This window comes from Urocitellus parryii, chromosome 14 (assembly GCF_045843805.1).
Source record: "Urocitellus parryii isolate mUroPar1 chromosome 14, mUroPar1.hap1, whole genome shotgun sequence".
NCBI lineage: Eukaryota > Metazoa > Chordata > Mammalia > Rodentia > Sciuridae > Urocitellus > Urocitellus parryii.
The window spans coordinates 5,216,421-5,287,301 of NC_135544.1; the positions used below are offsets into that span (position 1 = coordinate 5,216,421).

The 70,881-nt window shown below is 41.2% G+C and overlaps 4 protein-coding genes, 1 non-coding gene and 1 pseudogene across 6 annotated transcripts in view; 3 read left to right on the forward strand and 3 right to left on the reverse strand.

The window, feature by feature from the left end:
• Window positions 1-4,637: 4,637 nt before the first annotated feature.
• Window positions 4,638-12,576, forward strand: Mak16 (MAK16 homolog). Its single transcript, XM_026409450.2, has 10 exons — window positions 4,638-4,704; window positions 6,882-6,931; window positions 7,023-7,132; window positions 7,230-7,294; window positions 7,487-7,638; window positions 8,313-8,367; window positions 9,860-9,934; window positions 10,818-10,934; window positions 11,726-11,791; window positions 11,924-12,576. Exons 1-10 carry the CDS (start codon window positions 4,690-4,692, stop codon window positions 12,119-12,121), a joined length of 903 nt encoding a protein of 300 aa, XP_026265235.1. The 5' UTR covers window positions 4,638-4,689; the 3' UTR covers window positions 12,122-12,576.
• A 41-nt stretch (window positions 12,577-12,617) lies between these two features.
• Tti2 (TELO2 interacting protein 2) lies at window positions 12,618-19,956 on the reverse strand. Its single transcript, XM_026409449.2, has 8 exons — window positions 19,935-19,956; window positions 18,562-19,273; window positions 16,741-16,927; window positions 16,056-16,148; window positions 14,465-14,652; window positions 14,243-14,386; window positions 13,892-14,054; window positions 12,618-12,731 (listed from the first exon to the last, which is right to left on the reverse strand). Exons 2-8 carry the CDS (start codon window positions 19,203-19,205, stop codon window positions 12,627-12,629), a joined length of 1,524 nt encoding a protein of 507 aa, XP_026265234.1. The 5' UTR covers window positions 19,206-19,273; window positions 19,935-19,956; the 3' UTR covers window positions 12,618-12,626.
• On the forward strand, window positions 19,952-20,053 carry LOC113197216 (small nucleolar RNA U13). The gene has a single exon (XR_003302657.2). It is a non-coding gene; the product is annotated as a small nucleolar RNA U13 (small nucleolar RNA).
• A 5,348-nt stretch (window positions 20,054-25,401) lies between these two features.
• Window positions 25,402-25,520, forward strand: LOC113197215 (small nucleolar RNA SNORA70; annotated as a pseudogene).
• Window positions 25,521-35,492: 9,972 nt separating this feature from the next.
• Rnf122 (ring finger protein 122) lies at window positions 35,493-51,240 on the reverse strand. Its single transcript, XM_026409448.2, has 6 exons — window positions 50,790-51,240; window positions 45,622-45,778; window positions 40,341-40,386; window positions 40,026-40,067; window positions 38,201-38,283; window positions 35,493-37,942 (listed from the first exon to the last, which is right to left on the reverse strand). Exons 1-6 carry the CDS (start codon window positions 50,812-50,814, stop codon window positions 37,828-37,830), a joined length of 468 nt encoding a protein of 155 aa, XP_026265233.2. The 5' UTR covers window positions 50,815-51,240; the 3' UTR covers window positions 35,493-37,827.
• A 15,706-nt stretch (window positions 51,241-66,946) lies between these two features.
• The window catches only part of Dusp26 (dual specificity phosphatase 26), a 6,988-nt gene continuing 3,053 nt past the window's right edge, over window positions 66,947-70,881 (reverse strand). For both annotated transcript variants that reach the window (XM_026409452.2, XM_026409451.2), the window contains 2 exons: window positions 69,440-69,654; window positions 66,947-67,798 (listed from right to left, as the gene is read on the reverse strand). In XM_026409452.2, coding sequence (XP_026265237.1) covers window positions 67,599-67,798; window positions 69,440-69,654 — 415 coding nt within the window. In that variant the 3' untranslated portion in view covers window positions 66,947-67,598. The remainder of the gene's footprint in view (window positions 67,799-69,439; window positions 69,655-70,881) is intronic.

Below are 70,881 nucleotides of genomic sequence, written 5' to 3' on the forward strand. Positions count from 1 at the left end.
GATACTGATATTCATACAGTCAAGATCAGAATATTTCCAATATCATGTTGCTCTTTTATAGCCACACCCTTTTCCCTCACCTGCTGCGCCCCTCCCCTGACTCAGGCAATGGCAAGGCCCTACTGAGGTGGATGGCGCAAGGCGTCCATCCTCTGGAGGAGCCCAGTATGTTTCTGGGAATGGGCTGATTTGTTTTTGTATTCCTTTAATAAGTATAGTTGCGACTTCTTATATGACCATTAAGTATGAAGGAAAAAACATGACTTTCCCAATTAATGCAACTACTTCTAAAGAATGGTTCTGTTTGCTCTAAATGCAATGATTCAGCTGTAGAGCGTAAATTGTTAATGTCTAATGAAAAACTCCCTGTATTCCTGTCAAGGAAGTTTTTGAGAAATTAAATTAAAATCTAGAGAAGAAGAATTAATGTTAAGAAGACAGATTAGTGCTTAGTACTGGGCAACTTGTTCTTGTTCCTGTGCACAATGGTTTGTGCTCTTACTCTTGTTTGATTAAAATTAATAACAAGTCAACCACTTGCCGTAACCATGGCACCGGTTCCAGTCAGTAAGTCAAGAAAGAATAGTCAAAGTATAGGCCAATAGTTTGGGACATTTCTAACTATTATTAAAAGTTAACTAAGCAGAAACAGCTCAAAGCAAAACGAGAACTGAAAGTACAAATGCTTACTTATGCCTAAGCCAAGAGACATTCTTCTTATCTAATTGTAGCTAGGTAATATTTTGTTTATTTGAATAATGATTCCTGTTTTGTAACCACAAAGTACTGTGAGCCTGCCAAAATGAAAAGTATATATGATCAACTTCACAAGTAAAGATTGGGATCAGCACCTTCACTTTGGTGTCTATGTTGTTTCTCCACCCCCTTTCACCGACTCCTCACCATCTGTTCGTCTCCTGAGACCCCCTGTTGGAGCTGGACTCTGACACTCACCCCTTTCTTTTTAATTTTTTAAATTAGTTATACATGATAGTAGAATGTATTTTGACATATTTTACATATATAGTATAACTTCTCATTCTTCTGGTTCTACATGATGTTGAATTACATTGTTCATGTAATCGTATATGCACATGGAATAGTAGTGTTCGATTTATTCTACTATCTTTTCTATTCCCATTTTCCCTCCCTTCCCTTCATTCCCCTTTGTCTAATTCAAAGTATTTCTATTCTTCCCTAACCACTCCCCCCATTGTGAATTAGCATCCATATATCAGAGAAAATATTTGGTCTTTGGTTTTTTGGGATTGGCTTATTTCACTTAGCATGATATTCTCCAGTTCCATCCATTTACTGGCAAATGCCATAATTTTGTTCTTTTTTATGGCTGAGAGTAATATTCCATTGTGTATACATACCACATTTTCTTTATCCATTCACATGTTCTTTAAGCCCTGTTAACCACCAATCTAGTCTCCATTTCTATTATTTTGTCTTTTAAGAATGTTACATAAATGAGATTATATAATATGTAACTATTTAAGATTAGCCTCCAGCACAATCATCTAAAGATTAAACTATATTATTGTATCAATAGCTTGTTTATTTTTATTACTAAGTAGTATTTCATGGTATGAATATTTGTTAACCATTCTCTCACTGAAGGACATCTAAATTACTTCCATTTTCCTTATATAATGGTTTTATTAAGATGTAACTAATAGACCTTACAATTCACCCATTTAAGCATACAATGCAATGGCTTTTAGTATGTGCACAAGACTGTGCAAACATCACCACAATCACTTTAAAAATTTTTCCTTTATTTCAAAAAGAAAGCCTGTATGTATAGCAGTCACTCCAATTTTCCCTCAATGAACCCTCACTATCATGCTTTTCCTAGGCAACCACTACTCTTTTGTGTCTATAGATTTGCCTATTCTGGACATTTTGTACAATATGTAGTCTTTTACAACTTGCTTCTTTCATGTAGCATAATACTTCCTAAGATCACCCATGTCTTTGCATGTACCTGTACTTCACTTTGTTTATGCTGCATAATATTTCATTGTATGACTATAACATATTTTGGGTTTCCATTCATCAGTTGATGGATGTTGGGATGTTTTCACTCTTTGACTATTCTGAATACTGCTACCATGAAGAGTCATGAATAAGTGTTTACACAGATATGTTTTTATTGCTTTTAGGTATGTATCTAGGAATGGAACTCCTAGGTTGCATGGTAACTACATTTTAACACTCAAACTGTATTCCAAAGTGGCTGATGTTCCTATTTACACTTCTGCCGGCAAACTATATGAATGTTCCAATTCCTCTACATTCTCACCAGCCCTTTTATATCTAACTTGCTCTAGCCATCCTAGTAGATGTGAAGTAGTGTACTATGGTTTTGATTTGGACTTCCCTGATGACTAATGGTGTTAAGAATCTTTTCATGTGCTTACTGGTCACTCATGTATTTTGTTTCTGAAGAAATGTTTGTTCAGATTCTTTGTCTGATTTTTCACTAGGTTGTCTTTTTGAATGTTTAAAATTTACCTATCTATTCTAAATACTAGTTTCTTATCAGATGTAGGATTTGTAAAAATGTTCTATATATTATCTCTTCCCTTAATTTAATTTCTTAATGTATTTCTATGAAGTACATAATATTTTCATTATGATAATATCTAGTCTTTTTTTATGTTGTTGTTGTTGCTTGTGCTTTACATGTCATATCTAAGAAATCATTGCCTAATCCAAGATCATGAAGATTTAAGTTTTCTTTTTTTTTTTTTTTTTTGCTACTAGAGGTTGAATCCAAGGGCACTTAACCACAGAGATATATCCTCAACCCTTTTTATTTTTTATTTTGAGACAAGGTCTCACTAACTTCTCACTAACTTGCTTAGGGCCTTGGTAAATTGCTGAGGCTGTCTTTGAACTTGTGATACTCCTGCTTCAGCCTTCCATGCCACTGGGATTATAGGGTTGCATCAACATGCTTCACTTCTATCTAAGTTTTCTATTAAGAGTTTTAGCTCTTATATATAGATCTTTGTTACATTTTTAATTCATTTTATTTTTTTCTAGTTTCTCTCTTTTATGAATAAACCTGCTCTAAACATTTCTGTACAGATTTGTTTCCTTTCTCCTGTCTTCCTGTGGATTTCTTAAATATTCTTTTAATTTTATCTATTGTATTTTTTTACTATATCTTATATATCCTTTATTAACAACCTGACATTACATTATACAATATAGTTTATTTGACAAGTCTCTGAATGCCCATTACTAAGTAAGCTTCTTTAGGGCACAGAGCTTTTTTTTTTCCCCCTTAGTTGCTATCTCCCCAGCTCCTAGAACTATATCTAGCATATAGCAAGCAGGTTCTCCAAAATTACTTGATGAATTACTTAAAGGGTTTTGTTTAGAAAGAGTGAGGATGGAAAAAAAATCGACAGCTCGCTTTGTAGCTATAACCTATATTCATATATTATTTGTAATTATTTTAAAAATACATTTCTCATTTGAAGGATGGGTCTCCTTTTTGCATTTTGATTTGAAATTATTCCTTTTTAGGGGAAAAGAGCCATCTCTAAGACGTGGTAACAAGTCTATAGAGTATTCACAGGCCACCTATTAATGTGTTTGGGGGGGAGTTGTATTAAGTCAAACTGAAAAGTGCACCACTTCCTCTCCTTAAAGCAACTTGCAAAGTGTGGTGTGTACAGGTGGTGGGTTCTTCCAAGCTGTTTTAAATTTTTTACTAGCATAAAAAGGTGTGTGTGTGTATAACAGGACTTTCCTCTAGGTCTCCAAACCAGCCTTGTACAGGACAATAGTGTAGTGAAAACAATCACAACTACTTTATAAAGCAATTTAAACTATGTATTTAACATACCTCTAGTTCTTACATATCCCCATTTGAAAAATGGGGCAAGAGTTTGATAAAAGTTAAGTGACTTGTCTAAAGATAATTAGTAAATGCCATAAGTTTTTATAACTTAAGTTTGCCTCCAAAATTAGGGGTAAATCAATGGTTCTGAATCACGGCTTTCACCAGCACGTAGCCAAAGTACAATACTTATTACAATTACTTACTTAATGCCTTCAAACTAAGGGCCCATCCTTATTCAGAGATTGTGCCCTTCTTATTCTTTTAGCAATGACTTTTGGTAGAAACGACCTTTCTTTTGTAGAAACAGTAATTCCTCTAACAAAATGAAAAATTAAAATGGACTGTTAACCCTCCACATTTGTTTTTGAAATACGATCTGACACATGAATTTCCGAGAGTGAGAAGCACAGGGGCTTAGGTTAAAAAGGACTAATTTGGATTTCGAGCTCCGCGCCTACAAAGGAGCGCAAAAAGAGCAATCCTGCCCCCCACCGCGCCAAGGTCCGCGGGCCGAACGAAGCAGAGAGGGAACTTCAGTCTGATGCTGGAGCAACAGGAGATTAACCTCTACCAGGCGATTCTCCACCACTCTGCCTACACGACTGCGGGACCCCACAGTAAACACAAGTCAGTGCGCGTGCGCGCTGATGTCCTTCGCTTGAAGGCACACAGGAGCGCACGACAGTTAGATCGCCAGGGGGCGCCTGTGGCTTCGAGAAGTCCAGTTTCTCGCGAGACGTGAGGCTAGGCTTTCCGGAAGTGACTGCCCGGAAGAGCCGGGTTCTTCCCGGAAGCATGCGCTACTTGCTTGGACAGCCGAGACCATGCAGTCAGATGACGTGAGTTTCCTCCTGTTGCTCCCGGGATTTATGCAGTGCGTTTCGCACATTATTAGGGATCAGAAACCGCGTACTCAGCTGGTCTATTTGCCTCGTGCGGTTCCTGACTAGAGGTTTCTAGAACCCTGATTATCGAAAGTGTTTTTGCACGCGTGTCTACGCGAGGTCTCCAGCTCGCTGCGCACGTTCCGTTAAGAGGCCAGGACACTACCCCTCAGACCACGGGGTCAGCTTAACCATTTCCTAGTGCCTAGCGTTAAGGACTTTGTGCCATCTATCATCTGTATTGTTCCTGGGACTTGGGAGGGAGGGAGAAAAGGGGTTATGGCGAAGTTTAGACTTCAAATTTAGGGATCCTGCTCATCCCGGTGCAAGTTACTTTTCAGTCTGCTTTTCCTGTGTTGTTTTTCTTTACATCTGCTCTGTCTGCTTATGTCAGGATTTCAGAAGCATCCTAGGTTGATTCATTTAGCTGTTGGTAAACATACGTTCAGTATTTTTTCAAGAATGTGCCGGGCATGGTGGTAATTACTCGGGTTTGTTAACAGAAACCCCTGCTGTTTTGGAGCACTCTGGTGAGGGAGAAAGTAAACAGGTGAACAAACAAAACAATAGTACTGTGAAAGAAAGATGAGTAATAAATAGAGTGTAATTAGGAGACACTACTTCAGATGGGGCTGATCATGGAAGGTTTCTCTTGAGACCTATAATATGAAAATGAGACAACCACTGAGCATTGGAGAAAACAGTAGAGGTACAGTAAAGCGTTCCAGAAAACACAAAGGTACAAAGATCTGAAGATGGGAGAGAAAGAATATAAAGGACACTCCTATAACTTGTTACAGGAATCAAGAGGATGAGAAGTAGGTATGCTTGTTGAGGCAAGATGATGCAGTCTTATAGGAAGTGTTCTCAGGGCTTTTAGTGGGTGATGATATCAGCTATACCCTTGTGAAAGGTTCTCCCCTTGCTGTGTTGTGTGAAGGACTTCTGAGGAGAGGGAATAAAAGCAAGGAGACTAGGGTAGTAAGAGTGGAGATGAAAAGAAATGGATGACTTTAGGTTTGTTCTTTAGGTAAGTAACAAGACATGATGATGAATTGAGCCAACAAATGGGACAAATTAGGGGATTTTGATTTAAATAGTTTATTCGTGATTTTATTTATTAAAATGGGGAAGACTAGAGAAGCAGTGCCATGTTCTTTAGAGGCGTGTGGAACTCAGATCTTTATTTGAATATGTTAATAGTTATGATGTCTTTTAGACGTTGAAATTGAAGTGTCAAGTGGGCAGCTGGATGCAAAGACAAGAGTAGTCCTCAGGAAAGAAGCCTTAATTGGGAGATGGCTATTTTGGAGTCATTGTTTTAGAGATGATATTGAAGTCACAAGCCTGAATTTCCTGCTTGTCCAGTTTCATTTCCTATAAAATTCTCAAAATGTGTTCTATTCTTTGACCTTTCTTCAACTACTTTAAAGCTTTTTCTCAGTTCCTTAAGGCAGCTCTCTCAAAGGTTCTTACACTATCATACACTTCTGTGTGGCTCTTAGATTGATTGCTACTTTGTGATGCTTTGTTACATATTTTCCCCCTAACTAGATAGATAAAACTCTTAGAGAACTATGCCTTCTTTTCATTCCTTACAGTGTCAGGACTTGGAGCCTTAAATATATAAGAAATGCTGAGTGAATAACAGGAACATCAGCCAGTGAAGGATAGCAATAGAGAATTTTCCATGCCCTCCGTGAGATAAAGTTGTGGTATATATATGCCCAAATAGTATTGTGCAGCCTTTTATAATGGAAAGTGAACATATATGTAAAAAAGCAAAGTTACAAAGTACATATAATATGATCTCATTTTTGCTTAAAATGTACACACAGGTACACTGTAGTTGGTGCCACACAAATTCTGGAAAAACAGAATACTAGTGAAATTTTATCTCTGGGTAGTCACATTATGATTATTGCTAATTTGTATTCATTTTTTTTCCTACAGGAATCTGTGCAAAGAATTTGTGTAAAGAAAACAAGTTAGGCTTTCTTAAAAACCATTTCTTCCATTCCTTAAAGACTTCTTTCCTTAGTAAAGCATACCTTGATGTGTAGCATTGTCTTTTTAAATTAACATAGCATCTGTTGGGCCACCTGAAGGGTATTTTTACTTCTGTCTTGCAGGTTATCTGGGATACACTAGGAAACCGGCAATTTTGTTCCTTCAAAATAAGGTAAGACTGTATTTGCAACCTGGACTAAAATTCTTTTAGTTGCTCTGTTGGTAACCATTTTATAATCTATGTTTATTTCCTCCTATTCTAGAACCAAGACTCAGGGCTTTTGCAGAAATGAATACAGCCTAACTGGACTGTGCAATCGATCATCCTGTCCGCTGGCAAATAGTCAATATGCTACTATCAAAGAAGAGAAAGGTAATTCCTTCTTCTATAAGAACTACTAAACATCCTTTTAAAAGGATGTTTCTCAATCTCTCTGAAGTAATATTAAAGATATTTTTTTATCCTTCAGGACAGTGCTACTTGTATATGAAAGTTATAGAACGAGCAGCTTTTCCTAGGCGTCTCTGGGAACGGGTAAGACTCACAAAGAAACTGTAGTGACTATTAAATCAAGAGCAAAGATGCCACATGTCTTTTCTCTCTTCCTTGACCATCTCTAGATTAAACGTCTGAAGCCATTCCCACTAAGATTTTTAATGGTGGTGTTGATGGTGAAATCTTAATCATTTGCCCTTGCTCCTCAAGCTTCCTTTTTCTGTTTGGTAGGTTCGGCTTCATAAAAACTATGAGAAAGCACTGGAGCAAATAGATGAAAACCTAATTTACTGGCCCCGCTTCATTCGACACAAATGTAAGCAGAGATTTACCAAGATAACCCAGTACCTAATTCGAATTAGAAAACTTACACTAAAGCGACAGTAAGTGTTTGTATGTTTGTTTATTTTGAAACCTTCTTTACATAGAGCATGTTATTAATCTGAGATTGTTAAACTGCTAATAATGCTTTCTATTAAATTCAGCTTTGTATAATCTTGTATGATATGCTAAAAAGAAATTTTAAAGATGTGTCTTTTGATTTGCAGGATTTTTAAAACAAGAGTATAACTTTATTATCTCCCCACTCCTTGCCTGAAAATATGCTTCAAAATTTTTTCTTTTATAATTCCCTGAGGAAATCTTAACATTAGGGATTTGAAAATTGTCTAAAACATGATAAACAGGAATGTAAGACTTTTACTTTCTAAAAGTGTTAGACCCTGATGTTTTTTCATTGTCATGTGCAGAGAATGTTAAAGATGATATTAATCTTCTACAGGAAATTCCTATTTATTAGTTCACTGAAACATTAATCTTAGTATAGCGAATGCCCTCAGAAACCTCAGGATGTCTAAAGCAAACAAAAACACCTATGGTAAAATATATTTTAAAATAGCTGGTTTATGATAGCATTGAATTTCTGGAAATTTTTAAGTAGTATATTTTGCTGTATTGAGCTGAGCCTTATAAAACCAATTCCAATCTTTTTATCTTTTAAAAGCAACACAAAGCACATGAACCTGGATTTTCTGATAAAGTGTTTTATTTCTCCTAGGAGAAAACTGGTTCCTTTGAGTAAGAAGGTAGAGCGTAGGGAGAAAAGAAGAGAGGTAACGTAACTTACTTTTCACACTCATAGCTTTTGTATTTTCATTGTGGTAGCGGTAGTAAGCAAGGTACATGAGAAAGATTCAGTTACTGTTTTTCATGTAAACTGTTCAGCCCTGGATAATGGCGCACTAATCAATAGCAATATTAGTTGCCTATGACAGCTGAGTTTTTTGTATTTTAGGATTATGTATTTTTAGGTTAAAATATGGATGCTTTAGGGATGTGTATAGTGGAAACAATGTCTTAAGAGATTAAATAGACAAAAACAATGTCTTAATACAGATTCATAATTCCTTAAACTCTTGAAGTCAGATGTTTTAAGAATTCAGAATTCTGATGTTGCTTTTCTTATATATGATGTTAACTTCAGCAGAATTTGAGCATTATCTTTAAATAGCCAGATGTCTGGTCTGGATGTATCTGATTGATAAATTGAATTTTCTGCAGTTTAAAATTGCTGGTAAAGAATTGGAAACTCTGCTTTGATCATAGATTATTTACTTCTGTGAGGTAAATTGGGCAATTTTGTTACTAAAGTGATGAATAGTAACATTGTTGTATCCTGGAACATGTGCTCTAGTCAGAAATCTCCAACCTTTGTTCAGAACAGTATACCTGTCCACCTCCTAAAATTACCTTATGCTTCAAGACCTAGGAATCTACTATTCCTGACCAGTTCAAATTTTCAGTCCTTCTTGGTATTTGCTTTGCTTACCTCCCTTTTACCAACAGACATTTGCCTAATGTCCTATCCTTTTAAGAAATAGCTTTATCAATCTTTTGATGCTTTTGTTCCCATGAATAACATATAAAGTTTTGTATCTCAAATATATCACATCATTGGTCTCCAAACTTTTTGATGGGTCCATCAATTAAAGTTTTTTGAGTGTGCCGGGCATGGTGGTGCTTGCCTATAATCCCAGCAATTCCAGAGGCTAAGACCATTGCACCTGGTCCTCCATTTCTCTTTAAAATGCTTACAGAATGAATTTTTTCAAAAAAAAAAAAATTTCATCCTGAAACTCATTATTGAAGTGTTTTAAATTGTTTTTTAAATTTTAAATTGTTTTTTATGATCTGTACTTAAGTTTTTCTGCTGGATTACTACTACTGACAGCCATTAGTGGAAGAGTTTTTTTTGGTTCTGTCACATGGAATCTAAGATGGTTTTAGAAAGTAGAATTAGGTGAAGGTCTCTATTTCCTTTTCTCAGCTTTTATAAAGTTTGACTTTAGGGATGATAATTTTATGATTCTTATGTAGACATAGTTTGACCTGTCAAAAGCTTTGTTAGAATTAAATTTATAATGCTACTTATAAAACCATGGGAATTTTTAAATTGAAAAGTTCCCAAGAAAGCTTGAGAGGGAATGAAGAAATCTATTTGGTTAGAGGCAAAAGCCTCAATAATAGGATGAAATGGGAAATTTCTGTTTCTGCAGGCTGAAAAAATGAATACTAATGAAGTAAATGGGTTTCTCTCTTTTATAGGAAAAGGCATTAATAGCTGCTCAGCTGGACAATGCCATTGAGAAGGAATTACTGGAGAGACTGAAACAAGATACGGTGAGAAAGCTTGTAACTTTGGGGTACAGGTTTATTTATTTATTTATTTATTTTTGGTGCTGGGAATTGAACCCAGGAGCACTCAACCACTGAGCCATATCCCCAGCCCTATTTTTTTGTATTTTAGTTAGAGACAGTGTCTCACTGAGTAGCTTAGTTAGGACCTTGCTTTTGCTGAAGCTGGCTTTGAACTCACTCCTCCTGCCTCAGCCTCCTGAGCTTCTGGGATTACAGGCATGCACCACCATGCCCTGCACAAGTTTTATTTAAATTCACATAGACCTGGTTTCATTCCCAAACACAACAGTTCTAGATCTCTGTGTAAAACCCTTGGGATGCTCCATTTACCTATAAATCTGGTCTTTAAAGATTTTTTTAAAAATTTCTTTTAAAAAAACTGTTGTGTAGACAACTTAAAATATGCTTTTGCTTTACTATTTACCTTTGTCAGCAAAATTACATTTGTTTTTAATGCTTGGGTTTTATAAATTTCTAAATTTTAAATGTCCTGGTTCCATGCATGCTCCATAGAAGCTACCCATTTGGTATTAACTACTGATTTCTTAAAAGTCAAAAACAGGACAGGTGTGGCACACACCGATAAGCCCGGCTACTTGGGAGGCTTATGCAGTAGTACTACAAGTTCAAACCCAGTTGGGCAACTCAGCAAGACCCTATGTCAAAATAAATAAAAGGGCTGGGGATGTAGCTCAGTGGTGGAGTGCCCCTGGGTTCAATGCCCAGTACTGGGGGTGGGGGGAATGTCAAAAAGAAGACATCAGAAAAACTACTCAAATTCCTGAGGAAGAGATATGTTTGTAGGACAGTAGAATTTCAAGTGAAATACCCAAATGTAGTTAAAGGCAATTTGTTTGTTCTTCAGTATGGCGACATCTACAATTTCCCCATTCATGCATTCGACAAGGCTCTGGAACAACAGGAGACAGAAAGCGACTCTTCAGATGCTGAGGAAAAAGATGACGAAGAAGATGAAGAAGAAGTAAGTCTTGTTTGTTTTTGTTGTCTGGTACTGGAATTGAACCCAGGGCTGCTACATTCCCTAGCTTTTATTTTTTGAGGCTAAGCTGCTGAAGCTGACCTTGAACTCAAAATCCTTCTGCCTTGGCCTCCCAAGTTTCTGGGGTTACATACATGTACCACTGCAATGGCTTGTTTTTGTTTTGACAAGCACTAACATTTAGAACCAGATACATTTTTATGTAATTCTTACACCTTTTATTTATTTATTTTTGTGGTGGTGGGGAACAAATTCAGGCCTTATACAAGCTAGGCAAGCACTCTACAACTAGCTATACCCTTGGTCCCTATTTTATGTAATTGAGAGAGAAAATATTATCTTCAGCCCCTTAACCAAAAATAATTTAGTCACCTTTTCTCTGTCACAAGATTTGACTAGTAGTGGGTGCTTTGTCCTCCACCTCAGCCAACAAACTCTATAAATTAACTATTTTAGTTTTACTTAAGATATTTCGCCTCTAATAATTTAAATATATATAAATATATAAATATTTTAAATATATAAATTTAATATATATTAAATAATACAATAATATATACAATGTATAAATTTAAAAATTTAAATATATAAATCTAAAAATTTAAATCAGGCATGGGAATTATCTGATGTCTCTAAAATTTAGGAGCACTAAACATGGGAATAACTATATTTTGATTGGCTTATACCAAAGAATTTAGCAAAGAGTTTTTACTATATGTCTAAACTGGATCTTTGTTATGTATTCTGGACCCAATCATTATGTTTTATTTTAGGATGTGGGCAAAAGAGAATTTGTAGAAGATGAGGAAGTGGATGAGAGTGATCTAAGTGATTTTGAGGTGAGCTCTGGGGGTAAAAGTTGTCTTTTGGCCTGTGGCAAAAGAATAGTTTCTGAACATAAACAAAAGCAAATAAACACTCTATTTGTTCTAAACTAGCATTTTTCCTTTGATCTTTTCTCTCCATATTAGGATATGGATAAGTTGGAAGTCAGTGGTGATGAAGATCAGGAAGATAAATCCTCCAGTGAAGAGGAAGAAGACAAGACTATTAATGCAAAGCACAAAGGCAAAACACCCTTGAAAGGACCTTTCAGGAGAAAACGAGCCTATGTAGAGATAGAGTATGAACAAGAGACAGAGCCCATGGCCAAGACCAAAACCACATGATTTTCCTCCATTTTTAACCAGGACTGAACATTTTGAACTTTTTTTTTAATCTTAAACATACATACACCTCCAGTTTTTGCTCTTTTATGTACTATTTCACACAATACTTATATTCTTAATATTTATGCCACTTCAGTGGGGCAAGAAATCTGGAGTGAGTGGAAGAAAGCTGTAAGTTGTGAAGAGTATTTTTATACCATATGTGTTGGCAATCACAGCTTGAGCCCAAGAAGCTTAACAGATGAGTCCCTGAAGGTGGAATGAAATTGTGGGTGTAAATATTTATAAATTTTAGCACTAAATTCCTTAGTGTCCTTTTTTCTTTCTCCCATATATAGAATGTCAGGTCTTCAATTTCTTCTTTTTCTCCTTTCCCTATTCCTATGGGGTAAAAGAAAGAAAAAAAGTTCCTATTTTAAATGTTTAGTGTAATAATACCTTTTCCCACAACTCCATTCATACAATCTGGAATGGAAAGAAAATTCTTTCCTTTTAAAGAGCACTCTTAAGTTCCATGGTAGGGAGTGCCTTCAGGAACCTGTTGCACTTTTCTGATACAGCTCACCACCGTTCTGTCTTCACAGCTTAGGAGAATTTTGGCCAAGAGACCCTGAAACATGAAACCAAACAAACATGGACTTTTTTGAATTGTTACTTTTTCCCCTTTACCTTCATTCTTCTCTAGAAACATACTCGAAGAAGAAAAGAATGGATAACTAGAGGACAGTTCACCAATCAGAATAGGTTACTTCAAAAACCATTAAGCCAGGCACAGTGGTGCATGCCTATAATCCCAACAGCTCAGGAGGATCATGAGTTTAAAGCCAGCCTCAGCAACTTAGCAAGACCCTAAGCAACTGAGTGAGACCCCATCTCTAAATACAAAGAAAGGCTGGGGATGTGGCTCAGTGATCAAGCACCCCTGGGTTCAATACCCAGTACCAAAAAACCAAACTGAAACAAAACATTAACTTGTTTATTCCAGTGTCCTGTTGGTTCAAGAGGCAGCAGTTTAATTCTAACCATAGCAAATTAATCTGGATTTAGACCTCAAAACTTGAAACTGCCCAAGGTTAAGGGCTAAAATGAAATAGTTTGGTTTGTTGTTTTATTTGTTCATTCACACTCTCAAATATTTCTGAGATATGAATTTCTTTTCATGCTACCTTTAGGCTTTCAATTGAAGATTTCTAAATGGAATAAAAAATGAGACAGTCTATTAAGTCTGTTAAATACATATAAATGCACAGATAGCTAGTATAAGCTGTGACTTTGAGTAGTTAACTTTTGTGGAATATAGGACCAAAAAGAATTCCCATATGGATAAATAAAACTATGAGAAAACATCCACCTAAAATGGTTACCTACCCCAAAACAGGAACATTTCTAATAGCTAAGTTATTCAATATTAAACTCATTACTTCTTTTAATTCAAAAGACTAGAACAGAACTTAAATTTTACAAACTCTTGCCTTTGGCTCTAAGCAGTTCTGAATAGCTTTAAAATGAGGGTCTGGGGATATAGCTCATTAAGAGTAATGCTTATTAGCATGTGCTTCAAAGGCTGCCTAGGGGAAAGTGTAGTATCTTGGGATTAATTCCCATCATTAGAAAAAAAGAAAAAGTATTGAACAAACTGTTGAAGACTAGAGGGCTTAGAGATGGGAATATAAAACCCTCTAGGCTTGGTGAGGCACATAAATAGTAAATTATCACAGGAATTACATATAAATAATAAGGGCCAACTAAAACCAAATGGTAGACTCTTACCTTTACTTGTCCTTGAGAACAGTGATCTAAGAGAATCAGGCAGTCTGTGGCCTCCTGTAGCAAGGTGTTCTTAACAGGCTCAGGTGTAAGTGTTGGGTCCCTTGCTACATCACATATAAGTTTCAAGATAGCCTTCAGTAAGACCACAAGTCTGCAAGAAATTCTGCAATCAGAAAGAAAAGACTGTTCACATTCTAAAAGACCATTAACATCAAAACAGAACCAATGATCAGACTTCAGATTTTTGTTATGCATGTTCCTAATACTTTGCATTGAATTACAGAAGTTAAAAAGAGAAAATTGGCCGAGTTTTGCCCCTTTTTAGCACAGCTGTCCACTTGGAAGTTATACCTGGGCCAAGTATACTGCATGAGAAGTTTTAGGGTTTCTAATATTTTCAATCTAGCCTCCTCTTCTGGTCCGTCATAAACCTCCAGATAACTAATGATGACCCGCTCCAGCCTCTTCAAGTGCCGGACAGTTAGGATCCCCAACCTAAAAATAGAAGAGAAAATGTGATGCCAAAGAGTTGAATTTGGGATGTATGGCTAGACCAGCAACCCAGATACTTGCCTCTTCACAAAAGCTGGTAGGTTTCTTGCATAAGTCCTACGTAAGAGAAGGCGATGCTCTGGTTCCATATGGGTTAGGATCAGCCGCAGTACCTCATCACAGTGTGTGGTGGTGCGAGCTCCATCTCCCTTCCAGTGCATGGTTTTCTCCAGGATGGGGAATAAATCCAAGAGACATAGGAGCACAGCCTAAAAGGAATAAATGGAAAGAAACTATATATAGTTCATCTGTTTGCATTCACAACACTCTTGATTTTTCTAAGAACTTCATTAATCATCTACTGTCTTTGGATTCCATGTCATAGCAATTCTAAGATACCAGAGTAATTAATATATTGAATGCAAATTATTTAACACCGTCTTCACATCCTTCATCTCCATTTTTCCTAAGGATTGTTCCTTACTAGTTTGTGAAATGGGAATACTGGCAGAGCTGTGATGTTTATCCAGACTTTAGGAATTTAAGTCTATTGTCACTAAGTAAAAGTGACTTAGTGATAACTTCATATTTACATTTACTATCAATAAACCCACTTCCACACAGAATCTAAGATAGTCCAAATTAGTATCACATTTGTTCATCCTATCTGAAGTTACAGTATCCAGACCCTCCCCTTTTAGTTCTCCTGGGATGCTTGGTTATTCTTAGTGTTTTGCATTTTCAAAAGTCTCTTCTTCACCATCTTAAAAGCCATAAATATACTCTTACCTGTTAGTATGTGGAGTCTCAATAACTCCAAATACTAGTTTAAAAATAAAAGTAAAAAAAAAAAAAAAAAAGAAAAAAAAGATGCTGGAGAGGAGGTAGACAAGACATTAAAAAAGATCAAAGATTAGAGGTATAATTCTGGAAGAGTGCTGCCCAACATGTACAAGGATCTGGGTTCCATTTCCATTCCTCCCCCCCCCCACGCACGCACACACAAACCTGTAATTTTATAGATTTGTTTCTTCTGTCTTCAGAATATTCTCCCTCCTATGAAACTTCTATTCATCCTCATAAGCAAATATCACTTGCTTCCCAAAGCCTTCTAAAACCATCCCTAACACCACCCCAACCTGGTTAGTTGCCTATTGCCAGACATCTGCTGCATTTTACACAAACCTAATATAGTTATCATTTATATTGTTTATGTGTTCAGATATGTGAATACATAATCAATTACCTTACTATCCCTCCAAAGGATTTCTTAAGGCCTACCTAATTCATTTATCTCTGAATCCTACAATAGTTACTGGCACATAATGGGTATCAGTGACTACTGGATGAAAAAATAAATGACACTAAATATTTACATATAATGAGTTTCAAGTGCATATGTTGATGGAAGGCAAGAAAGAAGGAAGAACATTAAAATTAATAAAATAGAACTTTTTCAGACATAATCGACCAATGTAAAGGCAAAACATTGGTTTTTCTTTGAAGACTCAGGTGTGGATGCCTGTCTAATGTTGAGCTATTTTTTAGGCAACAGCTTTTATTTATCCTCATTACTTTATAAGAGAGGAACAGGTCTCTCAACTACTCAGTACTTACATAGTGCAATCTTCTACTCAATTTTGGAAAACTCAAACAGTTGAATAAACCTTACCTGAATGAGGTTGTGTTCTGGCATGTACAGGTGGTTGAAAATGGCATGGTATATGACCTGGGCTCTGTTAAACTGGAGCAAATCAGCAGCTGGCTGCAATCAGACAAGTTATCCAATTAAAAGTTTTCCAAGACTGGCAAAATGTTGGTAATTTTCCAAATTAGATTATGGGTACATGGAGGCTAATTATATCAGTCTATTTCTGCATATATTTTAAAAGCTCTACAATACAAAATTTTTAAGTTTCCTTCAATACTAGCTTGCACATTTGGGTACAATCCCTTTCAGGTTCAGTTTTTTTCCCTTGTTCAAAGTCAACTGTTAATCACTCAAGATCTAGTTATTCAGTATGATAATGATCCATCCTTCCTGTTTCTACTATAACTATCCTTTTTGCTTTTTTTTTTAAAAACTCAGGACCTCATGCATGCTATGAACACACTCTACCACTGAGCTATACTCCTGATTTTTGGGTTGTCCTTTTTAAATTAAACTATGAAACACATCAGGTTGGCAGAGGAGAAATTTAAGAAGAAAAATAAATAAGTGAATTTAATGACTTAATGACTTAAGCTAGTGAATGAACATAAGTGAAAATAATAGGTATATATGACAACTTAAGAATGGTCATGAATAACTAACTCAGTCTGTCCCATCAACACAGGTGACAGCAGAAATTGCTTACCACATTAAGCACAATGTGATGAAGGCAGCGTACACCCAGGATTTTGTTCTCAGTTTGATAATCATCTGAGATGAGCAATGATGGGGGAAGTATCCTTTCTAGGTGTTGGTATAGCCAGGGTCGAGTGACCTGTTGCAGAATCCATGAGAAAACATGTTTGGCAGCAGGGTTATTTTTCCAGGTTTCCCTAAATGCAACATGAAACAACATAAAGTGATGTGATGTTAATTAGCAATATAATTAACCAGTCCAAACTGAACAGAGTATTTTTTATTCTTGAAAAAATACACCCCACATAGGGTAAGTCTTGGTTTTATAACACTTATTTTATGATTTGAGTTAAAATAATTTCCATAATTGGGCTGGGGATATAGCTCAGTTGGTAGAGTACTTGCCTCACATGCACAAGGCCCTGGGTTCAATCCTCAGCACCACAAAAAAAAAAAAAAAGTAATAATAATTTCCATAATCTACACTAAATATAACAATCATCAAGGGCTCTCTGTTTAAAACTTATCCAATGAGAAACAGTTATTTATAACCACAGCTATGTAAAGAATCTGAGGTGACAGTGGTGTTGGTGACTGTTTCAGTACATATGTTCTGAAAAGGGAAAGAGGAATAATGGAAATGTCTTGACATTATTATAAGGGAACAAATGAACCAATACATGAGCACCAATTTAGAGATTATAAAGTGAATTTGCACCTGACTCAACTAATCCTCAAAGTAACTGTTAGTATATACAGTTATATTAAAAATAATGAAACAGCTGGGTTTCATTATTTTTAATATAAATAATATATACTAATATATTATTTATATTAAATAATATATAAATAATCCCAACGTCTCAGGAGGCTGAGGCAGGAGGATATCAAGTTCAAAAACAGCCTCAGACAGGTGAGGTGCTAAGCAACTCAGTGAGACCCTAAATAAAATACAAAATTGGCTGGGGATGTGGCTCAATGGTTGAGTGCCTCTAAGTTGAATCCCTGGTAAACACCTGCCATCAAGGAAACAGAGTCAGAGAGGCTATCTAAACTGGTTCCACTCAGAACAATAAAAGGAAGCCCTTGGGCTGGGGTTGTAGCTTGGCAATAGAGCGCTCACCTAGCATGCGGGAGGCCCCGGGTCCCATCCTCAACACCACATAAAAATAAGTAAATAAACAAAATAAGTAAATAAGCAAAATAAAAGTATTGTGTCTAACCAAAAAATAAATATTAAAAAAAAGAAGCCCTTGTCCTCCATGTTTCTGGTAAAAATGACAGTTTATGATTTTTTTTGTCATCACTTCAGTGCTACAAATACTTCCAAAGTAACAAGTGAAAAAAAGAGTCATTATTTTTTCATTCCAAATACTGCTTCTCTATCTAAAACCTAGTGATGAGTTTAAAGATCCCCAAATTGAAATTCGAACTTTTGTTTTTGTGGTGCTGGGGAATCAAACCCAAGTCCTGCCACATGTTAGGCATGATTATACACTCCCAACCCCTCAAATCATAAGTTTTTAAAATCCTCTCCAAATCCCTATCTTTACCTAGGTTAAGAAACATAATTCCAGATCAATGGGACAGGATTTCCAATTTTTTAAAGGCAAATGTCTAGTGCCAGAAAGAACACTGTAAAATCAAGCCTGAAAACTTTGGTTTTAATCTCATATTTACTGCTATCTAGTGCATTTTTAACAAACCAGTTTTTAAGAGATCTACTATTACAACATCTTTATTTTCCTGATGAATAAACTTGGGTTCTTTGAGCTCTAACCTTCCACTACATTAGGTTGAAGCTCATGTGGCAAAGGGCAGGAGTACTCACTTATTCAAATCGGGTTTGAGTAGCCCCATTACCACAATAAATTTCCCTTTCTCATCTTCATTTTCTCCGCGTAAGAATCCTGCCTCAGAACTGCATCCAGTAACTCGAAGTAATAAGGAGAGCACCTCTCCAGCAACCTCCTGAGATTTTGGGCTGGTCCATGGTTTCTCCAAGCAGTGTGTGATAACAAAAATATAGATGGGTCCTGCCAAGTGACGTAGGCCTGTCTCCCATGCAGGGCAGTCAAGAGAATTCTTGGCAGTCTCGACTTTCCCCAACAGTTTAAGAAAGAGTAACCCAACTTCTGCTGCTTTCTCAGCTACTTCAGAGTGACCATCACTTCCACCTTCCTCTTCTTTGTATGGGGCTGCGTACTTTCCCAGAGCTTTTGCCACCTGCCCCAGTAGTTCAGGTATTCCACGGTGCGGTTCGCCACTCCCCTCAAATAATCTGTTACATTCTGTGGCTTCTATTAGAGCACGGAGGTCTTTAAGAGCGACATCTCTTGAGTTGCTTTGTCGTGCCTCCTGGCCGGTAAGGCGGTGCAAAATCTTGGAGAAATTCTGTTCGAGGGCAGAGAGAGACCACTCGCCAGGCAAGGACGAGCCTTCCCGCGGTGTTTCCTTCGCGCTCTCAAGCTCCATTCCTCCGGCTGCAGCAGTAAAGATGTGGTCTCCGTTGGGGCAGGAAGCTAGAGGCTGGATAGGACCCACTAAAGAAGGGAGAGATGACTCGGAAGCTGGAATTATGCCAAAGGACAGTTAACTATATTCAAATAAAAGGGCGAGACGTCTGGGAGCAGGGTGACAAGTTTGACCGGGATAATAAAGTGCAAGGGAAATGCGCCTTGCTGGTAAAAAAGTCTCAGACTTGTAACTGGGAAGTGGAGAAACTACTCTTTCTGAAGACACCCCACTTCCCCTCCATTTTTTCTTTTTCTTTTTTTTAAAGAAAGAACCTGGTGAGCTGAGACACGAACACAATAAGAAAGCGAGTACCTGCCGGGTATCCCACACACCGCCTGTGTCTGGCAGTATCCGGCACCACCAAACGTCGTTGCCGCAAAGCACAAGGCTAACTTCCGCCGATACTGACGCAATCTTCTATTTCACGACTTACGGTCGGAAAGCCATAAAGATAGGCTAAGAAAGCAGGCAGAAAAGGTGGAGCTCTAGCGAATATATTTACATATGTAAGCACCCACTCACTAATTTAGTTTGTTTTGTTTTGGGAAGATGGGAAAGAAAGTTGTCACAGAGTATCAGCCCTGCTTTTTGAAGTGTACAGGAATTTTTGTGTTAAAATTGGATATATATAAAATTATATAATCACCCTATTCGAAAAATTAGTGGCACATACTTGGGACTGCTTACCAGAAACAACGGTTCCGATCCTTCGGTTCATAAGTGTGATGATTGGGTGTTCACGCTCTTGTGTGAGATGTGCCTCCCTCTAAACCTTGTTACGACACCGGCACATTACCCGTCTGACGTGAACTTCAAGGATCCTACAACCCTTTTCTCACGTTTCGAAGTTCAAAGAATCATAATCTCTTGGGCTTTCGTTAGCTTATATACTAGCCCCAGCTTTTAAAGTGTGCGTTTTTTCTTTTCTTTTTTTTCATTTAAGTGCAGGTGGCTAATTTTGTGTAGGTGTATCTTTTATTTTGGAAACTGTTCCTTGTGGATAGTGTCAAACATTTCACCAAACGGAGCGCGGTCACTCCCGCACCCAGCCGTAGGAGTGGCTTTCTGCACAGTCCCTCCCGTGCGGGGGCGCGTAGCTCCGGTTCTGGGCTCCTGGCTGCGAGTAGAACGAACCCCAGAGCGACCGCCAGAGAGCGGGAAGGGCGCAGGCCTGGCAGGCTGGGGCTCCTGGAACTAGGTCCAGGACCGAGGTCTTGGTAGAGTTTTAACCAGGCGCCCCGCATCGAGTCCTTGACCTTAGTCCATTTCCCGCCGTGCAGACCTCATTTCCCCCTCTCATTGCAGTTTCCCCGGGGGCGGAATTGCGTTCGCTTAACTTTAGTGAAGCTCCTCCGGGCCTGGTCTCCGGGCACTGTGCCCTGCCCCTTTGGGAGTTTGCCAGCTTCTATTCCTCAGAGGTGTCACGGTGTCCCAGGAGTCTGAAGAAGCCAACGTCGTTTGTGCCAAGGCGTGGGCAGGAGCGGAAAAAATACGGACTTGAGCATCAGGAGGGTCGGTAGAGACTACCCGGCAGTTTCTCGGAACCGGATCCACGGGGAGGCTCTACTCCTCTCTGCTGCCACCCGGCAGCCCTGCCTGTGGCCAGCGGCCTGTGCCACCCTGCAGCAGAGGCTTTGGGTTTTATCCCGCCTCCAGGTCCCTGAAAGTCCAGAGGAAGCCCCTTGTGGCCTCCGGATTGTGAGTGTGTGTGATCGAGGAGTGAGCCGTGACACGTCAGGGGTTCCTTGTCCCCCTGGAGGTGGTTATGGTGCAGGGGGCTATACGACCCGCATTTCTTGGCATGTTCTTGGTACAGGACTTGCAACTAACCTATCTACTCTGTCTTCCTTTCTGCCTTGATTTTTTTTTTCTTCCCTGTGACTTTGGGCAAAAGTTCAATATTCCAAGAATATTCTATGCATTATTTTTTTTATATTTTTTTGGTAGTTGTACACAATAACTTTTATTTATTTTTATGTGGTGCTGAGGATCGAACCAGGGCCTTGCACATGCGAGGCAAGCGCTCTACCGCTGAGCCATAACCCCAGCCCCTGCCTTAATTTTTTTTTTTACTGGAAAAAAAATGTAGTTGATAATAGTCCCTACGTGCCTCTTAGGATTGTTTTGAGAAAGCAGTTAAATACATACAAACTGCTTAGAACAATGTGTGGTCAGTGGAAAGTTCGATCATATAGATGTTAGCTCTTATTGTTATACCACAATTCCCGTGTTCACTCACATTTCCTCTTTCCAGGGGAATTTTGTCGTTATGACCCTCCTTCTTGGCCTTTGTCATTTGACCTTCCCTTCTCTGACCAACTGGTGGCACTCCTGATTTTCTCAGCAATTCCAATCACTAATAAACATTTCCTCCCAAGAGGACTTACCCTTCTACAGGCCCAAGTGGAGCAAGATGCCAATCAATAGGCAGCTATTGTATCCTTCCTGTGTGGGAGCATTTCTTCCCTGTACCATGTATCCCTTGTGCTAAGTGGATCCAAGCTCACACTTGATGTGAGGAAAGTAATTGTATTGTAGACATTTCCCCCTCTACACAGAGTTTCCTGAAGCCAGTGACCATGTCTTTATCCCTAGTGCCTGGCACAATTTAGTAATGCAATAAACGTTTTTTGAACCCACATGTCCATCCACAGAGGACTGGCTGAATAGACTAGGGTAAATCCACACAATGCAGCTCTGTGTGGCTGAACAGAGAAAAGAGGACCATCTCTGTGGACTGCTGTGGAACTCCAGAATACGTTGTTAAGTGAAAAGAGCACTGTGGAGGACATGTATGTTGCCTTCTTTTAAGAAAGATGGACAAATAGGAACAATGATGTGTGTATATCCTTACACCTGAAAGCAGCAACAGTGGAGTATAAATTGCAAACTAATAAAATATTACGTATAAGAAAAGTGCAGGATGAAAGGAATAGGGATGGAAGCTAGACTTCTCTGTATATACAGCATTTTATAGTTTTGACTTAATAGCAAAAGAATCCCATAAATGTTTGTGTAATTATTTTTTTAATTATTTATTTATTTTTTTAGTTTTAGGTGGACACATATCTTTGTTTAATTTTTATGTGGTGCTGAGAATCGAACACAGTGCCTCATGCTTGCTAGGCAAGCACGTTACCACTTGAGCCACATCCCCAGCCCCATTGTGTAATTATTTTTAAAAAGAAATTAACAGGGGCTGGGGATGTGGCTCAAGCGGTAGTGCGCTCGCCTGGCATGCGTGTGGCCGGGGTTCGATCCTCAGCACCACATACCAACAAAGGTGTTGTGTCCGTCGATAAATAAAAAATAAATATTAAAAATTCTCTCTCTCTCTCTCTCTCTCACTCTCACTCTCTCTTTAAGAAAAAAAAAAAGAAATTAACAAAGCATGTTCTACAGAAAAAAATTAAAAATACCTTGAGTCATCAGCATGACCACATAGAAAAGTAAGAAAATGACTTCGAAGCTTATTAATATGGCTATATTCCCTTAATGTGATATTTTCTAAGGACAAAAAAAAAATGGTAAAGAAATCAACTGCATTTAGAAAGAATAATGTATTGTAATGTACTATTGTATTATAAATGATTTATATATATTACCAAATAGTTAAATATGTTAATATTGTTAGAACCCAAAGTTTCCAGTTACAGACAAAAAAGATAAAATTATCAAATAAATAAAATTTGGTGCAAACTCTATAACCTGAAATTCTAATGGGCAATGTCAGTATGAATTTATGAATTGTCTTCATTCTACAAAATGCACACGTCCTAGTTGTGTCCACTAAAAAGGCCAAAAAGCAATAATAATCCAATGACCGCTGTCCAAATTCAAAGTCTAAATGCTTTTTTTCATTACCAGGAACAAGGAATGGTTTCAGAAATGACTGAACTGGGGCAAGAGCTGTGCTGTACAGGATGAGCCTGTAGCATTTTGCTATGCCAGAAAGCCAGGTAGCTGCCAAATATTACCAAGGTTACATGGAAAGAACCCTGGAGCCAAGATAAAGGTGCACCCTTTGGCCAAAGATGGAGCAATTTAGTCATGAAAAGGATAATAATGGTCATGATTGAAACATATTAAATATATACAAATCAATGAATTGGTAATGATGTTAACAAGAACATTCCTCATCATTCACCTTTTGAGAGCCTAAGAAACCAACTTTATTTATTTATTTGTTTGTTTTTAGTATCAGGGATTTGGTTTGGTTTGGATATGAGGAGTTCCCCCCAAAGTTCCTGTGTTAATGCAGAAATGTTAGGAGGAGAAATGACTAGATTACAAGAGCTGTAACCTAATCAGTCCATCCTAGTTTGAATGGAAAAACTGGGTGGAAACTATAGGCAGGCGGGGCATAACTGGAGGAGGTGGGTCACTAGGGGCCTGCCCTGGAAGGGTTCATTTTCCCTGTGCCCACCTCACCCCCACCCTGCCCTTCTGCTACCAGACCCCACTGTGAGCTGAGTAGCTCCAAGCAGCCTTTGGTGCTGTCTTACCTTGGGCCCAAAGAACAATTGTGGCTCTGAAACCATGAGTCAGAATAAACTTTTCCTCCTCTTGGTTGTTCTTGTTAGGTATGTTATGCCTAGCATGCCCTGGGGTCCATCCCCAGTACCATAAAAAAATGAAAGGAAGGAAGGAAGGAAAGGAAATTATATATCTGGAATGTACTTTAAAATACTCCATGGGAAGGGTCGTGATGAAGGCACGGCCAAGAGACAGACGCAAGAGTGTAAGTGTGTTGACGGTTGTTGAAGCCAAGTGGTGTTCATGGGTGCCATTTATATTAGTGTTTGTACTTTAGCATAATTCTGAAATTATTCATAATAAAAATTGATGTGAGGGCTGGGGATGTGGCTCAAGCGGTAGCGCGCTCGCTTGGCATGCGTGTGGCCCGGGTTCGATCCTCAGCACCACATACAAACAAAGATGTTGTGTCCACCGAAAACTAAAAAATAAATATTAAAAAATTTTCCCTCTCTCTCTCTCTTAAAAAAAATGATGTGATTGCATTTATATTTTTTTGTTTTGTTTGTGCAGTTCTGGGTTGTTGTTTTTTTTGTACTAGGGATTGGATCCAGAGGTGCTTTTACCAGAGTCACTGAGCCACATCTCCAGCCCTTTTTGTTTTTATTTTGAGACAAGTTCTCATTAACTTGCTTAGAGCTTTGCTAAATTGCTGAGGCTGACTTTGAACTTAGCGATCTTCTTGCCTCAGCCTCCCAAGTCACTGGGATTATAGGTGTGAGCCATCATGCTGTGCTTATTGGGTCTGTTCAACTCCCAAACCTGTGCTTTTCACTGCTCTACCAATTCTTTTTACAATCCTGAAACCTCACTATCATTGAACATCACATGAATGGTACTGTACAGAGGCTAAGGCAGTGACCTAGGGGAGCCCACAGTCTTTAGGAGAATGAAAAGCAATTTCATCTGTGTTAGTCTTTACGCTGCATGTTTCCCTCCATTCAATCCTCACAATTTAAATTTACAGAGTGCCATTATTATCCACATTTGACTTATTCTCCTAGACTATTTTCCTTCACTTTTTTGGAAAGCAACCCAGCAGCATCTCCTAAAAGAATAAATAAATTCAGTAGCAACTCTACTCCTGCAACTATCACATGAAAATAACCATTTGCAAAGATATAGGTTTAAGATTGCAAAGATAAATGAGTAGTTTTATTACATCACCACTTGTATTGCAAGATGGAGTTCAGCAACGGTATGTCCCCACTGGGGAATTCTCCATTTTTTAAAAGAATGATGTGGAGCTCAATTGATAACATTGTTAAGTGGTGCCTGTATGATGAAGAGATACTGTGAGCCCTGCTTATAAGATAATGCTTAAAAAATAATGTTCTGTACATATGGATTCATACATATGTGGAGTTCCCCTGAGTACCTGAACACCTGAGTAAGGAGAAAACGTAGGTGGATACACCCCTGGTCCTCCACATAGATGGGTGACCTTGAGAGGCAGGCTGGATGGTGTTGATGTGGGGGAAGGGAGGCCAAGAAGAAGATGGAGAGGATAAGAAAAAAAAGTGGGGGAGGGGAAATGACCACATGTTTTACAAATCAGCCTATGATTATATTTGCATATTTTATAAAATATGTATAAATGTAATTGTGTAAAAAAGATTAGCACTTAAAATATTTTGTTAAGAAGGAACAATGTGCATTGGTTGCAAACAGCAGTCTCTTTGGCCGTGTGCGGCCTGTTGCTCATATGAGTCGCCCAAAGAGACTTTGGAGACAGGACTTTCCGGTGCATTTTCATATCTGTGATCTCATGCTGTCTACAATCTAGGTTCCAGAGAGGTGTGCAGGGTATCTTTGGGAGACCCCAGAGCATGGTAACCAGGGTTTACGTTGGCCAAGTAAGTCATCATATCCATCCTCACCAAGCTGCAAAACAAGGAACGTGTGATTGAGACCCTATCCAAGGCCAAATTCAGGTTTCCTGGCTGCCAGAACATTCACATCTCAAAACTTTTACGAAGTTTAACACTGACGAATTTGAAGATGTGGTAGCTGAGAAGTGGCTCATTCCTGATGGTTATGAGGTCAAATATGTCCCCAGACATGATCCCTGAACAGGTGGAGAACACTGCACTCATGACGGCTTCCACTGTGTTGTCCCCTCCTTAATCACACTCACCAATAAATCTTGTATCCAAAACAGAAAGAAGAAAAAAATAAATAAAAAGGAAGAGGAGGAAGAGAAACAGAAAATTACAGTAAATTCCAAGGAATTTGCAGCTAAACATTGTGCAATACTTGTCAGCTTTCCAAAGACTACATGATTAACAATTTGGGGTAAAAACCTCTTCATAAGAAAAAAGAAACAGAAGTATCTTCTGCCTTCTATGAGTAATGACTAATGTAATGAAAGCATGACAATATCCCACTTTGGTCTTTCCAGGTTCCTATAGTGTAAACATGGTTAAAATGGGATTTTGAAATACACAGTAAGATAATGATTGCTTTCAGCAGAGTTACTTTTCTGACTACAAGCCAAGTGGAAAAATGATAGTACAGTGTTTGCAGTCTTTGAATGCCTGTTAAGAGTTGCAACTGAGAGCCTTAGGGCTAGGTGTAATAATGGTGCAGGCCTGTAATCCCAGTTACTCAGCAGGCTGAGGCAGGAGGATCACAAGTTCAAGGCCAGTCTGACAGTCTAATCAACTTAAAGGGACCCTATCTCAAAAAGAAAAGAAAAAGAAAACCTGAATAAAGTTCTCTACCTTCATGGTTTTTATTTTTCCTCATTTACTTTTATCACCAATTTTAGAGGTCAAAGAGATAAGCAAAATACTCCCATTAGTTTTTCCATAGGTAACACCTCTGACATTTGGGTCACCATGCTGGCAATGGTTGCCCAAATTGTTTTTCAGGAACCGGTAAATGGCTTCAAAAAGTTGAAACCCCCAGCCCTTTAACTTAAGCTGACACAAGTGTTCTATAGGTCACCTTTTGACACCAGAAAGCCAAAACTCTACCCTTAGTGCAGACTAACAAATTGTTTTCTGAACAAGGAAGATCCTTGACTATGCGTGCAGAGACTTTTGATTGTGATCACTTTTTCTTACCTCCAATCACCTTGCCCCCTGCCTCTGACCACCCTGCTGCATTATCTAATCATTAACCCTAAACCCTATCTTCAGGGACGTGAATTTAAAACTTGGATTTCTGTCTCCTCATGTTTGGCCACCTTGTGAATAAACTCTCTTTTATGAACCTCATTGGTTCAGTGATTGGTATACTGTGCTGTGGGCAAAACCAGCCAGGTTTGGTAACAGGATGAGGCAATCACTATATCCTTTTGCATATGAGGCTGAAAAATTGTTTAATATTATGGATTATGGAAGACTGGTTTGGACTCAGGAATAGACTAATTAATTGTTTTGAAGAATCTACTAATATACTAAGAATCCTGTTTGTTAAATTGGTAGAACGAGCCGCTAAACAAAATCCTTTGAAAAAATTGCAAAGAGCTATCAACACAGGAATCTCAACATGATATATTCATCAAAAATAATGGAATCTCTCTCTTTTTTTTTTTTTAGAGAGAGTGAGAGAGGAGGGAGAGAGAGAGAGAGAATCTTTTAATATTTATTTTTTAATTCTCGGCGGACACAACAACTTTGTTGGTATGTGGTGCTGGGGATCGAACCCGGGCCGCACGCATGCCAGGCGAGCGCGCTACCGCTTGAGCCACATCCCCAGCCATGGAATCTCAACATGATATATTCATCAAAAATAATAGGCATATCCATGTTCAGAATTCAACTAAATCTGGCTGCTTTCTCTGTGATAGAAATTTATTACATCTCCATTGCACTTTTCTCCCTCCTAAAACTCCAGGATTGTTTAGCTTCCTTTTCGCCTTGTGCTTTCAGTGTGGTATTTCTACAATATCTTTTATTAAAATTAGGTGGTCCTTGATTTAAGACCAAAGCCTATAACTTCGTAGGGGTGGATCCTGTTTTTCATTGAGGCTCCACTTCAGTAGTATATTTCCTTTCTATCTTCTCTACAGTCATTCCCTTTATTGTGCCTGAATGCTCAATTTCATCATGAAAATGATCTCACTGATGCCACCTTCCTCTCCAGCAACCAACCAATCACCCCATATCTCTGTCCAGCAAAATGTCTTCAAACATAAGGTAAAACAAACCAATTCTTCCACTATCGTTACTTCATTTTTTTTAAGGAAATTTGCAATTGGTTATATGTATGTCTCTTACTGATTTAAAATTTTATAATAGTTATTTTTTTTACTACTTTTTTTCAATGTTGGGGATTAAATCCAGGGCATGGACCCCTGCTAAGCAAGTACTTTACCACTGAACTATACCCCCAGCCATATAATAGTATTTAAAAATACAGTCTAAAAAAAAATGCCATTGAGGGATGTAACTTAGTGACAGAGCACATACTTATTATGTGCAAAGTCCTGAGTTCAACCCCTAGGACCCAAAACCAAAAAGTGCCATTTTCATGTTGAATGAATCAGGCCATAATTTCTGAAACTCCATTTGGGAGATTCTTTCTTTTTCTTCTTTTGGCTGGGGATGAAACCCATCAACTCACATTCGCTAGACACACATTCAGCCACTGAACTATATCTCTAGCCTGATTTCTCTCCCTTGATGTTATTTAATTTGTTCTTCTATCTTCCCCATTTCCTATAAAGAGACAGTTAAGGGGCTCTGGGGTTGTGGCTCAGTGGTAGTGCACTTGCCTAGCACATGTGAGGCATTGGGTTGGATCCTCTCTCTCTCTCTCTATCTATAATATATATATATATATTGTTCATCTAAAACTAAAAAAAAATTTTTTTAAAGAAGCAGGTAGGGATTAGTCTTGAGGGGTTAGTAACTTTTATTGATTGATCTGTTGTAAATTTTCCCATCATTCTTTCCCCTGGTGGCTTTAGCAGCCCAATTGATAATCATTGCTTAATTTAATTAGAGTCACCAAATGGAAGTTTTCTAACTCTATTATTTCCTTTTGCACTTTTTACCTGGAGTTATACTTTAAATGGGAACTTTTCCCTCAACCACTGGCTATTTGACCACATTGAAATGCAACTCATACAGGGAAACCAAGATGGGTGCTTATTCTTTCCTTTTATTTACCAATTTTTACAAAGAGTTTCGTGTCCTGGAGACTTTTGATACCTGATATTTTGTCATTGTTGCTCCTGTCATATCATATGATCTCAAGGAAATTAATAGATATGAGTTCAATGCCATTGTCATACTCAAGTGTCTCATCTTTTGCCAACAGGAGTCCTTTCCCTTTGGCTTCTGTGTCTTTTTTGGCTACTATGTCCCATAGTGTTGGATTGCTTCCTCAATTGAGTCAAGGCTCCAAAGAGCCTTCCAAGGGCAAAAGCTATTTAAAGGCTACCATTTGAACAGTGAAATGCCATTGCTCCTGATTTTTATTGGTTTTAGATTTCTAAGCCTCATTAGTCTTAGTGGCCACATCTAGGAAATATATGTTATTTAGAAAAAAAAAAAAGAAATAATCAGTTCATATTGAAATTTCCAATGCAAATTTAAGATTTCAGGCTTCCACTTTAATGTGAATCTTATCTCTCTTGCACTGAAAATCTTTGTTCTTAATAACATTAACATAATTACTTGTTTTCTGTATCCTAAAACATACACAAAAAAATGTTTTAAAATAGCAACAGTGTTATTACTGAACATAAGATTTTTGAACATAGTTTAGACTTTCTTTTCTCCCCGCCCCACTGCCCCGCAAGGCTTTCTGCATGCTAGGCAAGTACTCTACCACTGAACTACACTTCCAGACTCCATAATTTATGATTCCTTTGCTGTTCCTTTTTTTTTTTTTTTTTTGGTCTTTAGAATACATTTAGTAAGTAATTATAATCAAATTCAATGTTTCAAGTTCTTGGACATAGACTTTTTTCTAGGCAGCTGTAATGGTTAATTGTATAGATCAACTTGGCCAGATAGAAGCATATCCAGATAGTTAGTAAAGTGTTTCTGGTTGTGTCTGTGAGGGTGTTTCTGGAAGAGATGGGTGTTTGAGTCCGTGGACTGAGGTGAGGAAGATTCACCTTTACCTGATATGGATGGGCAACACCTAACCTCTTAAGGGTTAGATGGAGCAAAAAGGCTAAAGGTAAATTCCTCTCTTCTAGAGCGGGAAAACCCATCTTCTACCGTTGGAAATCAAAACTCCAGGTTCGTGGACCTTCAAGATTCTGGGACTGTTGGGCACAGAGGCACATGCCTGTAATTCCAGCAACTCAGGAGGCTGAAGTGGGAGAATTGCAAGTTCGAGGCTAGCTTCAGCAACTTTTTGAGACCCTGTCTCAAAATAAAAAAATAAAAAGGCTGGAACTTACACTAGAATAGACTTGTAATTATTCCCTTTCATTCTTGTTCACAATTCCATTTCCATCAAAAACTCAGATAACATCGCTGCTCTGCTTAGGTCCCAGTATCATAAATTACAATTCCTTACTGTGGCCACTAGGCCCTAAGTCCCTGTGACCCTTGGGCCTCATCTTGTACCTTCCTTCCCTCTCTCTCCTTAATCTTCAGTGCCTGGGATTTGTTCCCCCATAATCCAAGCTCTATTCTGCCTCTGAGTTCTTAGGTATGCTCTTCTGTCTGGAACTCTTCTGATCTTAACTGACATGCCTCTTGCTCAGAAAAACCTTCCATGGTCATCTCTCACCCCAGTTTGATTTTTGTCGGCCCTTTATACTTATCATTGTGGTGCACGTGTGTGTATGTTTATTATCTATCACTCCCATTCAACCCCAAATATCTGGGGAGGGGGAACTATTTTGGTCTTATTCATTGGCACAGAGTTGGCATGTACTAAACAATTAATATGTGTTGGTAGTTACTATTATCTCCATCTTACAGAAGCGAAAACTAAGGTTTAGAGAGATTGAAGAATGAGACTATGATCTCCTGGCTAATTAGAGGCTGAGCTGGGCTGACAACTCATTCTTTGGATTCTGATGCTAGCTTTGTTACTCCACTGTATAAATTAATCTCACAGTGAGGAGTAGAAGGGAAAGTATCCATATTTTCCTAAAACACAGCCACATGTTATCACTGAAGCTTGGCAGCAAAACTTTTGTTTCTCAAATATTGAGCTTTCTCCTTTGTTTCTTTTCTCCCCCCACCTGTTTTCTTTTCTTTTTTTTTATTTTTTATTTTATTTTTTCCTGTATTGAGGCTTTTTAAATGATCTGTAAACGGGGCAAAGATGTAGTTTCTATTTAATAGTCTTTTGATCAAGAGGAGACGACACAACATAGGATAGGCCACTTTCCAATGGACCCCTCTCCACAAGGAGTATTGGGAAGAGGTAGAAATTGGCCACAGTGAGGATTTCAGCTATCTACTGCCAGAAATGGGCCTGTCTTGGAGGAGGAAAGCAACTGAGATGGCAGTGCCCCTATCCATGGCAGGGTTTCCTGGACTAAAGGTGCAAGCTCAAAGAGTCAGCCTGGCTGGGAAGCATGGGAGAGAGGGGCAGCTCTGAGAAGGTTTTGCTACAGGGCTGAAAGCCCTTCCCCTTTTAAAAATTAATAATTGAGCAAAGAGCATTCATTCAGAACTTCTCTTTCTCCATCTGTGATAGCTTCAAACATTTCTTTTCATAAACACGACTTTAGAGAAATTACTTGTTACTGATTTATTCTATAGGCATGTCTTACTTTAAAAAAAAACACCCCTCATTGTTTATGTGCAGAATTTAATGTTTCAAAGTATATACATTTTTAAAAGTGGAGAAATCCTTAAATTCCACTTTAAAAGACTGCTTTAGGCTTGTAGGTAGATATAGGTCAGTGTTAGAGCCTAGCAGGCATGAGGACTTGATTTGGGTTCAGTTCCCAGCACGACCCCCACCAAAGGAAAAAAAAAAAAAGAAAGAAAAGAAAAAGAATGCTTTAGCTATAAAAAGACTCAACCTAGAATTTCTTTAAATAATGAAATCTCCCCTGGTACATTAAAGCCAATTATTCAATTCAATGTGCATGGCTCCCTGAACACACAAAGAGGGGATCCCGCCTATAATTCATTGCCTGGCAGCAGTCTGTGTTTCTCATGTTTCTCGGTCTTAATGTAGAAGTTTTCACTCTTGCAAACTTGTAATGAATTTGCTGGATTACTGTCCTTGCTGTAACATCAGCATGTAATAAGACTTCTCTGCTGAATGACTGTGTTAGAGATATTGCATTCCAACCACCAGGAAATACAGATTTCCCCCTTGTTGGCTTTCTTCCTTTCAAAAAGGTTGCTTAAAGTGGTGCTTAAAAGATAATTCTAGCTTTCTAAATTTAGGATGTGGAAAAAGTCCAAAATCAGAATATTCCATGGATAAATGAGCAAGAAATGTTAACATGTGCATCAAGGGGAGAATATCTTACACTCCGATGTTTTTTCTCTTTCTCTCCCTCTGTCTCTTTTTCTACCTTTAATACACAACATATAATTTAGCAAGATTAAAAGTTAACTAAGAAACTGAAGAACTCTTTATCACCATTACTGCATTTTAAATATAAAATGAGGGGCTGGGAATATGGCTCAGTGGTAGAGTACATGCTTAGCATGTGCAAGGCCCTGGACTCAATCCCAGCACCACCCCACACACAATTCTTATAAATAATAAAGTGATTTCATTATCTCAGTTATTCCTAAAACCACCTTGAAGTCAGAGCTACTCTTCAAAATTAATCAGCAAGTTATGTGCTTATCTTTATAGTCAAGGCAGATTTCTGGTCATCCTTAGTTCAATTACTTAAAGAGAAGCTACCTATAAAAAATAATGTAAGAAGTGTATCAGCATTTGAAGCTTATTTTGTGTGTGTTTGTTGCACTGTAGACTGAACCTAGGAGCTACACTAACTACATCTTCATCCCTTTTTAATTTTAATTTTTTAATTTTGAGACATGGTCTTGCTAAGTTGTTGAAGTTGGCCTTGAATGTGGCATCCTCCTACCTCAGCCTCTGGTGAGATTACAGGCATGCTTCAAAAGCAATTTTGAGGGAAGAAAACAATTTCTAGGATGTTTGAGTTTACAATAGACTCAAGCTTACAACATAGTGCTGAAAACCACTTTCTTTTTTGTGTGTCTTTTATGCCTTCAGATTTTAAATATTCTAATATCTTCCTCATGGTGTGTGTGTGTGTGTGTGTGTGTGTGCAGGAGATCAAACCATGACCTCTCATGTTAAATGAGTACACCAACACTGAGTACACCCCAGCCCTTCATGGGGATTTTTCTCTCTCTCTGTTCTTCTGCAGACATAAAATCTGAATCAAATAACCCAACAGAGAGTTAAACATTGAAGGTTGCAGAGAGAATGAGTCCCTGGCACCCTGTAATCATGCTATTACATTTTGGATTTATTTTTATTTTTTTCTGACTTATGCCCAACCCAATATCCACTAAACGCATTAGTTTTTCCTTCATATGCGCTTGGATGTAATGGCCTTCCTCACACTGTATTATTTATTTATTTGGTACAGGAGATTGAACTCAGGGACACTTTACCACTAAGCTACAGGGTCTTGCTAAGTTGCTAAGCCTGGCCTGGCACTTGGAATCCTCCTCCCTCAGCTTACAGTCAAGTTGCTGGAATTATAGGTGTGTGCCGCTGCTGCCGGCTTGCATCATTTCTTTTTTCTTTTACACAATATCTTTATTCATTTATTTTTATGTGGTGCTAAAGATGGAACAGGGCCTCACACGTGCTAGGTGAGTGCTCTACTGCTGAGCCCCAGCCCCAGCCCCAGCCCCAGCCCCATTGCATCATTTCTTTAATGCATCAAAGTCACCACAAATTCTATTCGTTTGTCTTTTAAGGATATCAGCTGCTCTCTTGAGACACAAAGGACATATAAAATAATAAACATTTAGAAACAGAGCTGGTCCATGTTGGGGCTTATACCATCATTTGGGTGTAAACACTTAGTCATTTGTAATTTTTTGGAACCACTCATGACAATTGTAGCCCATCAGGAGGATTTTGCAATGGCTGTGGTGCCCTCCGCAATACCAGAGAATAGGCTGGGATGTAGGAAGAAAAAAAAAATAAAGAAAGGAAGAGGGAGCTTAAAAGAATTGGAAAGAAGGGAGACAGATAAGAAAAATGTGTTGCTGAATATTGCCAATGAAGAGGTGGAGGCTGGGAAGAATTCTTGGCAGCCATCAAGGGCATCTTCTAGTGCAGTTCTTTGTTGCCTCTTCCTCTACAGAGCACAGGTCCTGGTTTCTTGTTGAGATCATCACATTAGAAAAGAACCACAAGCCATACCACAGCACAAAGGTGACATCAGTTGTTTTCCTGGTCTACATAGCAGCTTATCAGAAAGGAATTAAGCAAGCATGCTTCTTTTTTTCTTTTGTTTTTAATGGGATCAATAGGAATCCAATGCTATTGTCTGGGGCATAGTAAACAGTTTAATTTTTTTTTTTTCATGAATTTGTACAAGCTTACATAACTTGACCAGTTTGTCCTTGTCTCCAATGTGAGCACATCTCTTCCTCAAAATCTGCTTATATGGCTTCAATAGAAGATTAACCTGTCAGTGAGATGGTCAGAGACCGGTAAGATGATATCCCGATGCCCAAAGACAGAAGAGGGTGGTGGAATGGAAGTCGGAGGTCGGGTCTTATTGTGGGGAAAACATGACAAACTGGGGAGGCTCCAGTAAAAATGGGAAAAGCCCTAGTGGATGTGGGGGTCAGGAGTAACAATTCAAGGGAGATGGGTGAAGGGGAGGGCTCAATGATTCAAGGTACCCAGTGTCCCATTGTATCACAGTCAGAGATTTTCAAATTTTGCCCAACTGGAGCTCTCAATTTCTCAACCCTACTCCAATGACCTAGTCTATAAATAGTAGTCCCCTATAAAGAAGTCATTCACAGTGAAGTTAAGAAAACAAACAAAACCAAATACCACCCATGGCTCTACATAATGGCAGACCGCACAGATTATTTGAGAAGTACCTGGTGTTTGTATCTTCCCTGACTTCATTAGCCCAGGAAGTTACTAGTACCTGGTATTTTCTTGAGTTTCTCCATGGAGAGCCCATCTGCTTCCAAAGCTCTGTGGAGCAGTGAAGCTGACATTGAATTTAGATACGCCCTACCCGGGTTTACGCTTGGCCTTGACTCTTATTATTTGTGGAATTACAGATGAACCATTTGGTTTCTCAGCATTCTTTCCCTCATCCAGAATCAGAGGAGTTTACCCAGAAAGGACAGCAGAATCCTTCATGGGGGAAGAAACTTGGTAGGTTATTGCCTATTATCTTTTGATTGATCACATGGTGTTTGCCACAGGTAAGACCAGTCAAGTTGGAATCCTGGTATATGTACAATTATTACTCAATTTCCTTCAATGGTTTACCCTTGGAAACCTTGTTCAGGGTGCTAATTCTTCATTAATTTGAATAGGACCAAGTATGTTGTAGTTACCTATGAAGTTGCCTTAGTGCACAGAGGAGAAAATAATAGACTTAGCTCCCAAATGGTGCTAGATATAAATCTTAGAAAGCTCACCATTTCATATCCCAGGTTCCTGGCCCCACACAGGACTTTAGCTGACTGCATCCTTCCCTGCCTTAACTTCATACAAAATTGTTTGCATTCCCTGGTCCAAAATAGGCTGGTTAATTCTTGCATGACTTTGGCCATACTACTGTTTTTAGGAGGCTCAGGCATCATATTGCAGCAGGCAACCCCCTGCTGTTCTTCCACAGCAGTTGAGCACAGGGTTCTGGGTCAGACAAGCATGTTCACCCCAAACACATTACTCACACTGCTTCCCCAAGGCAAGGTCTGTTCTGCCTCCCAGTGCCTGGGATAGCATGTGTTCTGAAAACACTGAACCGAGTGACAAGACCACACGGATGACTATGAATCTGGGAGTTAGGATTTAACCTGTGCCCAGCTGCTGCCGATTCATAGCCAATCAGCTCAACAATATCCACTTTTCCCTTCTGTGTGGACATACTGCTCTGACTGAACAGAAGCAACCCAGGCATTTTCCCCCTGTCAGGTTGACCTCAGGATATCGATTAGAAAATCTCTGAAACATACATTTTAGTGCTAACGTCTTCATCTTGAGTTATGCTAATACTGATGAACTCAACACTGATGAATGGTCTTGCAGAGGAAGGGGAGATGAGGAGGTAGGAAAGCTGAAGCCGACCTGCTGACCACCAGTTCTCCCTCCTGATCCCAGCAGCATATCCACCATGAGGCCGTGGCAGGAGCTGAGGGAAGGCTCTTGTTTTACTTCAGTCATGCATTTTATTCCCTACACTAAAGCAAGCTGAAAGTGCTAAAGGAGTCCATGTCCCTGTGAGGAAAGATCAGTCCCTACAGGGTTGGTGGCAGCAAGTAGCAGGTGAAGGTTTTGAGGAAGAGCAGGGTCACCCCTGAGTGCGAGGAGGAAGAGGGGACAAGAATAAGTACACCCTCTGCAAGGGCAGAGGACCCCACTAAGAGAGGTGGTAAGGACTCCACTAGGACTGCCAGTCCCCTCTGGACTATCCAATGTAAACGCAAAGTGTGCCCATACCCTCTATCACCCAAGCACAGGGGTGCCCTGGGGGCCTGTCACTTTCTGTATGGGCCTCTCTTGCACAGATGACTCACCAGCACACGATATTTTGCTCAACAAATACTTAGCCTGTGCTCAGCACCCTGGGCTTTCTCCCTGGATGGCCATGGGCATGGCCCTTTTTCACTGAGCAGAGGGCAGCCAGGGCCCACATGCTTCATGCTTAAGATTGCATGGAAAATTGTTCCTGACATTCTCAGTCCACCTGACACACCCTGTTGATTCAGAACCCTCTCGGGACATGGTGCAAGGTCTGAGTGCCCACAGTACCATAAAGCATTACCATGCCATTCTTCTAGATGTCATTTAAGAGGCTAGGTTGTTCCAGCGAGTGGGTGTGTGTGTGTGTGTCTGATTTTGGTAGGAGGAAGGAGGAGGAGGCAGTGAGAGAGCCCCACAGGTTCAGGCTGTAACCACAGGCAAAGGTCGGTTAGAGAAACTTGTTATTAAATTTAATTTTTTTTAAATACATAACTTTTTCCCACCCGAGCCCACTCTAGGGAGGGGCAGAAGCCTTTCCCACCCCTGAATTCTGGGGATCCCATAGGTAAAGCCTGAGATGGTGAGGATGAAGTATAAAAATACTATTTACAAAGGGGAAGCAGGTATCTTGCTGCTGTCACCTCCAGATGCCCCTGTCCCCCGACCCCTTTTGTTCCTTTAGAAAAAAACCTCTGAGAATTAGGCTGTGTGTAGGACAAACCCTTCCTCTAGAGAGGCTCTCACACCACAACAAGAAATAGGAAGCTCTGAGATTAACTGAGGAAGAGGGAGAGAACAGAGAGATAGCACCTCAGATCCTAGTAGGGGAAGGGATCAGGGCCCCTGTCCCCTGTAGTCAGCCAGCCAGCCAGCCAGCCTTTATTTCAATAGGTTCCATGTAAACATTGACTTATTCCTTTTATAGGTCCCTGCTCTCCCCTGTTGCATGCAGAGCCTCCCTCACCTCCAGTGGAAGTACTTGGTTCTTGGATCTTTCCTTCCTTCCCTTCTAACCTCCTATGAGGAGCCAGGATGAGACACTGGAGGTGTGACAAGAGTCAGCTCATTGCCCTTAAGTCAGGGAAGCTTGCCTTCCATGGAGAACCTTCGAATAGGGTGCTCCAGGTTCACAGCCAGATAAAGATGGGTTTCTTCCCAGAGCATGGACAAGGTCAGTAGATAGTCCAGTGCCAGGATACAGAGGTCTGGCTGGTTGAGGCCATCAGTACTGAGTAAGAGGGAAGGAGGCTTCAGGAGGCAGAGAGGTGAAGCAAGGCTGGCACTGGTCTCGCCCTGCTGGGGGAAGACCAGCCCCGTGCCGTTCTCCCTTTTGGGTAAGCGTGACCATCATCATCCAAGACTTGTTCCTAGTAGCTGTGCAAGAGAGACCAGGTGCCCACATGGTGAGAAGTCTTCTCCAGGTCTTGGTGCAGAGGCAGCCTCACACCAGCTCATCCAGTAGGATCCCGATGCTCTGAGTGGCCTCTGCAGGCCCAGCGATGGGCTTGTTGCACATGGGGCAGACACAGCGCACTTCCAGCCATTTCACTAGGCACCTGTGAACGACAGAATTGGTGTTTCTAAGAAGATCCCTCAGACGGCTCCAGCTGCTTCTCAGTCCCACTGCTTCCTGAAGAACGTCCCTGTGCCTGCCACAGCCTCACACTTCTGGCTTGTCTGGTGTTCAGACCAGACCCGATCTAGGGCATCATTGGTAAGGGGAAGATGGGAGGTGGCAAGGAGTGAAAGGTTCTAGAAAATGCTCCCTGATTATTTCTTCTCCACAGGGCAACCCTGGCCATAACCCCACATACTTGCGGTGAAAGGCATGTTGGCATGGGAGCACGCCCAACTCGTCCTTCCCCTTGAAGTCTTCCAGACAGACTGCACAGGTCTGCTGCAGGGAGAAAGGGGGCGTGTGAGAGGAGATTGCAGATGCACTTCACTCACCCATGCTGGAGGTCCTTGTCTCATCCACAGCCAAATAAACTCCATTCTAACCCTCTGTCAACCCTTTATTCTCTTTTGTCAACCAGAGAACAAATTTGTTCTCACCGAGAAACGAGCCCTATTTTATAAAACTCTATTGACAGAATTGGTAGCCATTAACCCCATGGGGCAGCTTCAATTGAAACTAATCAAAATAAGACAAAATTACAATTTAGTTTATCAGTTGCAGTGGCCACTTTTTCTTTTTTGATTATTACAAAAGTTTATTTAACCCAGAGTTTAATATGAATAATGTGGGTTGAAGGCATATATCAGTGGTAGAGTACTTGTTTAGCATGTGCAAGGCCCTAAGTTTGATCCCAGAAACACGAAACAAACAAAAAAAGAAAAAATATATAAGATAAGCTAAAACAGGTCTTTTGGAGAAGGGACATGGATTTCTCTGCTGGCCAGACATTATTTATACTCATGCCAAGGTTTCTAAGTATGATACTATTTCCTCATGTTAGCATGATTCCAATATTGTTCCACTGCCTCTAGTTGCCCTCTCTACACAGTTATCTAGCACATGAGTTATAGAGACCAAATCCTTGCAGCATTCCTTGAACATGTCTGCCACCATGTATAGATTTTTTCAACTCAGGAAAGTGTGGTCTACTTGGCTGACTCAAAGCTGCTTTGAAACAGAATTTGCTTCCTCCCTCGTGTTCCACCAGTAGACAGCCCCATTTCAAATGCTTAGTAGCTACATGTGGCTAATGATTCCCATACTGGACAGGACAGATGTAAAACATTTCTGTTATCATGTAAGTTTCCACTGGACAGTGATGTACTGGGAGAACAGTTTTAAATCCTCTCTAGCATATACATGGAACAAGGAGGATAAGAGTAAAAGTAAATAAAGGGATGGGGTGGATGTGGTCAGTTACATTCTTTTGAGACTTTAAGTCCTTAGGTATCAGCCTCCATGATCTCAGTTGAATTATTCTTTTAAGAAGGCTTAGAAACCACTTGAACTTTCCTGGGTGTCACAGCAGACATCAAAAATAAGAACGCAGTGAGGCCATGTCTGGGCAGTCTCGTGTTTGGTGATGCTGGCAAACAACCACAGACACTCTCTGGTTAGGAGTGTCTGTGGTTACCGAGGAAAGCCTTGGACAATGGACTAAGTGACCTCACAGGCCTAGGTGGGAAAGGATCAGGAAATGGCCAATTAAGGGTCAGATTTGAGGGGACCCAAAGAATTGGTATGTGTGCGGGGATCCGGGAAATGGAGGAGAAACAGGGAGGAGCCCCTGGGATGGATTCACAGATCAGAGGTTAGGACAGGGTCTATGCACTGGTCAACGTGGGAAAGTTAGCGGAAATTCTCCTATGGTGTGAAGCACTGTGATCAGCCTTCCCTTGAAGATTATGCATGGCAGGATTCCTGGGGCCATGGTGTCGCTACTAACCCAGATCCTTGTGTGAATCCCCCCTGCTCTTTGTTCCCCCTGCACAAGCTGGTTCTAGCCATCATGAATTCCATATATGGATTACCTGCTGGCATGAGTCCCTTTTATTTGGCCAAAGCAAATACAAAAACAGAGACTAAAAACAGTCTCAAAAAGATCCTGGCAGAGAGCTGGAGAAAGGTGCTGTCTGCTTTACCTGCTGGGGCCCTCCTGCATACCGTCCAGGGACACTTACCCCATAGAGCTGCAACTTCTTGGCATCACCTTTAAGCACCACCTGGAAGAAGATGGGGAGACATGTCTGAAGGAACCAGCACAGGGCCTGCAGGATGGACCAGTGAAGGGAGTCCCCTGTCTTTCGTGGGGTGTCTCCCTGATTCCCATGGAGGAGGAGGGCTCTGGACAGTCTGGGGCAAGCCTGACTTGAGGACAGAGAAAGGAGCTAGTCTCAGGGAGGCCCAGAGCTGAGGCCAAGGGGGGGTACAGACGAGGGGAACTTGGGCTCTTGCCTTCCGGAGGAGGAAATGGCAGGCAGAGAGGTGGCATTTACCTCCTTATAGCCATATCGTTCGCTCTGTGCCTGGTTCCGGAGTTTGCTGGGGGAAAAAGAAAAAGGTAAGAGAGATGATGACTATGTTTTTGCATAAACAGAGCAATCACAGCTGGCCAGGCTGGCTGGCTACTTGGGCATTCTTCTGGGAGTGAGGAGAGATGCTTGTCCCCTAGATGCCAGGGAATATGGTTCTGACTCATCCAGGCCACCCAGAATTGACCAAAGACTAAACCTCTTATTGATTCTCAGCAGATCCCATACATAGCTTGGGAGACTCTCAGGCAGAACACCCCACATAGCTCAATGACTCTCCCCGCCCTTTCCCAGCAGGTAAATTCCTCAGATATCCAGACAATACAGATCAACAATGTGCTTTCCAACTATAGAAAAGGAGTTAGATATTCTTAGAAGGGATCCTTCTATCAAGCCAGGGTAGCGGGATAATAAGCCTCTTTTGACCTAGGGGAATTTTCCACTTGGAGAACACAAGTATTCTAGAACACACTCTTCCCTTCAGTGCCAAACAAACAGTCCAGACGATGCCTTCTTTGTTTCTGCCTCTTCATTGTAAGCTGGTGGCCTGCAAACAGCCTACCTCGCAGTAGCCAAAACACGGCATGTTGTTACTAATAGCAATGGCATAATAGTTAATGGGGTATGTGCTACATGTTGCTCGGACACTGACCCTAGTCAAATTTGTTCTGAGTTCAAGTAACTCTAAAAGGGGAGAAACTTTGCTTTTTGTACATGAGGAAAATGAAACTCTAAGAAGCTAAGAAATTTGCCCAAACTTCACAGAGCTACTTGGTAGCTGTGTCCGGTTGAATCAAACTCCAAGTGATTATAGAGCTCATTCGCTTTACTACAGAATATGACCTGTCCCCCTCAATCAGGATGTATACATCATAGTCCTGAGAATGTGATATGATCTGGGGACACACCTTTACATCTCATGAAGTCTAAGGCTCTCTGAATGGCTTACTATGCAAATGGCTGGGACCATAATTATGCACAAATTTGTGCTGCTTTACTTTTTGCGGGGAAATCTGACTCTGACAGCAGGTACCTTTAGATGGCCCCCTATGCCTGGGCTATAACAGAACCTGACGGAGTGTTCGTCAGTGCGCGCTCTCTCTCTCTCTCTCATTATTATTTTTTTATTTTTTAGTGCTGGAGATTGAGCCTTGCCACATGCTAAGCACATGTGCTTGACCACTGGGCTATGCTCCCAGCCCTCACTGATTATTTCTAACCCTGGCCTGGGTTACTGGAAGCAAACATCAGAAACTCACCAAATTATAGTAGGGACGATCTAAGGGGCAAATTTACCTCACTCCCATTTTTTTTACAGAACCCAGAAGTTAAGAATAGGTTTTATACTTCAATGCATGAAAATAGAAGTAAAGGGAGTTGAGGGTATAGCTCAGTGGTAGAGTGCTTGCCTAGCATGTACAAGATCCTACGCTTAATGCCAGTTCCAGAAAAAAAGAATAAAGAAGAAGAATATCTCATAAAAACAAACTAATAACAAAAAAAATAATTTTATCTCTTGACATAAAAGATACATGAAATCCAGGGTTGGGGATGTGGCTCAGTGGTAGAGCACTTGTCTAGCACATGTGAGGCCCTGGATTCCATCCCTAGTGCCTCAGAAAAACATAGACATGAAATTCAAATTTCAGTGTCCAATTAAATGGTACCAGCACACTGACATGCTCAGTTCATTTATCGGCTGCTTTGGCATGTAAACAGAGGAGCTGGGTGGTTACGATAGAAACCTCATGACCCACAAAGCCTAAAATATCTACTATCTGATTTTGTATAGAAAAAAGATTGCTGACCCAAGTTAGAAACAGAGAACCATGAATCATGGAGAGGTTCAGTCACAGCAGGTGTGAAGATGCCCCACAGGCTTTAGAGAGCCCCAGACTGCTGGCAGGGTGGTGGAGAGAAGGTGCAGGCGGAGCTATAACTTAGACACAGTGTGGGTCAGATAAGAAGGGGCTGCCAGCCTCTTCCATCCTTCCTGACAGGAAATCACATGACCCAGCAAGGTCATATGTTCCTGGAGCCTCTGGAGATGTCAAGTCCAAGTGGACTCCTGCCAAGGGCTTGGGGCTGGGGCAGCCTGCCCCTTCTTTCCACTATGGTCCAGAAAATATATTCATACATAATGCATATGTCTCTCTTCTCAACTTCCACATCAGAGGGGCAGAGAAGATGCATCCAAAGCTTAAGTGAGCTAATCTGTTATCTGACAGTGAGTCAAGTGGAGGAAAGGTGAATGTGTTCTCATCATCAGGGAGCTCAAAGCCAGTCTGAGGGAGAAGGACACTGTTGTTCCATTACCAGCCATGTGCAGAGCACATAAGGAAGAGCCTGTGAAGAGCCTGTGTGATAGTTTTGTTTTTGTTTTGCTTTGTTGTGCTAAGGATCAAACCAGGAGCCTCCAATGTGCTGGACAAGCATTCTACTGATAAACTACAAAACTAGCCCCAAGCCTGTGTTTTTAACTTTCTGGGGGAAAGAGGGATGCCATGCCTCTTTTGAAACTCAGATACCTCCCCTGCCATCCGACTGAACCTTGGTGCCTAAGGTATCCTCCCTTTCCCTCACCTGTCTCATTTAGCTGGTTCTCTGTGATGATCATACTCAGAGATCTTCGAGAACCCTCAGAACGGAGAAGGGCTTCACAGTTACACCTTTATCTTGTATAAAGATTTCAGCTCAGGAAGGATTAGATTGTGATGAAACCGGGGCTCCAAAAGGTTGCAAGGAAAACAGAGCAAAAAGAAAAGAGCTCGGGCCATCCCAGCTGGGGATGGACAGGTGGCCTTCTCAGCTGTTGGCTGAGCAAGCAACTAAAAATACCCGGGATTCAATAAGACCATCCCTAGCTACTGCCAGCAGGCTCTCCTTTCCTCTCTTCCCTTTTAGAAGAAACAATGAAGCCAGGTCCTGAAAATAATTGTTCCTTTCCTGCCCATTTGTACTTCATTGGCCCCTCCATCCTGTGCAGGGCAGAGGTCAGCACTGAGGGGGAAAGGGAGCACTGGGCAGCAGGGCAGCAGAGGCTGGCTTTGGCTGATGAGCTCACCAGGTCAGGAGCAATGGTCATGGTCCTATTTTGGCCTAGGAGGAAACTAAGAAGCAGAGAGGAAGTGGCTTCTATGCTTGGGTGTCTTTCTATATATAGGTACACATACCACATACCAGTGGGCCTCTGAAGCCACGAAACTCCCGGGTCAACTGGCTTTGGGCGGGCTGCAGGACAGGGTGATAAAGGAGCAGATTACTGCAGAAGGGACAGGTGGCCCAGAGCTGCCCCACAGTGGGACAGCTTTTAGTATCATGTGGTTACTGCTCTGTTCTTTTACGGCAGCCAGAGAGAAACAAATCAGTGACACATGGTTCCCTTGCCTGTGCTTCTTTCTCTAGGACTCCAATGCCCAGCTGGAAGTGGGTATAAATAATGGCACAGAAGTTCCTCCACTTCCCATGAAAGGAATTAGACTCCTGGAGAGCACAGCTATAGAAGGAATCTAATAGATCAACCAATTGTTACCATGCTAGCCCACCGGTAGCATCTCCCTTGATGTGTGACCTTGGGCAAGTCCTTAACTGAGCATGAATGTCTTCATTTATACATGAGCTAATAACTAAACCTGTTCAGAAAAGTCTGTTCAGAAAAGCTGGTGAGCTAAATGGTTTACAAAATGCTAACCCCGGTGCGTGGAACACAGGAAAGCTCTTGGTAAAGAGTAGCTGAAAACCGAAGGTTATATCTATTAGTGGCACAGTTAGGAAATAAACCCAAACCCACTTCCTTGTCACTCACTTCATGGCCAGAGGGATCACCTCTGGATTTTCTTCTGCTGACCGCCTTTGCTGCTTGGCATGTATGCATGTGTGTTTGTGCATGCAGAAAGGGTCCAAGTAGAGTTGGTTTTATGGACTCCTTTCAGTTTCATCCTAAACAAGTATTTGTACTTGATATGTATTCACCTTTAGCTTTTGAGGAAATGGAATGGCTCAATACAGGGGTTCATAGGAATAAGTTGGTAGACAGACAAGTTTGAGGGAGAAAACTTAGGGTTCAGGAAAATGGAGAAGAATCAGAGGGAGGAAAAGATACTATAAGTCTATTCTTACCCCCAATTAATACTGAAGTGCAAATTTAACACTCAACTGTACAAGAGGTAAATAAGTAAACCATTATTTTCTTTGCATAGACTTAAGTGGAAAAGTCTAGTCCTGGGGACCTGTTTTGAAAAGTTCTGAAGAATAGCCCCAAGGGAGCCAATTGGAACTTTGGAGAAATGCCTGAGGGGATATCCATGTCCCCTTCCTTGAGGTATATGGACAAGTGTCTGCCACTCCCTGCTAGCTGCCTTCCAGTTGAAGGATGCACCCAGCAGGGCATCTTAGTAGGGAGTCAGGGCTCCTTGTCCTTAATCTCCTTAAATAATTTAATCAGACACTGGCCTAGACCCCAGCTGACATCTACCCAGGCATTTGGTAATATGTGTGGTAGGGGAGGGGTCAGTTGTCACATGTTTTATTGGCCAGAGATGTCCAACCCTCTCCAATGTACAGGACAGTCCCATATAGTAAAAAATATTACTACCCTGATTTCCACTCTGAATGTCAAAGTGCTCCAAGTTTTTCCTTTAGAAAACAGCTACCAGTTCCCATGTCCTTCAACCGCAGGAAAAATAGAACGGTTCCAGGAGCTTGGTTACCCCTGCCAACCTCAAGTCCCTCCCTGGATCCCCAAGCAATTAAGAATAAATGACATTTTTCATTCCCCCCCTCCCCCCCTTCTCCAAAATAAAAGCTTCCAAGACAGAATCAACATATAGCTCTCCAGACGTCCGCTTGCTCATATCAACATGAGGAACTGACAACAAGATTTCTCAGGAGGGCAGAGAAACATGCCTCTGGTATCATGGATGTCCTGGCATCCTAGAGGGCATAAGTGTGGAGGAAAGAAGGATACTTAGGGCCCACCAACTATACTATACAGCTGGATAGTGATTCTAGGCAACCTTCCAACAACTGGCCCAGAGATGGGATACAATCCAACCCTTGGTGACCTTCTGTGCTCTGGGACAACTTGATAGGCTGGTATAAATAGAAACAGCAGGCCTCAGGGGCCCAGAGAGGAGCAGGCTTAGCCATGTCTTCCCAGCAGTGGCTCCAGCCTGAGATTAGTGACTCTAACCTGGTTTCCTCCCTCCTTGAATTCCCTCCCTAAGTAAGCCAGTGGCCCACCTACCTGATAAAATAGCAGCAGAAAATGAGGCTGAGCATGAAGACAAAGATGCCCGTGCCGAAGATGACCATATAGATGTTGAGAGGAAGCTCTTGGAAACTGATGGGTGGCATGGAGCAGGACTTGTTAGTGCTAACCAGTCCCAGGCCACAAAAACACCCTGCAAAAGAAGAAGAAAAAATAATATTAGACTTGGAAATTTATCCCTGAGGGTGATGGCACACTGTGTCAGCTGGAATAGAGACAATAATGGCAGGCGAAGGCTCCTAAACCTCTGATTCTTTGGCTGGAGCTAATATCACAGCTCTCACTCTTACTAGCTTTTTATGATCTTGGGTAAATTATTTAACCAATATGCGAAATGGAATTCCATCTAAGGTACCCATAGGGATCAAGGATTTAGATCAAGGAGAAAATGGAAAACCCAGTTCCATCATGTAGAAGCTCATACACTGAAGAAGGGCCATAGGTGAGAAAACGAATTACTACCTGGGTTCTAACCCAACTCTCCCTAGCTAGCTGCACAACCTTTAAGAAGCCTACCTCTCTAAGCTTCACATGTCATCTAAAAACCAGCAAAATATAGAGAGGACTTAAAATGACAGTATAAGAAATAGACTTCATAAATTGCAAAGTGCAATTGCAAAGGTCATTTGTCATTATTAAGCCACCTGCTCCAGAAGACAAGCTGTGCCAGGACTAGAATAGAAATTGTTCACTCCAAGTCCAGGCCAGTGTTCCAGAAAGTGGAGATGAGGGTTGGGGGTGGGGAGCTGCAGCTTCCCTTACTGGTCCCTTATTCCGTCCTTTGTACTCAGTCTCATGGTACAGTTCCACTATGGAGATGGTACACCCTGGAAACTTGTTAGATGTGCAGAATCTTGGGCCCAGCCCAGGCTAAAAGAACTAGAATCAACATTTTCACAAGAGACTCAGGTAACTCTTCCAAACAGTTTGTCTGAGAAGCACTAAGTTAGTCACTCTGCTTCCCTTTTCACGTGGCTCAGAGATACATCCTGATTGGCTTTCCCATTGTGGCAATCATTTCCCTCTAGCTAGTATTTGGTGTTGACATGTTGACATGGGTATGTGAGCAGGTTCTGGGCAAAGGCACAAAGTTCTGCTGGGAAAGAAAAGCTTCTCTTTCTGTCATGTCTCCCCGGGCACCCAGAAGGGTAGGAGCCAGCTTGTAGCTGGAAAGAGAACTGATAGAAAGCTGATGGCTTAGAACAGCAGTAGGAAGGGAAAGGGGAGAATTCTTCAGTAACAAAACTTGGGACTGCTGTGTCCCAATTCCCGACAGCATTCTCATGATACCAATTTAAATTTATTTACTTTTTAAACAATTGGGGTCTTACTATGTTGTCCAGAGTGGCCTGGAACTCCTGGACTCATGTGATGCTTCTGGAGACTACAGGGGTACACCACTATATGTGGCTTCCAGTTTTATCACTGGAATGCCACAGTAAAATGTCACTTTTCCCAAAAATGCGGAAAAAAAAACCTTAATCATTAAATAATCTCCCTAAAGTAAACAGCTAAGGAGCCCTAGCTCCTAAAGTCTCTACGCTCTTGGGTTCTAGGCATAGAGGCTTTAAGTTAGGAGTCAGGAATTGATAGTATGCTGTAGAATTAGAAAATACTAGTGCTAACACTACTCAGCAGAAGGTTGATTCCAAAGACTGGAAGTCAACTCTGACATGGTATATTTCATTCCTCTTCATCACCTTTATCCAAATCTCTTTCAGAGTGTACTGCTTCCTACTGCACATCTCTATTCCAAATACTCATTACTGACTAGTTGACTCTTAATTGCTCTCATTGCTGTTTCCAGTTTCATCTCATCTAATTTTCCCCACATGTCTACCACATCCACTCATTCCATTTATCGTGTACTTTCCAAATGCATGTCTGGTTTCAAGTCCTCTTAAACACGTCCTCTGTCCCTTTGCAATTCCCCAGTGTTTTCAACACTTCCACATATGACCATTCTCCTCACATTTTCTTGCCCAATCTTGTCCTCATCTGCATCTATACCTTCATTCATGCAGTCTTTCCTGCCTAGAACTCCCTCCTTCTTTCTAAAGTTCACCACCTGTTCTTTGTAATATTCCAAAGAGCTGTGTTGTCCTGAATTCTACAGTGCTCACAACCTGTATGGCTTATTCTGGCCCTTGCTCATTCTAGTGTTTTATATACTCATTTGTTTCTAGCATCAACTTAATTTAAGTATGCATTGAGCATTGATTATATAAGCACTAAGATAGTAAGGACAAAGAAGAGTGGAAGAATCATTGGACGATCTTACTCTATAGAAAAGCAGAGACACAAAGATTTTCATGGCATAAAGTTAGGTTTCACAGCAGAGGTGTGTCTAAGACTGAGAACCAAGACTAAGAGTCACCGAGAGTATAGTCCTAACAAGCCCAAATACTCCAAGTCTGAGGACATCGACATGAACTTTCATATATTTTTCCAGTGCCTAGCCTAGTCCTTGGCTTGTCTTGATAACTAGTTAATAGATAAATAACTCCCTGCTTTCTCAAAACAACCTGGTCCCCTTGGCAAAGCTCCTACTTGAAAGTAAGAAGATTGATGTTTGGGAAAACTGCCCAGAAAGTGCCCTCAGCCAATAAATCACCAGTCAACCAACAAGTATTGTTAAAGGCCTGCTTTATGCCCTGACCTAGACATTGTTTGAAAACAGAAAGCAAAAGAAGTTCTTGTTCTGAAGGACTTTTTAATTAAGGGGAAATTAAGGAAATAATTAGCTATTAAGCTTTGCTGTGTTCATTAGAAAGCCCCTTGCTTTTAGACTGCATGGGAGATTAGAAACTAAGACACTTTCATCACCCTTTCCCACTAAAATATTTGCTCTCCATGGGCTAAAGGATATCAGTTTTCTATGAGGAGATCATGCTAGACTGGCCTGAGAAAGCCAACCTTCAATCTATAGTGGCAAAGGGCCTCGGGACTTCCCTTCCAAAAAACTATATCTTCTTTTCAATGCTAATGAGGTGTTCTGCCCCACCCCAGTCTCTCACTTCTTAAGGTAGGAGAGGCCTTTGTGCCATTTCAATGACCCTTCTCTTTCTTTATTCTCAAACCTGTACCTTTTGCTCTGGCCTCAGCCATATCTGACACTAATAAGCTGTCTTAACTTACCCTCCTTCTATTTGCATTGGCTCTTCTGTGTTATCTTTCATGAGCTGAATCCTGGTATCTTTTGGGTCCCAAAGAACCTAATTTTGTTTCCTGTTCTGGGGACTTGCAAAGCTGTGGTAGCAACCATTGCAGAGAGTATACACATGTACCCTGAAGGCATTGTGGCCCCAGCAGTCCCATAATCAGTTTATCTCTTCCATCTTTTCCTGTCTCATAGAGGCTTTCCCTGGGGCTCCAGGACTAGGTTAGTGCAAGAAACTTGCAAAGAACAGAGATTGCTAGTCCCAGGTAATAGGAGTTCCAGCTGTTTTCCTTAGGGGTAGGGAAGACTGTTGCTTCCTCACTGGAGTCAAAGGACAGTATTAGTCAGCCACTTTAAGAAGTGAAAGATATGGGCTGGAGTGCAGTTCAGGGGTAGAGCTGTGCTTAGCATGAGCATCAGTCTTAGATTTAATACTCAGCAAGACGGGGGTGGGGGTGGGGGTGGGGTGGGGGGGTGTGTGAAAGGTTAAGCAAGTCCTTCCCAGTCTAAAATCGCATTTGAAAGGTAGCAGTCCAGAAGAAAGACCAGCGTTAACCACAGCCCCTGAGTTCTAAGTCTCTGTTCCATTGTTTCCGACAACCTATGAAAGCCTTGACATCAGAATGTCTCATCTCGGCTGGCAGGCTGAGAGCAAGAATGACGTCAGAGAAGGGCTGGCCAAGAAAGACCAGGGGATCTGGGAACTGCTTCTCCTTCCCAGCCAACGGGAATCTTTCCCAGATGCTGGGATGCACCGTCCTTCCTCAACCCCCATCCTCCGCCCCCTCTCCCACATTACCCGCCCATCACACACGGCTTGGTTCATTTTCAGGAAATTAGATCCGACTAGCAAAAGGAGGAAGAAGGGGGATGGGGGACACTCATACACATGCTGCCCAAACCCGGCCTTAAAACAAAAGCCTCTTGAAATAATTAATCCAAGATCTGGCAGGAGTCTACTCCCAAGAATGGATCTTTTCCCCCTCCTAACTAGCCAGGCTGCCACACTCAAAATAAGGCCAGCTGCTTCCCACCTCCTTCTAGACTCCCGCTACCCCCACTCCCAGAGTCGGAAAAACGCGGTCAAGATTGTAGGACCCCTGGGGGAAGGGTGGGTGAAGGTTGGTATTTAAAAGTGATTTGCTCAGAAGTCTTCCTTCCGGCCAGTTTCAGTGAGAAATTCAGACCCAAACCTAATCTGTATCACCTGAACCGCCAAAAAAGTCTCAGGTGAGATGAACTAACTCAGCAGCCTCAACCAGGCCTGGATGGGGGGGATGACGGGTGGGGGGGCTGGGTCTGGAGGTGAGGTCACCAGCCAGGCTCGGGAACAGACCGCAGAGCCTGGCCTTGGGGCCAGAAAGCAGAGCTCCTGCTAGGCCAGCCTCCTACCACAGGAATAGCTGGGAGCGGAGGTATCTGCAAGACTTTATTCATTCAGTAAAGCGAGACTCTCATCCATCGTCTTCCACCGGCCGAGTCCCACTAGCAGCCAGTGGGAACCCAACAAAGAGAGAGGAAGTCACCCCCGCGCCTGGTCCCGCACGCTGCACTGTATACATATTTAAAATAGCCTGCAAAGTTTCAGACCGGGCACTTGAGCTCCCTCTAGGAGAACCTAGCCCGAGCGTGGATTTCATTCTCCAACCACCACAACAAAGAACAGAGTTGGAGCGCACAAAGGCAGGGGAAGGGGGCAGAAAAGCCGAATCGCCACACAAAGGCTGGGAACCACTTGGCTCCCACGCCCCTGGGCTGCCACACTTTCGGAGACCCCTTCCAAGCCCTCGCGTTCCAACTGGATTGTTTCAAATTCCGCGCTGTGCACCGCAGACTTGGACACCGGGTCGTCTTCTTCGCCGTCCCACGGCAGGAAAAAACTTAACTCGAGAGCTAAGACGAACCCATCGGACGTTCAACCTGGCGCCCCCTTGGCGTCTGCGGCCAGTCCAGAGTCCGCTCGCCTTCCCGCCCCGAGACTCACCGTTACACCACTGGAATGGGTGCATCAATGAAGTCTGGGCGGGCCTTCTCGGGCGAACGAACGCAGGCGGAGGGGAGGGCAGGCGGATAGGGCGCCGCGCCTAGCGGGTCCGCAGGAGTGGCCGGTGCAGTGTGCAGCAGCCAGCCGCTTTTTTCGAAAAGTCCAACTCCCTCCGGAGTCGGGGGGCTGCACTAAGGACGGTTTTCAGAGCAACAAAGAGGAAAGAGGAGGAAACAAACAGAAACTCTCCCGGAGCAGAAGCACAGAGGAAATGCACGAAGGGCTTCGGGTGGCGGGAGATGCGGAGCGATGCAGAGCCAGGAGGGAGTGCCCAGACGGCAGCAGCTCCCAGCAAAGACTTTAGCGGGAAGCTAGGCTCGAGTTCCACCGTGCGAAGGAGAACCAACTGGAATTCCGAAACTGACACCCGGCTACTCACACCCCCTGCCTAATACTGCCCCCTCCCCCCGGCAAACCCCGCCCCCTGCTCGTCACCTTTCCTCCGGCCAATGAGAGACTTCCTCCTGCCCCCGGGTATGATTTGCAGGCCCGGCCCTTTCCCCTGAAGCTAGGGCAGCATCTTTTCTAGGTGGGTGTCTGCCGGCCCTACCTTGCCAGACCTCCCTGGGACTCCGGTCCTAACACTAGTGAGCTGCTCAGTGCGTCGCCGGAGGGGGCCGGCTTCCTCCGAGTTGGACCTGGAGGAAAAACTGAACAATTAGTGCCACGTTGTTTTCCGCCTCCAGATCTGTTACTATTTAGCATTTCTATAGCTGTTTGAGAAGCTAATCCTGGGGAATAGCTCTACTTAAGCTCCTTGGGTTTGGACCTGGTCTTAGGTGGCAGAAAGCACAGTCCTAGGTTCACTTCAAAAAGGGACAAATGAGGGAAGAGGGTAAAGCAGACGGATACAACTGAGATTTGGAAAGGGCTTTCGTTGTCATCCTACTTTTTGGCCAGCGCCTCATTTTACAAACAAGGAATCAAGGCCCGAACCTTAAGGCAGATGACTTGGCAGGGTTGCACTCTCCTGATTAGCAGAATCAAAACCAGAAACTGGCACCGTCGATGTCTTAAGGACAGGAATCCCCAGCTTCTAGCGCCCTGTAGGTGTTGAATGAACAGTAGTTGACGGACGGAGTCTCTCAATTCTCCATCCACTATTCTTTCTGACGCTGCATCACTTCTTCCTGGTTTTGTCTGTCTTTCCACTTTTCATTTTTCAGAGAAAGTATTCGCCGCGAGCCTACTGTATGCCAAGCACCATTGGCACAAGAGCACCATCAATGTTGTCAGAGACAGCAGATTTCTGCTCTCCTGGGGATTACAGTGCAAGTGAGGGGACAACAAGCAAGCAAGCAAACAAACAAGAATGTCTTTATCTTCCTGTGAAACCTCCCTATCCAGTCTGTTAATTGGAGATGAATACTTTATCTAACTCCTGGGAATTCCTGACTCCCAAATAAGCTTAGGCATATGAATGCTTTGTCACTTCAAAGTATGATCCTTAAGGTATCAAATGTCTGTACCAACATCACAGATCAGTCTGGAACAAATAGTTTTCCCTTTCCATCTGTGGGGGATCAGTTTCAGGACTCCCAAGTATACAAAAATCTTTAGATGCTCAAATTCCCTACATAAATTGCTGTGCTATTTGCACGTAAGCTATGCACAAATTCCCCTATATTTTAAATCTTCCCTCTAATATTTGCATAAGATATGGAAGATTGCTTAATGGACATAAAACACTTGTTTTTACTTATGAGCTAATCTGGAGGAGCATCATGTACTGATCTAACTCTTTTCATTTTTTAACAGGGCAATTGCAAAAGCTTCCTATTGATCTCTCTCATTCTAGTTCTAGTCTCTGACTTTGGAGCCCATAAGAATCACTGATGGTAGACATGTAACATTTATAGATTCCCAGGCCTTGAGTCCAGAAATTTTGTCTCAGTAAAGAGTGGGTCCCAGAAATCTTCATTTTGATATACTTTCCCCCCCCCCCCCAGAATTTTCACACAGCTATTGAGAGAAATAATGCTCTTATTATATATTCTCGAATCCATTCTTTCCAGGGTTTTTCTAAAATGTATTTCCTTTGCTTAATAACTTTTACCGGTCTCTGGTGTTTTTGAAATACAGCATGACATTCAAAGCATTTCAGTCTAGTCTTTGCCTGTCTTCCCAATACTCTTCTCCCCATGCACTATTCATCAGTTTTGAAGCTTTTTGTTATTATTGTTCCTTGTACATAGTATTATTTTTTCCTGACTGTGATTTTAGACGTGATATTGCTTCTGGTTGGAATTTTCCTTCTGTGCCTGACAAACACATTAAGGTTCAGCTAAAACTTCATGTTTTCTGTGGTCTGCTATTTTCCCTTTCTGAATCTGTTTTAATACTTCATATATATAATGTAGTGTGCTATAAGATTATAAAGTTGAGTATGTGATTGCCGGAGTTTGATTTCTCTATGAGCCTGCCTCAAGAAATTTTTCAAGGGCACAGACCACTTTGTTGGTTCTAGTATCTGGTTTAGTAAGTGCTTATAATGTGTGCATACATATAAGTAACCATGTCATTTAAGCCAGGTTGTTGATGCAGCCTAGAGGTTTAAAAACTGTGTAGAGCCAGGCCTCATGGTATGTGATCTAATTGCAAGTTCAAGGCCAGCCTGGGCAACTTAGCAAGACCCCATCTCAAAATAAAATAAAAAGGGATGGGGGTATAGCTGAGTGGTAGAGTGCTTCCCTAGTATGTGTGAGGCCTGGGATCCATCCTTAACAGAAAGAGAGACAGAGAGGGGGGAGGGAGGGGAAGGAGAAGGAGGGAGGGAGGGAGGGAGAGGAAGAGGGAGAAGAGAAAAGGAAAAGAAAGGAAAGGAAAAAAATCTGTATTGTTTTATTCCAATGACATGATGTTCTGGAAAAGGCAAAACTCTAGAGAAAGTAAAAATCTCAGGGGTGTTCAGGGGTTGGTGGGAAGAAATGATTAGGTGGAAATAGGAAGATTTAAAAGTTAGCAAAATACTCTGTATGATACTATGATGGTGATTACATGTCATTATGCATTTTTCCAAACCAATGAAATGTACAACACCACAAGAATGGGCGCTAATGTAAAATATGGATTTTGGTTAATACTGATGTGTCAATGTAGGTTCATCAGTGGTAACAAATATACCACAACGTGAAGGGTCCTAATGATGGGTAAATTGTACATATGTGGGGACAGAAGGTGTATAGGAATTCTCTGTAATTTTCCCTCAATTTTGCTGTGAACATAAAACTGCATGAAAAAATGAAGTTTATTAAAAACTCAAATGTGTGTAATGTTTACTTCTATGATTTTTTTTCTCTTCATTGCCTCAGGGTGAAGTGAATTAGGTTATTCAAATTTTGTTAAGACTTTCTGCTAGGTACTCCTAGCACAAAACTGTGAAAGAGGAAGGGCCTTTGAAGAGAAAATTGACAGGAAATGAGGAAGACCTTTCTATCCCACTCCCTTTTAGAATGAAAAGAGGCTCTGTGGGAACACACCTTGAAGGTAGGAACAAGGGAAGTTCTTTGGAGACGGAGCCAGTTAGTCAAGACAGTGAACGTGTCAGATCACACACACATAAACCATGGCTACAGTCATCAGATAGGATGTTCTATAATGATTTATACTTTATGACTAACATTTCAAACATCCAGTAAGCTCTCCTGAGGCACTTAGAGATTCCAGTTTGGAAAAAGTGTCATATTTCTGCCCAAGGTCCCACCCCGTTCCCTCCTGCGCCAGTGTAGTCACAGTATAATATCTCAGATAATGGCTTGGATTGAAAGATGTAGGCTGGCCAAAGAGCTAAGGTCTTGGGCATTTTTGAAAATGTTGGTTCACTAGAAATTAATCTGTGCTAATACAGCCAACTAATCCCTTCCATCCCCAGTGCTGAGGGTCAAACCTAGCACCTTGTGCATGATAGGCAAGAGCTTTACCACTAAGCTACTCCCTCATCCCCAGCCTCAGCCTGCTGATTTTTGACAGAGGCACCAAGAACATAAAAACAACAACAACAACAACAACAACAACAAAACAGTATCTTCAATAAATGGTGCTAGAAAATTTGATATGCAAATGAAGAAAAATGAAACTAGATCCCTTTCTTTAGATGTACATAAAAATCAATTCAAAATGAATCAAAGACCTAACTATTAAACCTGAAACTATGAAGTTTCTACAAGAAAACATGGGAAAAACACTGCAAGACATAAGCATAGGCAGTGATGTTTTAGATAGCACCCCAAAGTCATAGGTGACAAAAGTAAAAATAGACAAATGGGATTCGCCAAACTAAGAAGCTTCTGCACAAGGAAGGAAATAACCAATAGAATTAAGATTCAATCTAGAGAATGGGGGAAAATACTTGCAAACTCCTCATTCAACAAGATTGTACTTGACTGACATAAAGTATATGATTGTCATCAAGTATATATGTGGAACTAAAAAACCTGAGCACCAAATAATCCAATTTAAAAAAATGGGCTAAAGGGCTGGGGATGTGGCTCAAGCAGTAGCATGCTTGTCTGGCATGCTAGGGGCGCTGGGTTCGATCCTCAGCACCACATAAAAAGAAAATAAAGATGTTGTGTCCACCGAAAACTAAAAAATAAATATTAAAAAATTCTTTCTCTAAAAAAAATGGGCTAAAGAACTAAAAATATACTTCTCAAAAGAAGACATATAAATGACCAACAATACATGAAAAAATACTGTTTTGCTAATCATTGGAGAAATGTAAATCAAAACCACAATGAGATATCATCTCACCCCAGTCAGAATACCTATCATCAAAATGGTGAAAACAATAACAAGAAATGGCAAGGAGACAGAGAAAAGGGAACACTTATACAGTGTTGGTGGGGATGTTAACTAGGACACCCTTACGGAAAACTAAAAACAAAAACAAAACTAAAAATAGAGCCAGTAGTTTCACTACTAAGTATATGTCCAAAGAAGATGAAATCATTATACCAAAAAGATATTTGCTCTCCCAACTTTATTACGGTCCTCTTCAACCCTATGCCCTTCAGTGGATGAACGGATAAAGAAAGCAATATATTTACACAATGGAATCCTATTTGGTCATAAAATAATGTAGTCCTATAATTTGCAGCAATATGGATGGAACTGGAGGCCATTATGTTAAGTCAAACAAGTCAAAAACAAAAAGACAAATATCACATATTTTCACTCATTTGTAGGAACCAATAAGGCAGCCTTGTTAAGGGATGAAATGGAGGGCTGGGGTGGTGGCTCAGCGGAAGAGCACTCACCTAGCACGTGTGAGGCACTGAGTTTGATCCTCAGCACCACATATAAATAAATAAAATAAAAGTATTGTGTCCACTACAACTAAAAAAAAAAAAAAGAATGGAATGGAATAGTGGACATTAGAGACTGGGAAAGGCAGGGGACACCAAAAAAAACACATTGGAGGGATTTCTCTGTGTTCTTCTTTAATACAATCAGGTAACTATTGGTTAAAATGATTTATATTTCAAAATGACTAGAAGAATAAAAAAATTCCCAACAGGTCAAAGTGATTAATTGTTGAAGAGATGGAAATACTTATTACTCTGATTTGATTATTGCTCATTGCATGCATGTATTGAATTACCCCAATGTACTCTATAAAGATGTACAAATATTATACCTCATTAAAAATATTAAAAAAAGGAAAAATTGATGTAGTTCCAGTATTTTCCTAGATTGAAGGTTCTTATCGAAGACATATTGATTTCTCACATTATGTCAATCCAGTTTAGATATGTTGCCCCCAACCCAATGATGGTTCCTTTGCTGTCTTTGTGTAAGTCAGGAAGACACATCTGGTTCTTTTGTTGAGGAGGAAATTGAAACAATAAAGGGCTCATAATAAAATATATATATATATATATATATATATATATATATATATATATATATATATATATATATATATAGTTTGTTTGTTTTGTTTTGTTTTTTTAAGTCTCTTGAGAAAGCTGAAGCTGAATTCTGTTTCTAAATCTTCCATGGAAAGAGGGCAAGGTAGTACCAAGCTTCCAGAAAATCTTCTTAAGGAGTCAAGGGATTCTCATCTCCACTGCCCCACCCTAAAGTCATCTTCTTCTTCTTTTTTTAAATATTGATTTATCTGTAGATGAACACACAGTATCTTTATTTTTTTTTTTTTTATGTGGTGCTGAGGATCGAACCCACTGCCTCACACATGCGAGGCAAGCACTTTATCACTGAGCTACAGTCCCAATCCCCCAAAGACTTCTTATGCACCCCATGAATCCCCTCATTTTAAAGGCCTTGCAAGCAATAGAGAAACTGGAGAGCGTCAGCCACGTCCCTCTGTGGGGGGAAGGGGACAGAGGCTTTAGTCACTCCATTTCTCCTTTTGTAAGAGTCTCTCTTCCTTGAGCCTCCAAATCCAGTCTTAGAATGTGTAAGAGGAAAAGATTTGCTCCCAAGATGTAGGCTCTCAGATTGTATTCACCAAGATATATTCACCTCACAGATTGTTTCTTTTGCTGAGAAGAAATTTTTTAGTTTGAATCAATCCCCTTTATTGATTCTTATTCTTATTTATTATTCTTATTGATATTAATTCTTATGCCATAGGAGTCTTATTAAGGAAGTTGGGGCCTTAATAATCCCACATGATGGAGATTAGGACCTACTTTTTCTTCTATTGGATGCAGGCTTTCTGGTTTTATTCCTAAGTCCTTGATCCATTTTTGAGTTGAGTTTTATGATAGAGCACTAATCTCTAGGGTATATAAAGAACTCAAAAAGTTAAACACCAAAAAAATCACCCAATCAATAAATGGGCCAAGGACATAAACAGACACTTCTCAGAAGATGATACACCATCAATCAACAAATATATGAAAAAATGTTCATCATCTCTAGATGATGAGAAATGCAAATCAAAACCACTCTAAGATTTCATCTCACTCCAGTCAGAATGGCAGCTATTATGAAGACAAACAACAATAAATGGTGATGAGGATGTGGGGGAAAAGGTACACTCATACATTGCTGGTGGAACTGAAAATTGGTACAGCCAAAATGGAAAGCAGTATGGAGATTCTTGGAAAATTGGGAATGGAACCACCATTTGACCCAGCTATCTCTCTCCTCAGTCTTAAGGACTTAATATACCCAAAGGACTTAAAAACAGCATACTACAGAGACACAGCCACATCAATGTTTATAGCAGCACAATTCACAATAGCTAAACTGTGGAACCAACCTAGATGCCCTTCAATAGATGAATGGATTAAAAAAAATATGTGGCATATATACACAATGGAATATTACTCAGCAATAAAAGAGAATAAAATCATGGCATTTGCAGGTAAATGGATGGAGTTAGACAAGATAATGCTAAGTGAAGTTAGCCAATCCCAAAAAACCAAATGCTGAATGTTTTCTCTGATACAAGGAGGCTGATTCATAGTGGGGTAGGGAGAGGGAGCATGGGAGGAATAGACAAACTCTAGATAGGGCAGAGGTTGAGGGGAAGGAAGGGGGCATGGGGCTAGAAATGATAGTGGAATGTGATGGTCATTATTAACCAAAGTACATGTATAGAAACACAAATTGGTGTGGATATACCTTTTTTTTACGACCAGAGATATGAAAAATTGTGCTGTATATGTGTAATAAGAATTGTAATGCATTCCGCTGTCATATATAAATAAAAAAAATAATTAAAGAAAAAAAAGAATGTGTAAAAGAATGTCAACCAGGGTTGGTTTGTAAACAGTGATAATTAACCGAGTAAACAAACATGTCATGCCTCAAAATAAGACAAATTGTCACAGTAATTTTCCAAGGTGTCTTTTTTTTTAGAGACAGGGTCACACTGAGTTGCTTAGGCTGGGTTTAAACTTGCAATCCTCCTGCCTCAGCCTCCTGAGCTGCATTCCAAGCTTTTAAATATTTTAGAAAAGAATTTTCACAAAGGAACATGTAATTCCTTAAAGTTGTTCATTGTACACTGGGCTAATGAAGCCCTTCATATTCATTTTTAGGACATTTATTTTTTTGGCTACTAGAGACGGAATCTGGGGTCTTGCACATGCTAAGCTCATGCATGTACTATACATGCCTAGCCCCTTTGCTTTTTTTACTCTTTAAAAACTTTGATCTTTCTGTCCAGATACTGGGGAAGTCTGAGTACTGGGATTCTTTTAGGAAATTGATACAACTCTTGGCCACAGGTGTTTATAATCTACCCAGCAATGTTCCCATGTCCTGGTCTGTGGTTCTCTAGGAATGTGAGGCAGCAATTTGCCTGTTTTTCTCCTTGGGTCCTAACACACGTGGAAAGTCCAGGAGGAGACAAAGGTTTTTGTGGGACTGAGTAGGGACATCCTTTCTCTCTCCAGAGGCTGGGACACAGTTGCCACAGTCTTTTCCTAAGCACTTCCTTTTTTTTTTTTTTTTTTAATATTTATTTTTCAGTTCTCGGCGGACACAACATCTTTGTTGGTATGTGGTGCTGAGGATCGAACCCGGGCCGCACGCATGCCAGGCGAGCGCGCTACCGCTTGAGCCACATCCCCAGCCCTCCTAAGCACTTCCTAAGCATAGCCTGATGGTTTTCCAAAGTATCAGAGAAGGATGGGGGGGAGGAAACAGAGGGTATGGGGTTCATGCTACCTGGTTGCCCAGGTATTCTTATGCATAGTCCTGCTAAGTTTTTGGCTTTCTGAAATGAAGCAAATTGTAGGTCAGCGCTGAACCATCTCCTGTGTGGGAGTGGAGATCTGAGAATGAAGCAAAGATGGGAGGACCTATTGATTTCCCATTCATGCCAATTCCTGTCTCGGTGCATCTCATGATTTCAATGACTCCTTACCGCAATCCTTGAAAGTTTATTATTTTCAACTTTCCTTTGAATTCTAATGTTAAACTGAAGCTCATAAAGTTTAGGTATTACCGAAAATCATATAACTCAAGTATTGGTGCAAGAATTCCACCCTTGGTCTGCCTCCCCAAAGCATGCTGTTTCCCTGATGTTAGGATAGCTGCTGAATAAGGCTTTAGAGTCTGGCACGGTATGAACTCTTCTAAACTTTTCTTCTCGCCTATAAAATTAGGGCTAGGAGTAGCGTATACTACACAGCATTGTATGAGGGGTAAAGTGTTTGAAAACTGCTTGGCATGTCCCTGTCACACAGCAGTTTTAGTCATTACTGTCCTTGAATTACGTCATGAAGCATCATGGCCCAGAAGATGCATGGGACTAGGAGTCAGTAAATCTAGTACATTAACTCAGATGCAGGCTGAGTCCCTGTGGTATTTTTGAGAATGCATTTGCAAATCCTTTGATACCCCTTCCTTGAAGAGGTGGAGTCTAGTCCCCATCTGCTTGAGATTGGGCTGGACTTCTTGACTCTTGTAACAATAGAAAAAGATGAGGCAACTACTTGTCTTTGAAGGTGGGTCATAAAAATGCTCTGCAGTTTCTTAGCCACTCTTCCTCTTGGGTTGTTTGTTCTGGGGGTAGGCAATATCACATCACAAAGTCACTCGCCTATGGAGAAAGGACGTGGTAAGGAACTGAGGTGTCCGATGACAGCCACATGAATGAGCTTGGGAGTGGGTATTCTATCCTACTCAGGCTTTTGGATAACTGCAGCCCCTGTCACCATAATAGCTGTACCCTCAGGAAAAATTCTGAGGCAGAACCACACAGTTACACTGCCCTTGATGTCCTCATCCACAGAAACCACCAAATAATAACAAATGTTTATTGTTTTAAGGCACTGAGTTTTGAAGTGATTTGTTACTCAGCAGTAGATAAATGATAAAACTACTGTAACAAAGAGGCATAAAAAAAACGAGAGTGCTCAAACACTCTAGTAGTTTATTTTTGACTCATAAATATCCCAAAGAAAGTGGAAGATGCAGGGTGTAAAGGTGGTTCTATTTCATAAAGCCGTCTGGTGACCCAGGTTCTTTTGTCCCTTGGCGGGTTCCCAGGATGTTTCCCTGGTTCATATGGTTTACTAATCATTTATCTAATGTTCTAATCCAAAGGAAGGGTTCAAAACACTAAAGGGACAGTCTTTTCCTTGTAAGAAATAGAACATGACTTTTGCTCACATTCTATTGGTGAGGATTTAGTCCCAGGGACACATTTCTCAGCAAAGCAGATTGTGGAAGGTCGTCCTTCGCAGGATAGTCATGTGTCTGGCCAAAGCTCAGGCAGTTCTATTAATAACAGGGGAGAAGTGACTCTGGTGAAGTCACAGCCATCTCTCCCTACCTGAGTCTTGGTTTTGGTGTTATTTCTGTGCCTTCCTGTTACCTCTCCCTGTCTTGGTTTTCTCATTTACAAAGTGAAGGATTGGATTAGATTGTAGGTTTTATATCTGTTTTTCGTTGGCATAATCTTTTATGTAGTAAGGACTAAAAATAACTGCAAGGGCTAAGGATGTACCTTAGTGGTAGAGTGTATGCTTAGCTTGTGTAAAGTCCTGGGTTCAATACATGGCACCAAGAAAGAAACAGCAACAACAAAACAACAAAATGCACATAAAATATAAAAATAAGGCTTCTTGTTTGAATCACAAGGGGATTCCTCTCCCTATCCCACCCTCACATAAATGGCCCCAATGAAAGTGATTTGAAATACTAGGACTCGGCTGTGGGTACAGCTGGGTGGTAGAGCACGTTCAAGCACCTAAATTTCATCCATGGCACACACACACACACACACACACACACACACAAATGAAATAAAATAAAAGTAAATTAGCTTCTTAGCATATCTGTCTTCAAAAAATAATTATTGCAATATATAAGTAGGTAAAAAGCTTTTCTTACATTACATGTGTATATATGTATTTTTTTCATCCTGGGTGCCTGGAATATAAAAAAGAGTGGGTCTATTTAACCATAACATTCTGTGATTCATCCAAGAGCACCAATTTTCATTTAAGAGAGTTTATCTGTTAATGTTGATTCCAGCTATCACTTGTTTTATCATGTGGGAACGTAAGTTATATAGTCAAAAATGTAAGCATTTTGAGCTAATGTTGACTCAGGTTAGTTAGGTTTTTTTTTTTTTGTATTATCTTTTCAAAGTACTGCCAGTTGAAAAACAAAGCATTATGTTTATCAGTTTGTTTTGAGATATTTGCCAAAGTTTTGATAGTATCTTTGAAAAAATGCTTGTTTCCAGCAGAACAAGACATCAAGAAAACAAACATAAAACAAAACAGAACAAAAAAAAAACCCATAAAGAAAGAAAAGAAACAGAAAGAAACAAAAAGGAAAAAGAAAATAAAATCCCTGAACTGGATGTTCTCCTGGATGCCTTCCAGTGGGGGTGTTCTTGAGCTTATGATCATTCACATGTGCAAAGAAGCTGGGCAGGGTCCCAGCCTTATCTTGCTTGGCAGCTGGGAGCGTTTTGTACCTGGCATGGGTTGGCAGGGGACAACCATTTGAGCTTTAGCCTTGGGTGTGCAGCCCACTTCACGTCTTTTACTTTCTATGAGACACATCTTGGGGCATGTTTCTCCTTTCTCCTAAAGCAAGTGAGAGTCCTCTCCCTCCCTGGAGCAAGGACCCACGGTGCTGGCTCTTTGGGGTTGAACATTGTAAGTGGACTGAGTGCTCTCCCCTCTCCCGGGGCAGACTCCAACTCCCTCCCCGGGTTAATATTCTTGCTGTCTGTTTTCAGTAGGTTGCCATCGGTTGTGGGTCTCAATGAAGCTCGGGCTCGGTCAAGGTTATTCATTGAGAATGTGGGGTTGGCCAGTTTTAATCCCGGATGTGAATAAGCTCCAAGGGTCAGAGGCAGGGGCCTTTGATTTCTGAGCATTTAAAAATAAAAATACTGCCCCAGGGAAAGTTACCTAGGCAGAAGGTGGAGGTCCACAGATCATCAGAAGCCAAGTTGTGAGCTTATAAACACACACCCCTCCCTGCTTCCCCAAGACAGGGCTGGGCCTCTTTCCACTTGCTTCCAAGCTTCCTTCCTGAGACTCACGGTGCCAGCCACCTTCTCCCAGGCTGGCTCCAGATGCTGAATGGGAATTTGGCTGGAGGTTCCAGTGTCTGCCAAACCAGGGGAAACGTCCCAGGCCATTGTAAAGGCCAGCAACCACTCCCCACAAACTAAGAACATTTCAAGAATGACTACAGGAGGATTGGGAATTGGAAGAAAATGAGGGAAGGTGGGCTAGCCTGGATTTTTTAAGGTAAGTCATAGTTTATATTTTGGGGTAGGAATTTAAGACATAGTGGGGGGCTGGGGATGTGGCTCAAGCGGTAGCGCGCTCGCCTGGCATGCGTGCGGCCCGGGTTCCATCCTCAGCACCACATACCAACAAAGATGTTGTGTCCGCCAAGAACTAAAAATAAATAAATAAATAAATATTAAAATTCAAAAAAAAAAAAAAGACATATTGGGATTGATTTACCTCAGGGGTGGCAGGCAAATGGTCTCAAGGAGTGCAACAGGTCTTGTGTTAGAAAATAGGTAGAGTGCTGGGCATACTGGTGCATGCCTGTAATTCCAGCGGCTCAGGAGGTTGATGCAGCACAATAGCAAGTTCAAAGCCATTCTCAGCAACTTAGCAAGACCCTGTCTCTAAGTAAAATATATCTATTTTTAAAAAAGGCTGGGGGTATGGCTTGGTGGTTAAGCATCCCTGGATTTAATCCCCAGTTTTTTTTTGTTTGTTTGTTTTTAAGGTAGAGAAGGGAAGAGGTGGAACTATAGAGCAGGCATGTAACTCCTCTAAAGGAGACAGCCCTTACTCAGACTGCTGTCATGCGCAAATGTGGGCTATTGTCTTTTTCAACTTTTCAAGGAGGACTGGAAACCCAAATCCTGTGTCAGGTTTCCCAGATATGGAGGTATGACACAGGACACCCTCTGCTGGTGGATTTCACACTGATGCTGTTAGTTTACAACCCGTTTTATCTTTTTAAATTTTTATTTTGAGACCTGGTCTTGCTCAGTTGCTGAAGCTGGCCCCCAAATTTACTAACCTCCTGCTAGAATTACAGGTGTGCACTACCATACCCATCTCTCTCTTGCTTTCTGTCTTACCATGCCCTTTCTCCCTTTCACATGTGCTCCTGCTCTGCTATTATCCACTATAATATGATGCAGCCAGGGGAACCCTCTCCAGAGGCCAAACTATTAGGACCACCTAATTCTGGACTTTCTGCTTCCTGAACAGTGAGCAAAATCAATCTCTTTTCTTTAAGAAATTACTCAGCTTCCGGTTTTTCGTTATAGCACCAAAAATAGACTAATATATCACCAGGTAAGATGGCATATTTACAGGTTCCAGGGATTAGGGTGCAAACAGGACTTTCTGTAAAGCTTGTGGGTCTTTTGCTCTTCCTCCACCTCAAAAAATACTTTGAGGACAAAAATCTATGATAAGCAGGGTTTCGTTTCCTTATAACCAGGCCAATTTTTTCTCTATTCAAATTTTCTTTCTCTTTGTATCTGAGTATCAAACCTGGGGCTTCATGTAGGCTAGGCAAGCACTGTAACTCCGAGCTACAACCCCAGACCCAAATAGCCTTTTCTTTAAGGTATCTACTTCTAGCAGAGGCCCTTGGATGTGGTAAGGCTGAGTCTTCTAGACCCAGCATAATTCTTAGTCCAATGCTTGTGTGGTTCCAGCTTCGTCTGCTGTCCGGGGAATCGGAAGCAGCAGTTTTCTCTTAGCTGCTGCTCCCTGTGGAGCTTCCCAGTTGGGATTAGTTATAGGGGTGAAGGTTTGGGCAAACACTCCTCCTCCTCCTCAGAGACAGCAATATCTCCAGGGCCTGCCTCAAGGGCTTGAGTCAACACTGAAGAGGCGGAGGCTGGAGGTGGCAAGGAAAGGAGAAGAATGAGAAGTTTGACTTGGATCTCAGCTCCAGAGGGTTGAGGCACAGACAACTAGTGGCACAGGCTGTGCCTAATCAGAGCACATTTCTTCCTGTTCCCATTCCCGTTATTTTAGTCTACATGGTCCACTGCCCAAGAATAGGATAGGGGAGTCTTGACGTTGAACCTCAGGTTTGGGAGATAGGGGTGATACACAACCTGTGACAGGTGTTACCCTGAGCCCTCTTGGAGGCTGGGACTGATTCTACTTGGGTGAATACCATGCTGTGGGCTCCCTCTCCCTTCTGATACACATAGTTCTTTTTGGAAGGGTCACAATCTCTAGAATAGACAGGGAAATCCTCCATAAACCCTTCAAGGGTGGGGCTGGAGGCTCAGTATAGTAGTATGATGGGTAAACACAGATTCTGGAGCCAGAGAATTCAGTTTTAAATTCTAGTTCTTCCACTTACTCTTTGTGCATCCTTGAGCAAATTAGGGAACCTTGACTCTCTGTTCCTAAGCAATGACAATTATGCCTTCTTCACAGGGCTTTTATGAGAATTAGACGAGTGTTTGTAAAGATAGGAGAGTGCCCGGGCATAGCAATGATATGCTTCTTTAAATAATAAAAGTACAGAATCTGTTCTGTGCGGATCATCTGGAAGCCTGTTCTTTGGTTTAATGTATTTTAGTAACTGTAATTCCTTACTAGAAGTTAGAATTAAATTCTGAAATTCTTCATCATGAACACTCTAGGGAATAATCAGACCGAACAAATATGGTTGTGGCTGTTCAGTTACATACATAGTACTGTCCTTTCTAGGCCAAAACAAAGGAGACGACAATTGTCTTCTTTACCCAACTGTTTCTAGTTGCAGTTCGTCTTTCTAAGAGCATGAGTTATTTTGAGTTATGTGTAATTCTTTTTAGTTATATGTAATTCATCTGGTCCATGGTTCTGATAAGAAATCAACACATTTCAATTAAAATCAATATTACTGAGGGGGGATAGTAGAGGATAGGAAAGGCAGCAGAATATAACAGACACTAGTATGGCAGTATGTAAAAACGTGGATGTGTAACCGATGTGATTCTGCAGTCTGTATACTGGGAAAAAATGGGAGTTCATAACCCACTTGAATCAAATGTATGAAATATGATATGTCAAGAGCTATGTCATATTTTGAACAACTAATAATAATAATAAATCAATATTACCGAATGAAGTCCTCATTCTATCTCTTAGATAAATATGTCTCTTAACAGTGATGGAATTTTGACATTCCAACTAATAGAGCTTGCTTGCCTTCATCTTATAGGTCTTAGCCTGGAGCACTGAGACCTACAAATTCTGAGAGATTTGGAGTTCTGGTTCCTACATGAATCCCAGTATGGGCAAGGCTGGTGAGGAAACTGGAAATACAATAAACATAGATTACTAGTAGCAATCAGACCTGCTAGGCCCAAAGTAGCAAGACAGAAGCCAACCATGAGAGCTGGCTTCAAACCATGAGAAGGGCCATCAGAAGAGATGAATTAAAAGAAAAAATACTCATCAAAACTGATTGACCATAATTGGATTTATATCTTTCTTTCTTTCTTTTTTTTTTTTGGGGGGGGGGTGGTTTTGGGCATACAACCCAAGGTCTTGTATGTACTAGGCAAATGCTCTACCACTAAGGTATACTCCCAGCTCCAAGTCTAATTTTTGATTAACTTTACTGATAGGATTGTGTTGCATTCCTCTGAAGCAAGCCTGTAAAGATCAGAAGAGAAAGCAATCACATCATCTCTCCCTCGCCCCCTCCATACCTTGGCACCAGACAAAATACAAACCCCTAAATGTATATTTACAGTTGGGATGGATTTCTCATCAGAATGTTATCTGATCAGAAGGGGGAGCTTATATGGAAATCAGGCTGATTTAAAAAAAATAAACATATTTCTTATGCATTTGAGCATATGAACAGGGACCTATTTTAAAATTAGAAGATGGAGGAAGTGTTTTCTAGGCAACAAGAAGTGGTTGCAGAGCTGAGGTTTTTGGTCCTCTGCTGCCTCTTAGTGGAATCTCTGGGAATAACAGTTCAAGATTTTCCAGGGTTTTGCGAGAACTGGTGGAGGTTTTCAAGGTGGTGGAAGCTGATCACCAAAAGGAGGGAGGGGGTCAGGAACTGCTGCTATCCCCAGCAAGGCTGGGATCCCCAAAAGAGAGAGAAATAGAACTCTTTCAAATTGTCAAAGACACCAAGAAGCGCTCTTCTTTTCCATCATCTTTATTTTTCCTTCAGACACTTGAATCCAGTAAGTGAATGACCAGCTAGTCATGCACCTCTGTAATACTCTTGATCACAAGCAGCTCTCACAAGCACCATGCCAACCCGCACACACCTACTCTTCCTGTGATTGGAGTAACAAGTCTGTGTGGGTTTCTCCCTCTGGTTTCGCAGCTTCTCACACCATCCCTTCACCGTCTGTCACGATTCTATCCCATCACATCTGTGCTGGGCGCATCTCTAACTCCCTGCTCAGACACAGGACAGAGAGGGCCCTTTCATTCTGGTGAGTGAGAGAGGGGGACACTTGAGCACAAAGAGGGGAGGGGACTGTGCATCACCGGGAGCACCTGGGCTGGAATCCAGCAGTGCCTGAATCAGATCCTAGGATCATCTTCCACCTGCAGTCTACCTGCCTCCTTCCCTGGTCAAAAGTCCCTGGGTGCCACCAACCTCACTTCCAAACCTGACTTCCTATCCCCTCCCTCAAAGTCTCCACCCCTGAGCATTCACTCTCCTGTCACTAGGAGAGAATGGGCCACTTGAGTTATCTGTTACCTGCCACCTGGGCTTCCTTTCTCCAGCTGGGAGCCAGGGACCTACCCAGGGACCTGACCTGACTTCTCCCCCCTCCTCTTATGCCTCGAGACCCTGCCGCAGCCTGCGGTCCAGGGCCAGGAGCTGCCTCAAGAAGCCCCGGTTGGGGATGATGCCTCGGTGGTCCTTGACTTTCTTGATGGCCTCCACAAGGGTGAAGTGGTGGTACAGCATGAGGTAGGCCAGCACCAGGGTGGCAGATCGGCTCACTCCCACAGCACAGTGCACCAGAATCTTCCCTGCAAAGAGAGACACAGAGAGAGAGCTGGAGACTAAGGTAGCTTGGAGGAAGCCAGGGAGAGTGTGACAAGGACAGGTGAAAGGAAGACAGATAAGCAGAGGTGCGTGGAGACAGAAACAGGTGCCGATGAGTGGTGTGAAGCATGAAGATCCTGGTAGGCAGAATCACAGTCTCTGGGTCAGGAGTCCCCTATGTTTCTCCTTTCCTAGCAATAAACCTTCTTATTACTTTCTTTTTTCCCCTCCTCTGGGTATTGAGGATTGAACGCAGGGGCACTCCACCACTAACCCAGATCCCCAGCCCTATTTTGTATTTTATTTAGAGACAGGGTCTCACTGAGTAGCTTAGCACCTTGCTTTTGCTGAGACTGGGTTTGAACTCACGATCCTCCTGCCTCAGCCTCCTGAGCCACTGGGATTACAGGCATGTACCACCACGCCTGGCTTATTCCTTTTTCTTCAAAAAATAAATAAATAAATAAAAGAATGAAGATACTGGGCTGGGGGTATATCATGCTAAGCATGAGCAAGGTCAAGGGTCCAATACCCAGCACTGCAATGAATAAAATACAAAAATAAACCAAGACAGGCAGATCCTCAACAAAGGAGAAGAAATCTCTGCAGAAATGGATGGAGAGGTCGTGCAGTACCTCAGTGTCCATAAAACTGAAAAGGGTGCAAAGGTGGACTCATCATTAATGAGAAACCAAGCTTAGCACAGGGTAGGGACTCCACTGATATTTGCTGAATGGATCAATAGGAAACACCCTTGTGTCAAGCCCTGTTCAGTCTCTCCACCCTTTGTGTTTTTTGAGACTGGGTCTTGCTATAAACACAATTGCCCAGGTTGGCCTCAAATGCCTGGCTCCAAAATCCTCCTGTCTCAGTAGCAGGGACGGCAGTCATGTGCATTGCATCTGGTCCCCTTACCCTTTTATCTTGCTATTTCTCTTAATCATTGAATATATTTATATTTTCATACATAGTCCTTCTTTAATATTTAAGGTGGATTGGTCCTAGGATTCCACCAAGATACCAAAAATCAGTAGATGCTAAAGTCCCCTACATAAAACGGGGTTTAGTATTTGTATATCACCTATGTTCATCTTCTTATATACTTTAAATCATCTCTAGATTATCGAAATACCTAATATAATATAAATGCTCTATAAATAATTACTATACTGTAGTGTTTAAGAAATGAAGGCAAGAAATAAAAAAAAATCTGTACATGTTCATTAGTTTTTTCCCTCAAGTATTTTCAATATGTAGTTGATTGAATCCATGGATTCAGAACGTATGAATTCAAAGGACCTACTCTGTTTTTTTTTCCTGACTGCTAAAGCATTTTTTACCACGCTGAAGGTAAAAATAATTGGAAAGCATAGAAATATGTAAAAAACCCCAATTTAAAAAATTATAGCACCCAGATTCTCACCACCCAGGTGCAACTTGTATGATTTCCTTTGTGTTGTTTTGAGAAGAAAAAAAAAATACTTGAGGGAATAGTTTTCTTTCCTTGACATTATATCCAGAGCATTTTGTCATGTGGCTAAAATCTCTCTCCATACTTGAACGCTTGGGCTTCTCCTAAGCTCCATGTTCATTGATCTTTCCTCCTTTTTGCTTTCCCTTCCTACCTCCTGGCTGGCTCAGTGCACGGTGGATGAAGTCAGCAGCCGTCTGGAAGTGGATGCTCATGTCAAAGGCTGGCGAGTCGTGGGCCTCGACACCCAGGTAGCGGATGCCCAGTCCCTCATAGGCCTCAGGTGTACCTCGCCATCTGCTGTGTGAGGCATTGAGGACGTGGGTGATGCCCAGGCGACGAAGTTCGCGGCGGTTGTTGGCCATGTCCCTGTGTTGAACAGAAATTAGAGGGAGAGTAGAGAAGCCAGGGTGTCAGGGCCATTTCTTGCCTAGGTACTATCATGGGCTCCAGGCCTCTACTTTACTTACTAATGCCCCAGAAGGGAGGAAGACGGGCAATGACTTGAAGTCTTGTCCTGTGAGCAACGGTTGAGAACAACTAAGGGTGACTGGAGAAATCTAAGGAGGAGGGGTGAAAATGGCCATAATAAAATATCGAAGGGGTGCTCTGAGGAAGTGGGATTTTCCTTGATTTGTAGGGTCCTAAAGGGTAGAAATAAGATCAAAGGATTAAGGCTATAGGGTCACAGATTTCACTTTCAGGCTATGAACAGGACATACTAGCAGTGGAATCTAACTGAAGAAAGGTTGGAGCACCTCAGGAGCGAGCCATTTTCCATCTCAGGAGCGAGCCATTTCCCATCACTGGGGTATTCAAGCAGGAAAAGGAGACCACTGAGTATCGCAGAGAGGATATTAGATGTTGTATATCCATCAATATTCCATAAATATTGCAGAGGGGATCTGAGCATCAAGAGGGTTGTTAGATGTGCTCACATTTAAAATACCTAATGGGGCTGTAGCTCAGTGATACAACTCAAACTCAGCATGCACAAGGCTCTGGGTTCAACCCCCAGCACCAAAAAAAGTAAAAAATAAGAAAAAAAATGTTTAATATCCCTACTAATCTTTGACATTCCATGGGACATTAAACATGTTTCTGATACTTCTTCCCATACCCAACCTTCCAATTACTTTATACTGTCATTGATACCCAGAATCCTCTTCTGTTTTCCCTGTTATGCCATGGCTCACATTTTCCTGGTTTTATAATTTCACTTTCAAGTTTGCATCAAGACCATACCCTTTAGCTGAGTGGCAGACACCTCTCAGGCAAAATGGTCATATTGTTGGGGCAAGTGCTTTTCCAGTGCAAACTCCTTAAGTGGAAAGTAGAAAGAACCTTTAAGTCCTGGCTCATGAGACTCATGTGATGGTTGGCCAGTTACAACTTCCCTGAGCATCAGTTTCCTCCTTATCATCTACCTCTCAAGGCTGTTGTGAAGATTAAGAGTGAAAATACACATGAAAAAAATCCTTGCATACCATAGAGCCCCTGAGGAAGAGAAGAATTTGCTCTTTCTTTGATGTTCCTCTCTCCACAGCCTCCAATTTACAGACTCTGCAGACACTTTGGCTTTGAGATGAACCCCTT

Excerpts from the sequence above, each read along its gene's own strand:
- Mak16 (XM_026409450.2), top strand. Across the intron at positions 6,932-7,022 it reads TTTTGTTCCTTCAAAATAAG|AACCAAGACTCAGGGCTTTT; the intron begins GTAAGACTGTAT and ends CTCCTATTCTAG. Across the intron at positions 9,935-10,817 it reads AGAGACTGAAACAAGATACG|TATGGCGACATCTACAATTT; the intron begins GTGAGAAAGCTT and ends TTTGTTCTTCAG.
- Tti2 (XM_026409449.2), bottom strand. The coding sequence starts at position 19,205 with ATGGAGCTTGAGAGCGCGAAGGAAACACCGCGGGAAGGCTCGTCCTTG. Across the intron at positions 16,928-18,561 it reads CTCAAACCCGATTTGAATAA|GGAAACCTGGAAAAATAACC; the intron begins GTGAGTACTCCT and ends TGTTGCATTTAG. Across the intron at positions 14,653-16,055 it reads CAGAACACAACCTCATTCAG|GCTGTGCTCCTATGTCTCTT; the intron begins GTAAGGTTTATT and ends TATTCCTTTTAG.
- Rnf122 (XM_026409448.2), bottom strand. The coding sequence starts at position 50,814 with ATGCACCCATTCCAGTGGTGTAACG. Across the intron at positions 40,068-40,340 it reads AACGATATGGCTATAAGGAG|GTGGTGCTTAAAGGTGATGC; the intron begins GTAAATGCCACC and ends ATCTTCTTCCAG. Across the intron at positions 37,943-38,200 it reads CAACATGCCTTTCACCGCAA|GTGCCTAGTGAAATGGCTGG; the intron begins GTATGTGGGGTT and ends TGTCGTTCACAG.